Below are 72089 nucleotides of genomic sequence, written 5' to 3'. Positions count from 1 at the left end.
TAGCTTCACTTATGTCAGAAAAAAATATTTATTTATTTATTTACTTAACATTTGTTTGCCAGTATTGTCAATCTGGACATAGGTTGCTCTTTTTTCAATGACGGCTTGGGGAGGAACAAAAGACCAGTCAAAAAACTCTGTTTACTGTATAGGAACAAAACATTCTTATCCATCTCGTCTAGGACTTCTCTTGCTCAAGCCTACCTCCTCTCCTGCCTGCTGTATACTTCCCTTATATTTACCCACCTCCAAGCAAATCTTTTACCCACCTCCAAGCAAATCTTTTAACCAAACTTGAACAAACTTACAACCAGATAGCCAGATTTGCCTGTACCTTTCCTTACAAAACCCATCACTACCTTACCTTTAAACAACTATAGTGGCTTGAATTCCCACGACTACTCCAACTTTATCAGCTACAGATGACACATTCTCTACTCTACAAACCTGTAGACTGTCCCTGCCTGTCCACCCTCCTATCCCAATACAAACCTTCATGATCTGTCCGTAGTGCTGGCCAACTGCTACTTGACACCTACAGGCCTAACAAAACTATAGGCAGATTACTTTATAATTGCTCCTTATCTCAAACTTGGAACAAACTCCCAACTAATATATGTACTATCCAATCTTTGATCCAGTTCAAAAGAGAATTGAAAAACTACCCTGTTAACTCTCCCTCCTGCAATTGTCACAACCCTACCTAAAATATACTCCCCTAATCATTAGACTATGACAGTTCTCCTTTCCTTGTTTTAATATGACTTTATAACATCTAGTACTGTGGTACCTTAGCTATGCTGCTAAGAAACTCTATTGTAAAATCTCATCTTTTCTCTTCCTTTGCTACTGTACTTCCCACCCCACCTCACTTTCTTCTCATAACTGTTTTCTTTCACTCTCTTGACTCTCCTAAACATTCCTACCCTAACCCTTTACTTCAACCCTTCGATTTAATACTTCTTCCTCTCTACCAACTTTGTTTAGTCAGTAAAGATGTTTCTGGGACTATTTATTTTGATGCCCTATTGTAAATCCACATTTATACTTCATGTTTCAACCTTTTGTATTTTTTAGCTATTTTTTTGCTGAACTTTACCTTTTTGTCAATTTCCATTACAGCATGAATGTATGCAGTTATGTTTACATATCCATGTATGGCATGAATGTATATAGTTATGTATTCATATTCACATTCCTTGTAATGTAACTTTGTTATTGTTATTATTTTTTTGTCTGTGTGGAGCTTTTCTCCTCGGGTCTCCACTGAAAATGGGCCACCATCCTAGTTGGACTAACCTGGTTAACTAAAGACAAATAAATAAATAAATAAATAAACAAGTAACATGTTGGAAGTGATAGTTACACCGTAGTGTATAGGAGGAGCAAAGTGAAAAGATAGGTCTGACAGGCAACACCAGGGAATAAGTAGAGGTGTCAGCATAGAAATTGGCTGGATCATGCACCAGATGTGGTAGAGGTTGAAATAGTTGATTAGTAGATAAACTGATTGCAAAGAAGCTTGGGAAAGGATTATTGTCCTGAAAAGAGGCTGTAAGGTGCCAGTATATGTTATGTGGCTGGACAGTGGGAGATACAGAAGAGATGTGAAGTGAGAGAGGAAGAAAGAAGAGGGCAGAGAAGAAGCAAGGTATTGAGACAGGAGATTTTCAAGTGGAGTGGCTGAGCATAATAAAAATAAAGGAGGGATATGAAAAGAGTAAGAAGTGGTAAGGAAAGGGGAGAGGAAAGTAAGTGTTTTAGGAAGAAAGGTTGACAGAAATGCACAGGCTATATATATATATATATATATATATATATATATATATATATAAAATATGTCAGTATAGTCTCCCTAGATAAGGTGAAGGATAGAGTAGCTTAGAATACAGAGTGTGAATGGACTGGAATTTTTGCCTACCCAGGAGTTGAGCAGGAACAAAGCCATGTGTTTATTAGGTGTTGTTTTAATTGAGACTTGAAAGATTTCACCTGAGGTTTCGGTTTAAGGGCAAGGGAGCACCATATTGAAGACTTCTCATATTTAAAATAAACATATTTTGCTTTTTCAAACAGTAACTGTAATTTAAAATAATCTGGTAGATAAGTATACTTTTAAAACAATTAGGAAGATGAAACCAAAATAATACATACATTTATGTATGGTCCTAAAGCAAAACAGGGGGTATAGTTTGAAAGCCACCCATAGTCCACTTAATCTGCCAATGACTGAGATACATCCACTGGAAGGGCTTCTACTCCTTTAACTGCCAGGTGGTATGAAATGCACAGGGCATTATTTACAATGTCACAAGACGATAGGTATTACATAACGACCAAGGCCAGTAGAAGAGACCCAAACTTTAATATAAAATATACAAAAAACAATACAAGCTCCAGTGCCTTGGCCAAAAAGGCCTTTCAAGAGTCAAAAAGCACAACACCAGCAAACAATTAAGTATATCACTTCATTAAAAAATTCACCAATAAAAATTATTCAATTAAACAATCAAATAAAAAAATCAAGTAAAATAAAGCAATTCAGTTCAAGAACCCTATACTTTACAGAAACACTTTCCAATTGCATTCTAAATTTAGGCCATGAGGGGTCAGAGTACCATATTTCAAAATATATAAACTCTCTTTAAAAAAGTAGTTTCTGTTTTAAATCACTAACCATAAAAACTTTTACCTTTTCTAATATGGTACCCTAAAGAAGTTTTTCATTCCCATTATAGCACAAGGAAAAGTGCATGGCAACTGAATTTTCCACCCTTTGGTTTCTTATGTCCCTCAGATGTTCATTATTTACAATGTGTCTCTGTAGCACCCAGGTAGTTCTCATGTTGCGCATATCTGGCAGATGTCTGAACTATATTGGATATTTTTATAAGGGAACACAAACAAGATTAATATAGAGAAGTTTGTACACAAAGATACTATGCAGGCAGATGTATAATATGCTTGTTATGTGTTGCAGGTAATGCCAAATATTCCTTATAGTGCTTGTCTATGATTCCCATCTGCAAACCCAGACCATGCTGGAAATGGACTGTAAGCCAAGTCTTGCTAAAACACATAATACAGTGAAGTAGGTATTTGACTTACTCAAGGGTTGATTTTGTTGCCTAGATACAGTATGTGTGTGTGTGTGGGGACACTTAAACACAGTCCTGAAATATGCAGCAACATTTTTGTTGTGTGTATAATGCTACACAACATTGCATTGTACAAACAATTAGCATCAAGTTAACATCTTGGCAGGACCTTCTATAGTAGTTGTTCCACTAGAAGAAGGATGGAGTGGAGAGTCAGGTGAGGGAAAACACAGCAGAAGCAGCAGCAGTAAGACAGTTGATTCATAGGTGATGGCAATATATTGAAGAGCTGACAAAGATGCACTGTCTGGTTCACAACTGCGGTAGATGAGACAGACAATATAGAACAAAATGATACTTTCATTATTATATCTAGCATATGAAGAACAGTACATATTTACACAGGCCACAATGTGTATCAGATGCTGTACATCAGACATATCCATACTTATACAGATTAGACAGTAGGCAGGACTCAGTCAGTGTCACATGACCAGTTAGTCTGGAGAACAGAATGACAGTTGAATGCAGAACTATGAGATGGGGTAAGGTCATGGGACTGTTTGAAGTGACACACTGAAAGTTGGCTTCAACATTATGAAATGAGCAGGAGTATGTCAATTTGTCAATAGTGATTTCAGCAAATGCTAAGAAACTGATGCCAGTTTGCCAACACCGCATTCACTGAAAGTGGAAATTGCCTATTACTTCTCGGTTGGAGTCTTCTTCTTGGAGTTGGCATATATAATTCTGGAGGGGGGGTGCCCCTCTACATGAGTGGTGAAGGGGTCTTGCCCGTGGCAAAAAAAATTGTTAAATTGTTTCAGTGTTCACTGAAGGTGGTTTCAGTGGACTGGTTTTGGTTTATTTGCATTCATCAAAACTGCCTTTGATGGATCAACATGAATATGAAATGAGACAGGGTCAAGTGAGATGAAAATAGAAGCCCCATACCCTGAGAGAATCAGGGATTGCATCCTCCATAGTGGGGTCAAGCTGCCATGATGAGACAGTTGGTATCATCCACTGTGTTGGTTTGCTGCGTAAGAGGGTGATGTGGTCCATGGTAGGGAAGGGGTAGAATTATGGGACTATTCATATTCATCTTGATGGGGGTGTATTGTGTGCTGATCCTGATCATAAGATCATAGGATCATAGGAAGTTACTAGGCTATTGGCCCTGAGGCCCTTACAAGCCTAGCCAAGAATTTAGCACATGTTCCAACAAGTCAGCACCCGATGGCCCTATCCAGCTGGGAGACAGTTGGAATCCCATGGGTGTATTTTCTCTTCCCCATCCAGTTATCCAGGTTACGCTTAAAAAGGGATAATGAGGTACTCTGCTTAACATGGAGAGGGAGTCTATTCTACAGTAGGGGGAGTCTCTGGGACACAAATCTGTCCTGCCAACAAGTCTATTGATGTCACAGACCAGGTTGAGGTCGCGCATGCGGGTTGCTCGAGTGAAGCTTGACTTTAGGATATGCAGCAGTCCCATCAAGGCGAGGGTCTGAGATTGCTTTTTATGCCAGACAGAGGTCACCTCTGAGAAGTCTATATGAGACTGAGTAGAGGGACAGGGCTTTTAGCCTATCTGTGTAGGGTAGATGTTTGAGGCCCTGGATTCTCCCATGAGGAACCTCTGTAGTCTCTCCAGCTGCTGCATATGCTTTGTGAGGTACATGCCGAAAGGGGCATTGTACTCAATAACGGGTCTTATAAGGTAAGAATACAGGGATATTATGACCTCCTTGCCCCTGGATGAGATGCCCTTTCTAATGAGATGGGTCATGGGGTATATTATGTGCTAATCCTGATGGAGTGTATTGTGTGCTGATACTGATGGGGTATATTGTGTGCTGATCCCGATGGGGTGTATTGTGTGCTTATCCCAATGGTGTGTATTAGTTGCTGATCCTGATGAGCAACACTGGCATTGAAGAGGTCATTGACCACATGCAGAGGTGGCAGCCTGTGTACCTGCAGTTCACATGGAAGGGGTACAACTATCTGAACATACTCATACAGCCTGATGGGGTATCACAATTGTTAATCCACTTGAGGTAATATGAAATGTGTGTTTCTGGTTAAGGCATCATTTTGGAGTAAATAGCATAAGTTTTTTTTTTGGCATTAAGCAGCAAGTTATAATTTTTTAGCCATATTTCAATGTCAGTGAATGATTTTTGAGTGATTTCCTGTAATTTTGCCATGGATGGGGAAAAGCAGATAAGGGTGAATTGTTGGCAGAATGTATGAGAGTGGCAACTTTTTTCGGAAGTATAAAGTTTATTTATGAAAATATTAAACAGAAGGGGCTGAGGAGTGACCCCTGGGTAACACAACAGAGACTGGTTGAAATGCTGAAAGTTTGTGTTGCCATTTAGTTGCCTGCTGATGACTGCATAAATAACTGTGAAACTAAGAGAGGGAGGGGTAAGTGAGACCTAGTGTTGCAAGTTAAGAGAGGAGCTTTACATGGGACTCTGTATCAAATGCTTTGGAAGGGTCAAGTAAAAATGAAGAAACAAGGTTGCCCTCATTTCTGTATTGGTTTATTATGCTGGTGAAGTTGAGGAGGGCAGTAGTAGTACTGTGGTTGGGCCTGAAACCATGCTGAGTGTTGGAGAGGAGGTTGTGTTTGGTTATATGTTTCATAAGCTGAGAGTGAATAGATTTCTTAAGGATTTTAGAGAGGGGTGATAGGATAGCAATAGGTCTACAGTTTGTTAACTCTGTTGAAGTACCTCCTTTGTGAAGGGGTATAATAATGGATTTTTTCTATATGGTTGGGACATAGTTTTCAGTTACTGACAGGATGATTAGAATGGAAACAGGGAAGGCTAGTGCTTCTGCACCTATTTTGAGGAAGTCAGTGGGAAGGTTATCAGCAGCTGATATGGTTGCTTTTAATTTGGCTAGTAATTTTTTATGGTTGATGTTGGGCCAGGCTGAAAACTAAAATGCAGTGTGTTGCTTTTGAGAACAGATGGAAGTTGGAGGGGGTGAAGTGAGGTGATCATTAATTAGTGATAAAACTAACTGGATAAAATGAGTGATGAACTGAGTGGCAGTGGACTCTTTGTTGTTTGAAGTAGAAGGACAGGGTGTAGTGGTATGACCAGCATTTAATAATATATTTAGAGAGGATCAAAGCAGCTTGGGGTTGTTTTGGTGCATTTTTTGGAGATTACTGTAGTATGATTTCTTGTCAGGTTTAACAAGAATCTTGGCATGTTTTCTGAGATATCTAAAATTTTGCTAAGCATGTTTTGTTTTATTCTTATACTACTCTTTCCACGCTTTATCTCTTTGCAGCATGAGCTGTTTGGTCTCTTTTCTCAGGCATGGAGGAGCTGTGTTAGATTTTACACTTTTTGTCCTAACTGGTGCTAAATCATTTAGTAGTTTTGGGAAGGTGTAACTGAAGTGAGTAACTGCTTCATCTAGGGGCATTATTCTTAATACATTCCACTTGTAGTGGAACAGGGCTGTAACAAATGTGTCTGTCAAATTTGGTTAAATTGTGTACTTGTTTATAGATTATTTGTTTTTGGTGAACCATGTTGTTGACTGATTACTTAGAGTGGGAAGTGGTCACTTATAGTATCTGGTAAGCTCCAGTATGGACTGCCTGTTAATGCTTTTGTTGATTCTGGTGGTAGAACCTCTTAGTTGTGTGAAGCCAAATAGTTGAATAAAGTCCTTGGGGATGCTGCTGTTTACGGATTGCTAGTCTATATTAAGGTCACCTAAGATGAAGGTTTCCTAAGGGATGTTGTCATGCATCCAGTGTTGGATATTTTCAGCTGTGGTAGTGTTGCCTGGTGGGATGTATACTGCTGAGATACATATAGATTTATTTTGATTGATTCTGAGGTATGTAATCAGAAGTTCAGCATTATTAAATTTTGGTATATTTAGATGGTTGGAGTTATTTCTAAGTTGTTTTTATAAATAGCAATACTTTCTGGTCTTTTAAGATTTTTGTCCATTCCGAGTATGTTAAAACCTGGGGGAATAATTTCATTGTCAGTTATTTCTTGTTTTAGCCAGGTTTCAGTGGTGATTAGAATGTCTGGGGAATAAAAATCTAGACATGCATGGATATCATAAATTTTGTTGCAGATGCTTCTGAGGTTAATGTTGAAACGAATGAAGTTAGTTTCATTACCAGATGGGAAATGTGTGTTGGGAGCATTGGAAAGTAATTGGTTGGTCATGGTGTGTAGTTGATGTATGGGTCTGGGGTTAGGGTGAATATCTCCACTACGTTTCGGGACGGAGGTGGGGTGAGTAGAGATATGGAGCTATTTATACTTGCATCTGACTTTCAGTACTGCTGAAAAAGTGCTATTTTTAACTTAATATATTTATAAGAGAACAGGTATGAGCATGCATATTGATACAGAGAATGTTAGACAGACAGGGACAGAAAGAGGGTTTTGTGCAGTAATGTATGTGTGTTTGTGATGGAGTTGGGATATGATGTGGGAATATTATGGTAAATGAAGTGAGCTAGTGTTGTGAGTGTAAAAAAGCAGTAGCAACTGATTTACTGTCAATGTGAGTTGAGATGATAAGAGTTTAGATGGTTGGCAGAAGAAGGTGTAGGTTTGGAAAGATGATGGCTGCATGATATATTGTTTTTAATATGACGTTATATCCATGTTTCCTTCCTTGGTTCCAAAGACCAACTTCTAAATAATCCTCACTTTTGCAACAGCTCCAAAAGCTGAAGTATAAACCATAACCTCAGCCTTAAAGGCCCTCCCATAGTTCTTGAGTCACCTGGTGTTGAAAATAGCAAACGATTTTATGTGTCCTGTTAACCAAGGGTGTCAATGGTTTTGTAACATTACCTACTAAGCCAATGGTAAATCTTGTAAAGCAGACCTCATACCAATGGTATATGTCTACTGCTTTTTTGAAGACCCTCCTACACTAGAAAACAGACATTTCCTTTGCTTATACTCAGTGAAAAAATGTTCTAGCGAGCACTACATGTCTTACATCTGCTTTATTCTCTTCCATACTAATCTGTTTCCTCCACAAACACTTCATGTTCACTTCAATGTTGCTCAGCCATTCTCATTGTAAATTTTGCCACTTCCCTGGTTTTATCCATCATTCTCCTTTGAAATACAGGGAATAGCTTGGCTGTCATCTTTTCTCCCAGACATCTGTCCTCCTGTTTCTTTGCCTCTATGTGCTGCAGATTAGATTCCAGGGAAAAATCTGTGGAGCTTTTCTCCCCGGGCCTCCGCTGAAAATGGACATGCATCCAGTCGGACTATCCCGGTCAACAAATGTAAAATAAATAAATAAATAAATAAATAAATAAATAAATAAATAAATAAATAAATAAATAAATCTTTTTCCACTCTTCTTTTAATGACAACCTCCAAGGCATGTTTGTGGGCATTGTATGTCTTAGGGACAAATGGGAAAAAAGCCTTCATGTATAATTTAAAACAGTCTTATATTCTGTCTTTCTTAATTGCCATCAGGAAGGCATGACATTTAGCCCCTGCTTTGAGCAAAGTAATCATTAGCAGAGAATACCTTTACATCTCCAGCTTCATAAATGGTCCCCTTCTTCCAAAACATCAAAAGGATTATTTCTTTTAAGGAAATTTGCTGTAATTTCACTATGATTGTTCTTGCATACTGTCTAGTTGATGGCCTAGAAGCATTCACTCCGTTCGCTCAGTCTATTAAGATCTGTTCAATATGGATACTTGTGCACTCTTGGAGAAATTTTTGTATAACACATTTGAAGTTGTCATTCTCTGTTTGTTCTAGAACTGCAATGTACCTTATGTTCTCCTTCCTGGATATGTCCTCTAACTCAATCAGTTTTTTGTTGCAAGTCCTTGTATCCCACCTCAGATTCTGCCAATCTGGTTCCCATCTCCTTTTCTTTATTCTGCAACTGGCTGATTTTACCATCATGTCTGATTAGTGCTTCCTGTAGATCTTGGATTTTCTTGCTTGCATTGACAATATAACCCCCAAATATGCCACTAATTTAACAAATCTCCTTTTCACTTTAGTGTACTTTTGGTGTTAGCTTTTCACCCATTAGCATAGGTTCCCACTTGTTCATCGTGGCTTCGTTTTACTCCTCCATACAGAGTGGGGTTTGTTTTTCAGTTTTTGAGTTTCTGTGGAGAACTTTTTTTTTAGCTGTCAGTTTCCTTTCTGACATAAGTAGGACTTAAAAGGAGGATCTACTCCTCAGCTCACCCCTTTTTCCTTGCTCTTTTTTGGCAAGTCTCAGCAGGCTGACAGAGAACCCAGGAGGCTGCGACTCACTCCTTGACATACCAGAAGTCCCAAGCAAGAATGTATTATCCTTCCTGCACAGAAACTTCCAGGAGAACATTTTAAGGCAGCATGCTGGTCCCTTGTAAAAAGTAAACACCCAGTGCTAGCTTGTCAAAATGGTGAGTGATGACCCATTCCAATAAGCAGTGCCAGCATTTTAAAAGTGATCTGAAGTGGTACCACTTAGATCTGCTTTTACATTGGATGGCAAACATTAAGGGGAGCCAGCCAGAAATGTAATGTAAGTATTTTGTTATTTTTCCAAGTTATGCTTTATTCTGCTATATTACCTGTTTGGCACATCTAAGTGTTGCATTTTTTGATCTTCAGCAGTGGTGGAATGGGAAATGAACATGGCTGAGTGTTGCATGAGGTAGAAGCAACTCTCTCTGAAAGGAGATATGCATACCATGTATGGCAGCCCACTGTATGAAAGCAGCTGTGCTGTTTCCGTGCATGTGTAACAATTTTTTTCTAATCGTGTCACTCTTCTGCTGTACTGGGGAAGAGGTATAGCCATGCTTGCCTCAGTCTTTGGCAGCTTTAGCATCTGGTGCTGGGATGCTAGTGGTCTCCAAAGCTGCTTCTCAACAGGGAGATAATAGTTCCCTTGCTGGAGGTTACCTGGATGAGTTACTGGTGCTCTTTGCTGCCATTTCTTGGGAGGGTGGGAAAGGCTCATCTTCAGGAGGGGCCTGCCCTGATAAGTTGGGGAAGCTGACGGCAGCTGAGATGCAGTGGTAACAGGATACCCACCTCTGTAGTCTGGAGTGCTTGCTGATGTAGGTTGTGGCATCACACAACCACCAGACCCTGACAGCAACCAGTTCCTTCCATTGGCCACCCAGGCAAGTGATGCCTATTTGTTGCCTTCTGGGCTGGCCTGCTATGCAGTCTTAATATAATCCTAACCTATCCTTATTCTGGTATTTTCCCTCCCTTATATGTCATTCTCCATTCCTTGCTTGTTGTCCAACCCTCCCCATCATCACCATCTGCCTTCTGTATGTCTGCATCTAACCACTGTCCTCCCTACCACCTGTGTTTGAACTGACCGTTTCTGAGCCTTATTTTTATCTTTGTCTGTCTGTCCCTGTTAACCGCCCAGCCACAACCTTCCCTCAGTATCTTCCTCACCTACCCTTCTTTTCTATACATGAAAACAGGGTCTCTCTATTGAAGTTTTGGCATTCAAAATGCTGAGTGTTGAAAAGCTGGGAAACAAAGACTGAAAACTCTGAGAAGAGCAAATCTCAAAAATTACTCTCCTTTAAACTACGTTTTGCATACACCCTAAAGTTATATATACCAGCTCTGAGATCACCATACCTTGGAGAAGAGGGAATATTAGGAGACATGGCATCTCAGACTTAGCATATGTAAGTTTGTTCTTACAGCCATTCTAGCAGTTCCCAACATTTCAAATGGTTACCAAAATAGGAATTTCTTCCCAACAACAGCAATAAAGGGTACTTTTCCATTATACCCCTACCACGTCTTTGTGCTGCTGGCACTGCTGTCTTTTCTTATGTAGTCTTTTATGCAGGACTAACAAGTGGTTATTGTTAAAGTAACTAAAATAAGCAGAGGAAGAAGAAATTGTTATGTTTGTAATATTAATAATGCATTCAAAGCCATAATGCATCTTCCTGCTGCTGGCGCTGCTGTGTTTTGCAAGAAAGCAGGAATTCTAATGTTAAAACTATACGGTGTCTTTAGTCTTCTTGCTCTGCGCTGTAATCCTACATGTAGGAGTAGACATATATTTATTGTGAAGTGATGTAGAGGAAGAAAAAAATGTTTTTTGTATATGCACGTCTTCGCTTTGCTGGCGCTGCTCTGTGTAATCATTCATGTAGGAGTGAAGAAATGTAATAGCTGCTAATTCATTTGTGATCAAATCCCACAGAGTAACATCCATGGCAGCCATAGTACTCCTTCACATTCTATGACAGAAAACACAATTTCTCATTACTGTTTCTCATGCTTGTATACTGTAAGAAAAAGCGGGAACTTGTATGTTTTAAATACACTTTAAGAAAACCTTTATTGCTTATACATGAATTATGGTTAAACACATCGTTCAGCATGTGGTAGGTGTGTAACTTTGGATTTCAAGTATTAATGATATGACAAGACGGTTCTGTACATATAATATTTTGTAGTGAAAGTGGATTTTCATTGTACACATCTACTTCTCAGAATTGTCAGCAAGACAAGAAATGTAGACCAGCAAAAAAGAAGTGTAGTGTAGTGTAGGACTCGCACAGAAAACACTGAAGCTAACATACCGGCAAAATACCGTATGAATACTGTTGTCTCTCCTGGTAGGGGTTTAATGGAAAAGTATCCAAAAAAGTTACATCCTCCATATTTCATTCCTTATGGTTACCCTTATATGTTTCCATCTGCTTCCTGTTCTACCATTTCCTACATTCCCATGTATCCCATTTCCTTCCCAATGGCATGATGAACACAGATGGCACTTTGACGTGCAGCCCCACAGTGGTCTATCTGATGGCTATTATGCTACCCTTTTCATGCCAGATGAGAATGAGATGCAACTTTGTGGTACTACATTGCTGACATAAGAATGCAGTGACTCAACCATGCTAACCTTCCTTCACTGTGACATCAGCCTTTTCAGTCATAAGTGCTACTGTAACAGTTTTCTCTCTTAGCCTGCTATTGTAGAAAGTACCTGGGATAAAGGAGAAATAACTGGCTCTACCCACGGCTAGGGACTGCAGCTGCACCCTCACCCCCATCTGCTGTAAATACATTCCCCTGTTAACTTTTTCTTTTTATCAGTAAACCAAGATAAAGCTATAGGGAAAAAAAGATAACCCAGTAGATACACTGGAATTGCCCACTTGTAAAATAGAGGCAAAAATGTACTTAAACTGCCACTTTTTGTCTGCTTCAAACTAGGTATCAACCCAAAAAGAACACAGCTGAAATCAGGTCTATATATTGTTTTTCCCTACTAGATTCTAATAACTCCTAACAATTTGGCTATTTAGACACTTACCCTGCAACCTTTAGTCTGGGGGAGTTCTAGCCTGCTCCGTTCGCTACGCTCACTCCGCTCCTCTCCCTGCCCCCTATTCCCACCCACCCCCAGTACCTCTACATTTATTCTTAGCCATAACCCCACCCTTAATTGCCAGCAATTAGGCTGCACCACCTCATCCCCTCCCCTACATCCAACACAATCATGCTACTACCTAATATAATAATCCTAACCTGCATAGTTCTAGTTCACATTACATCCTACCAGGGCTCCACAGTCACGTCCCAACTTCCACTGTACTCTCTCTCAACACCCTCCCTCAAACATTTACACTATAACTACACAACCCCTGCCATCAAAACCATCCTCCCAATACACACACTCCATTACCAAACACCTAACACACTCAAAAATAAAATTTCCCTAAGATACCATAAGCAATTTACTATGTATATAAAACATATCCTAAACACCCTCTATAAACTAGCCCTCGCTGGAGACATCCATCCAAACCCTGGTCCTCCCAAATCCAACCCAACCACAAACCCTAGTCCAAGCAACCCTCCCCCAGAACTCAACTCCTAGCCAACAAGAAAACAACAGACCTACTTATAATGTCCCTAAGCATCAGAAGCATATGCAATAAAATCCAAGAACTACACACCAGCATAAGCATATATTCCCGAGATATTCTCTTCCTAACTGAAACCTAGCTCAAACTTCACATCAAAAGTGAGGAAATACTTCCACCTGAATACATCTTTCGCATAGACAGATTGTCCAAAAAGGAGGTGGTGTAGCATTGATATTTAAACACCACCTCAATATTCAACTTCTGAACTCATCTGCCCCTCACCACAACAATGAAGAAATCCTTTATGCCAATCTCAAACTAAACCCAAACAAAACAATCAATATCATAGGATGCTATTTCCCACCAGGGCAAAATATTACACCCCTAGAAAATCTCCTGAGCTGGGCTACTCTATCTCTACCCCAGGAAACCATCATTCTCGGTGACTTTAACATCAACTGGCTATCCTGTAATAACAGTCTCCCAACCATTCACCCTAATCTCCATGGGTTCACTTAACTTATTCAATCCCCTACCTGAATCAACAAAAACCCTAACAATCATACCTTACTTGACTGGATCCTAGTCAACAAAGCCCCTCACTCTTACCTAGCAGGCTGTTTACCTGACAGTCTTAGTGTCCACTCCCCCACTTTCCTAATTCAGCACCACACAAACAGTCTGAAGCCCATTATCCACATGAAAATATGGAACAAGTCCAACTTCAACCCTGACTCCTTCATCTCCTCCCTGCAAAAAATTAACTGGTCACCGCTAAAATATCACAACCTAGATGAGGCTGCCCACTTTTTCAACAGCACCTTCCTCTCCATCCTAAACACCCATGCTCCTGTAAGAAATGCCAAAGTCAGATCCAGGCATGCCCCATGGTTACAAAAGACCACCAGAACCCTAATGAAATCCAGAGATAAGGCCTGGGAGCACTGGCGACTAACAAAAAATAACTCAGATAGGCAATCATTCCTTGAACTGCACAATAAAGCCAAAAAGCATATACAATTAGATAAATCCCTCTACTATAAATCCATCCTAAACACTACCAACCACAACCCTAAGCAATTATGGTCCACTATTAACACTATCCACCATCCAGGGAAGGTTGATATCCCCCAGCCGTCCATTCCCCCCTCCTCCAGCAGTATTGCTGAATCCTTCAACAAGCACTTCACTGAAACTATAACATCTCTAAACAAACAGCACTTCCCTACAACAGCCCCCCCAACTCCTAACCCTGAACCCCCACTCCTCTTTTCTTCTTCACATCAGTACCTACCTCAAACATAAAAAGACTATTTTCAAAACTTAAACCCACCAAACTCACAGCTGACAACCTCCCCTCTGAATATTTGAAAATTGCAGCTGATACACTAGCCTACTCAATTTCAATTCTAATCAACTGTTCCATAACAGAAAGCTATGTTTCCTTGATATGGAAAATATCCCACATCATTCCCCTCCACAAAGGCACCCCCTCCACTGACCTCTCTAATTACTGCCCCATTGCTATCCTCTCCCATCTCTCCAAGATACTGGAAAATGTATCAACACCCAGGTCTCCAACTACCTCCTAGCTAATGATCTCCTCTCCAAAACCAACATGGTTTCAGGCCATATCACAGGACTACCTCTGCTCTGCTCTCCTTCACCAACACTATACTTCATCACAAAAACAATGGCCTCTTCTCTACTGCCATATTTCTAGATCTCTCAAAGGCCTTTGACATGGTATCTCATGAGCTACTACTCTCTACTCTCCCCAACCTCTCCTTCTCACAATCAGCCTGCAGTTGGTTCCACAGCTATCTACACGGATGCCAGCAATCAGTAATCTGGGATGATAACATATCACCTGACCTTCCAGTTACTCTCAGATTTCCCCAAGGGTCTATCCTTGGCCCTCTGTAATTCTCACTTTTCACTAACAACCGACATACTGCCCCCACACAAGCATCTCTTATACAGTATGCAGATGATTCTACTCTCATCTGCTCTGCCCCCACTCTACCAGAACTACAACAAATCACACAGGAATCATTCTCTTCTGTAGAAAGCTAGCTATCCAATGCTCAGCTCCTACTCAACCCAAGTAAGACAAAACTTCTCCTGTTCCAACCTTCCAAAGCCAACCAAAACACCCCCCCCCCCACTTCAACATTCTTGCCAAAGACAATACCATCATCTCTCCATCAGAACAAACAAAATTACTTGGTATGGAAATAGACAACAAACTTAGATATGACACCCACATATCTCTCACAATAAAAAACGTTCACAAGAAACTTGGTGCATTTTATCGAAGCTGCCAGTTCCAAACCAAGGCAGCTAGAATCTCCATAGCCAATTCCCAGCTAATCTCCACTTTACTGTATGCACCCCCCCCATACTTACCAACCTTAATCAGACAGACCTACACAAGCTGGATGCTTGTTACAACAAAATTGCTAAATTTGCCACTGGAACCTCCTACCGCAGCCATCATTGTATCTCCCTTAAAGAACTAAACTGGCTAGAACTCCCACAACTCCTTCACTTTAATCAACTCACCCTCGCTCATAAACTTATTAACTGCCCCCTTAACATCCCTTCCCTTCAAACTCTTCTCCAACCCTATCACCCCACTAGGCCCCTAAGATCAAGCAACAAAAATCAACTCACTGTTATCAAACCCAAAAACTCAGCAGGAGAAGCCATATTTTCATGTACCATATCTAAACTTTGGAACAATCTTCCACCCTCTATAACTACTCTACCTTCCAGCAGCCTTTTCAAGACTGCACTCAAATTCCACTTAAATTTAATCTGGCTTTGTCCTTGTTCTAATCCAGACTAACACCCCCCCCAACCTCCCCCCCACCTAGACTCTTAACCCAACTATACTACCGCCACTACTAACCACAGTCAGAAATAGCTAGTTGTCTTTATATACTTTAACATCTTGTCTGGCAACTTTGTTACTAATATTATAAACAACAAGAAACTATCTTAACTTGCAACATTTACTGTATATACTGTTGATAATCAATACTGCGGTGGTGGTGCTGCGGTAACATTGTTGCCTCATAGTAAGACGTTGTCCTGTTCGATTCTCAGCTAAAGCGTCTTCTGTGTGGAGACATGCGTGAATGAGCGTACCTTCGTTGAAGGTTGTGCGTCAGGGCTGGCAACTCGGTACGTAAAAATCTACTGCTAATCATTAGCAGACTGGAGTTCCGCTGTGGCGACCCCTAACCGGGAAAAGCCGAAAGATACAACAATTGTTGATAATCAATATCTTGTTATTGTATTAAAGCCAACAACATGTAATGTTGTTTACTATTGCTGCAACTTTGTATCTCTATTTATCATGTACGTGATGTGGAGATTTTCTCCCAGGGCATCCGCTGAAAAAGGACCTGCGTCCAGTCGGAATTTCCCAGTAAACAAATGTAAATAAATAAATAAATAAATAAAATACATTTTCCAATGTGATGCAGCCATGTCACTTTTTCAATTTTCAGTAAGTTTGCTTACTATGCAGTCCTTTGCTCAGGATGCCAATACTATTCAATGCCTGATACATATGATTAGCTATATAGCTCAACATGCAGCGCCCCCCCCCCCCATAAAATATAGCATGGTACATGCATGCAGCACTTGTCTATGAATCCCAGATTCTATCTGTTCTTAAGAAATGACAGCATTTGTATACCCATTGTTACTATAAAGCTTTTACATAAACGTCTGAGACAAAATATGTGCTATGGGTAGAAAGGGTGTGTAATACATCGCTGTTGTAACATTTTTAATGTCTGTCAAGATTCTTATTTAAAGCCTTTTTTCTTATACTACCTGGATATGTGACCAATCTCCATGACATCCTTACAGCATATGCCTTCCATGCTTTTCTTGTCTGTGAGCTTTCAAGGTATATATATATATATATATATATATATATATATATATATATATATATGTCTATGCTTTGGTCAACAGGTGGAAGGGCAGTGTTTGCTGGTTGAATGTCTGATTTATCAAACTGACATTTTGTTGGGGGTGTGTTTCATTGGAACAGGTAAGAGGGCTGTGTAGCAGGCATGTGTGTGTGTGTTTGTGAAGGTGTATGGGTTAGGGTTAGAGTAAGGGTTAGGTAAGAGGACAGATTAAGTGTATGTGAGTATTTAGGGTTAGGGTTAGGTTAGTGGATAGTACTGTATGTGTATGTTTGTGTGGGTGGTGTGTGTGTTTCTGTGTGTGTGTGTGTGGGGGGGGGGCGAGTTGTCTTGTGTAGCAGTAGTGTTATGGGAAGACTTTATTTTTTATTTAAATTTAAGTTTCGGTTAAGGTTAGGGGCATGGTCAGAGTTAGGGTTAGCAGGTATTACTAAAGTGGAGTAGTAATGAGTGTTAACTGTATCCCTGCTCCCACCTTTAACCCTAACCTACATCTTAAATTAAAAAAAAAAAAAAACCTTCCCATAACTCTTCCACTGCTCAGACAAATTTAAGCTGAATGTGGTTGAGTTTTGGATAGTGCATTGTAAAAGGACATTTGTTTCTCTTTTCAATGTATTGTGTGTCAGTGTGTTGTATGAGTGATATAATGATTGGCCAACATGTTTTAGTTGCTGTTTTGTGTATCAACCAAGTAACATAACAACCAATCATTATATAACTCTATATATGTATTTGTATATTTATATTATATATATATATATATATATATATATATATATATATATATATATATATATATATATATATATGTATATATATATGTATATATATATATGTGTGTGTGTGTGTGTGTGTGTGTGTGTGTGTGTGTGTGTGTGTGTGTGTGTGTGTGTGTGTGTGTGTGTGTGTGTGTGTGTATATGTACAGGTATACGTGTACATGTATGTTTTCTAGCTGTTAATGAGCTGCTTCTTGTTCCCAGAGTACTGGATTTGTTTTCTTTCACCATCATTTGCCTATAGTGTGACTCTGAGGAAGTTACTTAATCAGATATTGCTCCCAGGTCACCCCTGAAAAGGGGCAGTTATGTCCAGTAAGCTTAACCAGTCAACAAACAGGTAATTTATTTTTTATAACCGTTTTATGACTTGTAATGTGTTATAGTACACTGATTATTTTCACATTATCTGTATCGCTACACTCCTAATATTATGGTCTTTCTGTATCAAATCTGATCTATATTCAATGCATTTTTTTCAGTCTTTACCACAATCAGATTCTTGTCGCCTCACAGTTAGACGTTGCCCGTTCGATTCTCAGTTAGAGCGTCTTCTGTGTGGCGACATGCGTGAATGGGCGTTCCTTCGTTGAAGGTTGTGCGTTAGGCCTGGCAAGCCAGCATGTAAGACTCTACTGCCAATCATTAGCGGACCGGAGTTCTGCTGTGGCAACCCCTAACCGGGAAAAGCCGAAAGACACAAACAAACAAACAAACCACAATCAGATGTTAAACTAACAATATAGCTGGATGATACTTCAATGATCTTCCAGTACCGCAATATTTAAGACGATTATTCTATCTGAACTTCTGATCTTACTTATGGGAAATTTTCATTTGTGGGAGTACCAGTGAAGCCACTCAAAAAGTGTATTCTTTCTGTAATATTTTCTCATAGTGCTGTTAAGTACATCCTTGTTCCTTTTTGGACTAGTCATTCTTGTCTTAAAGAGATGTCTTCAGTTTCTTGTGTACAGCTGATAATCTTCTGCATAAACCGCACTGAATTTAAGTTCAGATATTCAACCACTGACCACAGCTTTGGACTATAAATATTAACCAAACTGCTGTTTATTTGCTCCAACATATCTATCAGATTAAGAGCATCTTATATTATGCTTGGCAAGGTAATATTTCTGCCTCTGATGATCTTGTTCTAACAGTCCTTTCATTACATAATGATTCACTGGCTGTAGTAAGGTAGTAGAAGTCAATAATTTGCTTTTTTAATGTTTAGCTAATAAAGTTGTTAGTAATGAAACAAAAAACATAACTATTGCATCTAAGAATTTTTTATAACTTCTGTACCTACCAATATGTAAATTTTAACCAAGATGCTAATTATGAAGAGCAACTGACATACTTCATAGAAATATGATTTTTAACCGGCCTTCCATCAGTGAAAAGGTGACTGTTGTACCTTTCAGAAATGTGATTTCTACATAACATTTAGGCTCGAACAGAACTTCATTTTGTTGGTTCAAACCTATTTTTTAATTTCTACATAACATGTTAATGAATCCGTATAGGAGTGTGCCAACATTTTGCTACTCCTCTAGAGTCATACTATTACCCCTATGCTACCACTAAGCTAGCTAAAGGTGCATGGGAAGGAACTAAAGAGATTACTTGAGTCTGGGTTCATGGTCACAGTTATTAAGTAACCCTATATCTGCAAGCATAAAGCATATGACAATAGAAATATAGAAGTAATGTGTGTTCAGGGTGAGAAGAAAAAGTACCCTAAGACATATGCAGAAATTCAAACACTTTTTGGTAAATTATTATATCCTTTAACCTTAGCTTGTATGTTAAGACATGATGCTGTAATACATCAATATTTTCTTCAGTTCAGTACACTATAAAAATCATGGAGAGGAAAGAGGATATAGATACTTGCGGCCTGAGTATAACTCAAATAAAAATAGGGAGGCAGTAGCAGTTTTTCCAGAAACAGCCAACTGTTAAGTTAGTGATATCAGCCACTATACAGATTGATAGTGAAAAACCCTTAGTGGAGGATATGGAACTTTGTCAAAAGATTCCAGTCACTGAAGTAGTAAAAATGCACACATAAAATACTTATAGTGGCAAACGCACTGATAAAAGAAGAAAGGGTACCTGTAGATAATTTGAGGTTTCTTGCAGTGATGTTAAAATATAGGTCTAGTCAGAAACAGGACTCTCAGCAAGTAAAAGAAAGAACTGCCAAACTGCCTGTATACTTAGATAAAAAGTCCTTCACTTCAAATTACTGTGCAGACATAAAGTGTTTCTGACTTGACAAATTTTACAGATAAGCAACGAAAACTTGAAGAAAGTGCAGTGGGAGTATACTAGAGAGCACAGGGCCAAATAAATTACATTCAGAATACAGGGCAAAATAAATGTGCATGTTGGCCTCATTGCATACCCATATTCTAAAATGAAGAATTACTTACTATACAGGAAAAATAAAGGCAGAGAAGAAATACTACATATACTGTTAGTTTCCAAGCCTTTCATAACATGTGTATTCAGACTAACACATAATCATATTCTGGAAGGATACTTAGGAATGCACAAAACTAAAGCCAACATTTTAGCAACATTCATTGGCATGGTGTAATGAAAAGCATTGAGAACGTCTATGGATCATGCCCAAAATGTCAAAAATATTTGCACCACATCCTATTTTCAGAAGTCTGTTGATATCTATGCCTGTCATCTGAGTCAAATTTGCATGGATTGCCAAGAATACTGTGGATCCATTAGTAAAATCTAATAATGGCTGTCAGTACATCCTGGTGATTAACTGAATGTGTTACAAAGTTTCCTAAAACAGTACCACTGCAAAAAGTCAATTTTAAGTCTACAGCCAGAGCACTAGTGTTACTTTTCTCCAGCGTAGGAATATCTTAAAATACTTATAGACCTGGGAAGCCTGTTAATGTTCAGGATAATGTTCCAAATTTTCCAGTGTTTTAAAGTAAAACATAAAGATTAAGAACTTAAGAACATCAGTGTATCACCCTCAAACTGTGGGTTAATGAATGCTTTAATAAAACTCTGGAGTCTATGCTAAAGAAAAACACATAACAGAATGGTAAGAACTAGGATCAGTTACTTCCTTACCTCATGAATTCTATAAGACAGGTATCCCATTCGAGCTATTATATGGGAGATGTCCCTGAGACTTACTGGACACAGTTAAAGAGACCTGGGAGAAATAGAAAACCCTACTTAAAAGTGTAATAGCACTCTCCACTGACTGCAAGATAAGCTGAAAACATTGCCAGTATTGAAGTAACATACACAAAGGCCTCAAGAAATGCAACAGATGGTGTAGAAACACAATGCAATATTCAGGGAACGTAAAGAAGGGGGCAAAGTGTTAATCCCCTGTGCTGAGAACAGATTAACGGCAAGATAGCAGATACCCTTGGAGGTAAGAGAGGAAAATTGACAAATTCAATCAGAAAATAAGACAAACAGGAAAGTAAAGATCAGAGCAGATGTATCATATAAACGATAAAACTAACGAGAGAAGCTGAATCTTCTTTAGTTAGTCTAAAAATCGAGGTAGATCTCAATAGGAAGGTAGCAGGGAACATTATCCCTGTTATTGATGGGGTTGAGACTTTATTTAAGTCTCAGAGACAAAAAGTGAAAGAATTCTTGATGAGACATAGATTTTTTTCCCAAACTACCTAGTACAATAAACCTAATTAAACATCATGTTGAAGCTGTGCCAGTGAGAAGGTAAAGCTAAAACTACAGAGGATACTATAATGCTAAAGAAAGACAAAAAGTTAGGAATTAAGAAATATGCTTAAATTGACAGTTATTAAAGTGTCCCACAGTCAGCAGAACAGTCTGATTATGTTAGTCCCTACTGGAAAATGAAGGAGATATCCAAGTTTGGGAATTATCCAACACCTCAAGTGGATGAGCTTATAAGCTAGATAAAACAAGGGTATGGCCACTGTAGATGTGACCATGAGGTATCTGCATCACATGACTTCACTACCGTTATGGATGGGATATCTGAGTCCTGTGACTTATCATGAAAACTGCAGCACTGAGGGTTCTCTGCTGGGGGGGGGGGGGAGCTGTGGCATAGTAATGGTAAATAAGGATGAATTTGTATATAGTATTATGTTTTTTATGTTGTCTGAGGTGCCTTGTTATGTAAAGTGGGAATTTAACTTTAAAATGTGGGCAGGAATAATATCCTTTCCATTATTCAGAGCAGACATTAATGATTTGAAAGCACATGTTCAGAGGATACTAAAAGTGAGGATTGTAGCCCTACCACTCACAGATATTGTGCTTTCAATGCAGAGGGAACATTTTGTGTTTAACGAGAAGGTGGCCTGTTAGTGCAGAGGGGAAAAAGTTGTGTGTAAGGAGAGGTTTGCTTCTTACTATGGAGGAAACATCTGCATGAGAGAAAGAACTGCTTGGAAGAGATTTTGGCAGAACTACCTGGAACATAATCTTGCTTTTGTGACACAAAAGGATTATTATTTGTGAGAGACATTTCCAACAAGAGTGGAAAATCTTGCTATTCGACTCAGAATGTTGAGTCCAGAAAATCTCAATTACAAATTGCAAATGTGTCAGATTGTGACGATGCTAGGGGATACACTGAATTTTTGTTATTTCTGCTGTGTGTTTATGTGCTTTAAGGTTAGGGTTATGTTTGGGGTTAGTGTTAGGATTGGGGTTAGGAGAAGTTGCTTATGCTGCTTAATGTTAGGATTAGAGATAAGATTACCATTTGATTTATTGCTAGGGTTAGAGATAGGTCTAGGGCTATGGTTAGGGTTAGCATACAAGGCTTCCCTGCACCCTTCTTAATTATGCATAATAGCCCTAACCATAACATTAATAGTAACCCTATTCACTAACACTATGAATATAGCATGTTTTTAGGGGTTATTCTAGTCTCAGGATTTCTACTATCGGTTAATCATAGAACCTTATGGAACTCCTCTGTGTGTTTGTGAGGTGTGTGTGTGTGTGTGTGTGTGTGTGTGTGTGTGTGTGTGTGTGTGTATATATATATATATATATATATATATATATATATATATATATATATATATATATATATATATGTATCTATGGGTTTTCTACACCCAATCAAATAGACAAAATGCCAACACCTATTTAGTCAACACCGTTTGGTTGATGCAAACAGATGGTCAACAGGTGTGCAAGATTGACATTCCCCAGGTAGGGGAATATTCCCTTTCCCCAGGGATTGTGCAATCTCAAAGTTAGTACATATAATGAGCGGGGGTGGGGTGGTGCAGGGGGATTTGTCCTGTAAAAATACTTGCTGTCGGTTTAGTCCACTCTAGGGCAATCCCCAGAGCTTACACAGAATGTGTCAATATTTGTTAATTAAATGTTTTGACATTGATTTCCTGGGTGTCAGCACTGTGCCCATTTGATCAGGTATAGGACACACACACACACACACACACACACACACACACACACACACACACACACACGTTCCATAAAGTTCTATGCTTGAACCTCTACACCTACATTAAGCATCAGTAAGCTGAAATAACTCTATTAATACAATATGTTGATGACTTGACACTCAAGCACAGGACTGACTCCCAAGTTAAGCTCTTCAAGGAACTGCACATGTCAGTTACAAAAACAGACTCACTTTAACAAAAAAATCCAAAGTTAATCTACTTTTCTAAGCACAGGAAATAGAAACCACTCACTCATTATAACCAAGTGTGCCTCCAGGCATTTCTGCAGTTACCTCCCACTTTGCCTCTAGGCGTCAAATACTGCTTGTTCATATTTGCATTAATAATTCTAAAACTATGCTACATACAACGTATCAGAATATTTTATCTTGAAGCATACATGACTGTGTGGACTCGCATCACTGGTGTTAGTAAAGAGGATTGAGGCTCCTTGATTGCTGGGCCAGTGCACAGGCATTAACAGCCCTTTTGATCTTGCAGCTGGTCAGGAAGCCAGAGCAATAAAATAAATTATACATGTAAATTCAAGCCATTAACTCTGGCCTCAAAACAATAGGAAAAAATTCCTTCATAGACATCTCGGCTCCGAGTTTCGACATCAAACAATTACACAATGCTTGACTTATCAGCTTTCCTACAGCAGAGTGCACTGTTTTTACATTTTTGCAGTTCCACATTTAACAGCAGTTTCTTCCATTTAAGAGGACAAGCCTGTGGCTTATTTTAATATTTACAAATGACAGAATTATCTACAAAATTCTGCCTGGATAGGCTGGCAGCTTTCACCTATCTTCACCTATCTTCCACCCCCCCCCCCCGGAGAACGCAAGCTAGTTTTTCAAGTGACCCTTGAGAAACTTTACTTGAGAGGGTTAGGTCTATCTGAGTATACCTTAACCCATTCCCTGTCTTGAGAGCCCATCTGCACTGGCATTGCTAATCCCACTGCAGTTCTGCACTGATATATCCTATGCTTGCAACCCTAGGCTCCATCTCACCAACTTGGCATTTTGCTGGCTGGCTCTGTGTAACCATGTTAGGGGATTGTGGTCTGTAACTACAGTGAATTTTCTTCCATACAAATAAGACTGAAGTTTCTGCAGTACCCACACTATGGCTAGACATTCATTTTCTACAGCTGCATAGCATTCCTCCCTGGGTTGGAGGCTACAACTGATATAAACCACTGGGTGCTCTTCTCCCTCTGAAGAAATCTGGCTAAGTACAGCCCCCACCCCATGGTTCGAAGCATACACCTGCACAACAAATTCTTTGCTGTAATCTGGACTGGTTAATACAGGGGATCTTCCCAAAGCTTATTTAAGCTTCTCAAATGCCTGCTCACATGCTGGGGTGCACACTACCTTATCTGGCCTGTTTTTCCTTGTCAGGTCTGGGAGGGAGCATCTATGGTACTATAACTGGGGATGAACTTTCTGTAGTACTCTGCTGTCCCTAAGAATGTCCTCACCTGCTTTTTAGTAACAGGTGCAGGCCATGCCTGAATGGCGTCTACTTTGGCAGGTTCTGGCCTGATCTTACCACTCCCCACTCTATGTCCCAGGTAGGAGACCTCTGCCATACCCACCTGACATTTGCCTTGCTTAATGGTCAACCCTGCCCTCTGTAGTCTGCCCAGCACCTCTCTGACATATTGAAGGTGCTCTTGCCAGGAATGGCTGTAGATGGAAATATTATCTAGATAAGCAAGGGCAAACCCTCCTGCTCCTGCTAGGATGTGATCTACCAGCCTCTGGAAAGTCGCTGGGGAATTTTTCATCCCAAACGGCATCTTTGTGAACTCATACAAGCCAAAAGGAGTCAGAAAGGCTGACTTCTCTTTAGCACTGGGAGTCAAGGGCACCTGCCAGTAACCCTTGGTAAGATCACTGGTTGTAAGATACTTAGCCCCACCCAGCTGCTCTAGGGCCTCATCTATCCTAGGCATGGGCTAAGCATCTGAATGTGTGACTATTTAATTTCCTGTAGTCCACACAGAACCTGGTGCCACCATCCTTCTTTAGCACTAGCACCACTGGGAGGCCCAGAGACTGTTGGACTCTTAAAGTACCCTTAGTTCCAAAATCTCCTGTATCTCCTCCTCTGATGGTGGAGATACAGGAGATACAGCTCCTGTATCTCCTCCCTCAGAGTCTGTTTGACTCTCTCTCAGGCACCCTATAAGGGGCCTGTCTAATAGGCTTTTGGGGTCCTGTATCCACCTAGTGCTGCACCAGGTGGGTGCACCCTGGTTTCCCAGTGAACAGTCCCCAATCTGCTGTAACATTGCTCAGATTTCTTGAACCTGGGTAGGAGATAGCTGCTGGGACATTACTACCCCTTCCACTGAGGTGACAGTCCGAGCCTCACTGAGGAGATCAGTCACCAGATCTCCCTCAGACTCCTCCTACAAGCTACTGCAAATACTCAGCACAAGGGCCTCCCTATTATGGTAAGGTTTCATCATGTTAACATGGTACAATTTGTGTTCCTGCCTCCTGCCTAGCAGTTCTACCATGTAGTTAACATCACTTACCTTCCTTATCATCTTGTAGGGTTCCTCCCAAGCTGCTTGCAGCTTGTTGTGTCTGACAGGAAAGAGAACCATTACCTGCTTCCCTACAGCATACTCTCTAGCTTGACGATTCCTGTCATACAATACCTTTTTGTGTTGTTGGGCTTTTGCCAAGTTCTCCTGGGTCAAGCCCATGAGTTCCCTGAGTCTTGTCCTGAGGTTTAGGACATATGCCACAACAGATTCCTTGTGAAGTTCACACTCACCTTCCCACTCATCACTAATTAAATCTAGAGGTCCCCTCAGCCTATGCCCATACAACAACTCAAAGGGTGAAAAACCTGTCGATTCCTTGGGGACCTCTCTGTAAGCAAACAACATATGGGGCAAATATTTGTCCCATTCCCTCTTAAACTGGTCTGCAAATACCCGTAGAGTAGAGTTTCACATCTCAACAAGACCATTAGTCTGGGGATGGTAAGGGGTGGTCTTCAGGTGCTTCACCCCATAGTACTTCCACAGACAAGGCAGCAGGTCTGACATGAAATTGGCACCTCTGTCAGTCAGTATTTCTTTTGGGAAGCCTACCCTCCAGAAAATCTTTAACAAAGCATTTGCCACCTTTTCTGCCTCAATGGAGGACAAAGCCACTGCCTCAGGGTACCTTGTAGTATAATCTAGTTGTTGTGTCTTTTGGCTTTTCCTGGTTAGGGGTAACCACAGTGGAACTCCAGTCCGCTAATGATTGGCAGTAGATTTTTATGTGCCGAGTTGCCAGCCCTGATGCACAACCTTCAACGAAGGTACGCCCATTCACGCATGTCTCCATAATCTAGTACCACTGGGATATACTTTTTTCCTGTGGAACTTGGGGTACTCAGAGGCCCCACAATATCCATAGCTACCCTCTGAAATGGCTCCTCAATCACAGGCAAAGGCATCAAAGGAGCTCTCACCTTGTCTTCTGCCTTGCCTGCCTTTTGGCACTGCTCACAGGTCCTGCAGTACCCTGTTACATCTCTGGAAATTCCAGGCCAAAGGAAGTTTTGCATAATATGTCTCTTTGTATGTTTTATGCCCATATGACTTGCAAAGAGAATATCATGAGCTATGGCTAGAAATGCCAGATGGTAGGCTCCAGGCACTACTAACTGCTGTATTCTCTCACCTTCTAGCCCTCCCTCAGGGGTCCACTCTCTAAACAGTAACCCTTTGTCCCAGAATACAGATTCCCCCTTCTCTTGAGAATCAGGTGCCTCACTAGCTACCTGCCTCAGGCCTTGCAATGCAGGCTCTGATAGCTGAGCCTGTCTCAACTCTCTCTTTGTAACCCTTCCCAGCTCCCCTTCCACAGGACGTCTGGAATCCTCTGACAGTGGTGCCTCACTGTCAGCCTGGGTACTACTACTCACCTCTACCTTTGCAGTCACTCTGTCCAAGGGAACATCAGTACCCACAAGCAGCTGTGGCTCACCTTCAGTCTCACTGCTACAGGGTAGCTTCCTCCCTAAAGTAACCACCTCACCAGTCCTGGCTGCAAGTATGCAGTCTGTCTTGGTCTCCCCCAGGCTACCAGATCATCATGCTTGTCTCGAAGCCTGACTACGTGTAACTGCATTAACACATAGTATTGCCTCATCAAAATTCTTCCCTATCAGGACATCTGCAGGATGGTAGTTCAGTATCCCTGTTGTCTCAAGACAACCTACTATTGGCATTTTGTCCTTCCCACTTACTGGCTCCCTCACCTTTTGTTACCCACCTTGCCTCCGTGGACATCTGTATGCCACATGGCTCCACTGGTTGCATTCAAAACATTTAACCCTAGGTCCTGGATGTGTACCTGGACTATTGGCTTCCCCTGCTACTGGAAGATTTTGTTGGGGCAGTCTGGGCTGCCCACCATGGGTTCCTTTAGACCTATGAGCAGTACTGGGGGTCCCTTTCCTGTTCAGGGATGCTCTGCTTGCTAGGTATAGGTCCCCCTTCTTCCCCAACTCCTCTGAAGTAGCACATTGTCTATCAGCTATCCAAATCCTCATGTCCTCAGGCAAAGTGCTAAGGGCTTGTTCCCTCACCAAATGGTCTGCCAGCCCTTCAAAAGTGGTGACCTGACATCCACTCACCCACCTGTGAAAATAAATGCTCAGTTCAGCAACATATTCACACACACTTTCATCTGCCTTGCGTCTATGCTCACAAAACTTTTTCCTATACATTTCAGGTGTTAGCTTAAAAAATTCTAACAAACAATTCTTAACAACAGTAAAATCACAACATTCATGATCAGAAATTTTAGACAAGACAACTACAGCTTTACCATGGAATAAGGGGGTCAGGAACCATACCCAGAGCATTTGGTCAACATCATACTGTTTACATACCCTCTCAAACATATGAATGAAACTATCAAAATTATCCCCCTCTGTAAACTGTGGAAGATCTTTAGTGACCTTTTGTGCTTCTGGGGTCCAGTTACTCCCTTCCTCATTAACTCCATGACTCTGGTGAAGAGTCAGCATCTCCTTTTCATGCTGCCTCTGCCACTCCTTTTCCACAGCTTCCATTTGCAAAGGCCTCGCCTCCAACTCAAGTCTCTTTAGCTCCAGATGGATTTCTAAGTCCTCTGCAGAAAGGTTGAGCTGTCCATTTCCCTGAGTGTTGTACATCTCCATGGCCAGTCTCATCATCCTCCTGGTTGCTGTTTTCTGATGCAGGTGTGACCAAAGCTGCAGTCATGTCTGCCTTAGTCAGGTTTCCCTGCAACAGTCCTTTAGCCTGGCACATCTCAGCCAACTGGCTCCTTGTCAGCTTTCGATACTTATCTGCTGACATGCTTGCCTGTTCTCCCTGACTAACTAAGCTAACAAAAGAAATAAAACAATTGTGATCTGAACTCTGAGTATTCACTGCGTCACTGATTTAGAGTACAAAAACACCTTCAGTGATCACTGTATACAAGCTACAGGAATTCACACTACCCACACCACTACAAGCCAATTAGTATTTGCCAACCAATTAATATGTGGTGTGGATATCCCACCACTGTGAAACAATTAATATGTGATGCCCGTACACTGGCCCAGCAATCAAGGAGCCTCAGTCCTCACCATTAACACCAGTGAGGGGCATCCACATAGGGGAGGATAACAAATACACACACAGTAAAGTACAATTTCCCTTAAGAGCACACAGAGATCACCGTCAATCTGGGGCTGGCTTCTCCCTTTCTCCCCAATCCCCAATACGACTCCCCATTGGCACAGCTATAGGGTCCAGATCTCAGCCGAGTGGACAAGCTAAAACCTCCAGCACCCTCTCTGTCCAACCAGTGCTTGGTGCCCCTGCCCAAGTAGCTGACACACATACACATACTATGAGATATGAGTTATATACAAACACACAGACACTCCTGGGGAAGGCTGTCACAGATTCTCCAGCTATGCTTCCTTTCTGCCCAGTCTAAAAGGTAGTACCAGCTGCCACCACCCACTAATATCAGCTACTAAAAAGGCCCTTAACAAAGGGTGTCCAGTTATTACTGTGCAATATTATTATCCAATGGTAAGTGTGACTGAACAGCAAAGCTTATTGGAGTGACATGGACATTATCACTATATATATGAAATGTACTCTAGAGCTTAAATTATCTCTACACAAAACAGCCACAGTTGAAATGTTTAAAAATATTTAATAATAAATAATAAAAACACAATATAATACTTCTTACTACACAGTGCTAGTCAATAGTTCAGAGATCACAGAGAAATACTTAAAATAATACAGTAGAAAAGTTCTGACATCAATACAGAAAAAAAAATCTAATCTTTCTATTTCCTAGCTATATCTAAGAGAAAACACAGTTCTAAAATAAACTTACATATAGAGAAAGACAGTGCTGGTGATGTTGGATGTTCTCAAGACAAATGCTAAATGCTCTCTGATTATCTCTCTTTAAATTGATAACACAGTGCTGCTTCACATTACATCATTCTTAACAAATTTTCTGTTTTTCCAGGCTAAGAGAAACTCAGAGGTTAATAGCCCTTTTGATCTTGCAGCTGGTACAGGAAGCCAGAGCAATAAAATAAATTATACATGTAAATTGTAGTCATTAACTCTGGCCTTAAAACAATAGGAAGAATTCCTTCATTTAGACATCTCGGCTCCGAGTTTTGACATCAATTACACAATGCTTGACTTATCAGCTTTCCTACAGCAGAGTGCACTGTTGTTACATTTTTGCAGTTCCACATCTAACAGCATTGTCTTCCATTTAAGAGGACAAGCATGTGGCTTATATTGATATTTACAAATGACAGAATTATCTACAAAATTCTATCTGGCTAGGCTGGCAGCCTTCACCTATCTTCACAAATGGCAAGCACAATCGTATTAATATTTGACATCTGTCAATGAGTATTTGTTAAAATTGTAAGGTGATAAGTTAATTTTTTAAAGGCTCAAGCCACACCCACTGGGAGTTAAAGGTACACACTCAAAAGAGCTGTACTGGAGGGAATGAATTAAAATCCTTTGTAAAGGTTGGAGAAGTGGCAGCAAGAAACAAATAGCTGGAAGGACTTTAGAATTACTGTTGATAAAGACTTATCTTTCAAGGACCACTCATCAAATGTACCTTGTTTTATTCAGACTAAAACAATTGCTTAAACCAGAGGCCAGAATAACAGCAGCATGTGCCATACTTCTATCACACCTGTATGTAATTGTAGTGCTGTGACACCTATCTAAAACATAATTGGTAAACTCAACAGCCGTTATAATGGAGTTACAGAGTGTGCAGCAGCCCCCTCAAAATCCTTGTCCATTATAATCCCCCTCTAATCCCCTCAAGTCTTTTCTTACATAAACTGGATGAATTTCAAATTTAGATAACCATACAATCAATAGACTTTCACTTCCAAATTACAACACAGCAGCAATTGACCTGCTCGAGCCAATTTATTAACTTGGCACAAAGCAGTGAGAAAACTTAGGTTAGAACTTGGTCAAAATGGGATACAGGCCACATAGTATGTCCTATCTATTAAATGAACTTACATTTCCTTATGGTATCATGCCTGTAAACAATCAAACACAATTCATGCATGCATTTAGGAGCCTTTACCTCCAAAACAAAAACTACCCATAGAGTAAGACGGCAGATTAAAATTAATGTTTTTTTTTCATGCCATCACGTATGTATGAGATATATGATATTCTTCTTCTCTCTTTTCTTGACTTAACTCATTTCTTTTTTTTTAGATTTCTTTTTATTTCATATATGCTTTTTAATTATATGTACATTATGTGCCATAATTAGCAATATTATTCAAATAGTTTTCAATATTAGTGATGCATTTGACAGTTTTTCATATGTGCAGTCTTTATGTTTATTTATTTACTTTTGTTATATTCTAATCTAGAAGATTAGTAAACTTGATCTTTTCCATTTTTAATTGTGCAAATGACAATTTGTATTATGTTCAGTGCTTATGTTTCATGTTATATGCTGAGAGGTTTTACTCTACAGATCCGCCTGTATAAATAAGCGCTTACCAGTAGGCTTTATCCAGTTAAATGCTAACAAAACAAATAAAATAGAATAAATAAAGTAAAAATAGATCTATAACTTATACTTGTGCTAGTATCTATGCAGTGTTAATATGTATGACTTATTAAGCTGAATTATCACAGATGCCATTATTAACACTTGAGCATCACAACCGTAATTTACCAATACAGAAAATCTGCAAACATCAAAAGATGTATAAGAAAAAAAAATTACATTAACAATGTATGCAGTAAAGAAAGTAGTCTCCATGTTAGTTACTAAATGTTATTATTTTACAAAGAATAAAGCAGTACAACTGAATTTATCCAAAACAGCCCAGATGCTTGTTATTTCCTTACAGGCATGCCTACTGAGTATGTTATCACTGGACCACTAGCATCACATGACATTAAGACTGCAGGCTCACTGTACTGCTGTTAGTGTGACTTGGGTAGTTTTGTTATACAATACCTGTAGTTTGTCCTACTTCATGTTGCTTTTTTGAGAATGGGAGAGAAGGAGGAGGGACTTTTATTTTTTGTTTTCTGTTTTTTGAACTGTGGGTTATCTACAGCAGAATGCTGTAAACAGGGATCAGGAACAGCTTTTTTCTCTACTGGCATTTGTCCTTTTTATCAGCTGGATGACTATGTAGTCAGTAGATTTTAATGATTAAAGTGTGTTGGTGGATGAGTGCTTTCCCATGAAAAACTGCTAATTCTATGTGTTTTGTATTTGTTTTCTATGGAAGTAGCTGGTGTAATGAATTTCATTGGTTTAGATGAGTTTGTTTTGATGTAGTAGTGTGCAATGATCCTGCTCTTATTAGTTTGTTATAAGTACAAGCAGATAATAGCAGTGGTATTACAAATTACTAGGTTCCAGTCAACGGAACTGAAGCTAATAATCTGTTGTAAAAGATTCATAGGCTAAGGGCAGTATTCATAGTCACTGCACTTATGCACAGTGGGAATATGCACAAGCTATGGCTAAGAACACCTTTGGCATGATTCACAGAGGCACACTTCACTTAGATGCAGACTACTGCTTTCCAGAATGTGTTACTGCATATTTCATTCTTCACAACATCATGCCCCATGATGGCAGTGTAGCTCCCACTACTGTTCCTTCAACCAGTGATGACACTGATGGTGGCCAGCCAATGGCTGACTCATGCATGGTACATGGCTGCACAAACAGAGATGCATCTTGTACACCCCTATGGACCATGACATTCAGCTAGTGGTACCTTTACTGTAATACAGAAAATGCTCAGTTAACCAGAACTCAAGCAACCAGAACAAAAAAATAGAAGAAACAAAGTACAGTTTTCATGTGTTGCACTTTCTGCCCCCCCCCCCCCCCCCCAGAAAACATACTTTATGTTTTTAGAGTTTTAGAGTTTTAAAAAGAAAGATGGGAATACATTCCCTCTCTCCCAAACCTAAGAACAAGTTATAGGGTACAGTATTAGTCAGGCCAATTTTTTTAATAATAACTCTCAAGCAACCAGAGACTACAGTTATTCGGCATCTACCAATTCTCATGGGTGCCAGTTAACTGACAGTTTACTGTATCAGATACATTAAACTTGATTCATGCAGTGCTACCAGTGGACTATGCTGTGTGGTGCATGGCCTACTGTCACTGTACATCAGACAGTTTCATTTTTATTTAAACAATTGTCTCTACACAACTAAGTGATTGCAGTATGTGTTTTGGCATCTTTCCACTTTGATGCCTGTCAATTGTAATCTGTATTGTTAATGATAAAAGTATAAGGAGAAATGTAATGACTTGCTTAAGTATTATGATCATAAACATTTATTCAGAAATATATTTTTTGTGTAGTATGGATGCAACAGGACTGTTCATTATCTGTCACTTTTCAGGCTGCATTGGAAGTAGTAACATACAGAATTTGTATTGCTGCATGTACAGGAGAAAGTTGTATGTTAAATGTCAGCCATTGCTGTGTGTTTCCTGCTCAGGTGACATTGCACATAAAATTAATTAGTTCTTTCATTGACACTAATCCTGTGTGTCATCAGAACTAGCAGAGTCATCATTTGTGCTGTCCAGTGGGTGAAGAAACAAAGTACTAGTTTCACTGGCAGGATTTATCAAAGTATCAAATGCATGGCAGTACTTGCATAGCCTCCCTGTAGTTCCCTCGAATACTATTTGAAGTAATATTTTTCAGTACCAAATCAACCCCCTCTCCCCACAAATGTTTTATTTATTTATTTATTCTTATTTAATTTCTGCATAGAATCATCATATTACTATGTATGTTGTAAGCTGTTCTGGATTTATATCCATGCCTGAGATTTATCCATGATATATGCAATGTAATTATATAACTAAGTTGTAATACACAATGTCCTCTAATGATATTGTAGGTGATTGTCATAGTGATTGTGAGCAAGTGATGGTATGAGGACTTGATGAGTTACTGTGATGCTGTGAACTGCTGGATGCAGGGAATTTTACACACTGATCTGACAGTGCTTCCAGACTGAGACCCTGACTGTGAGGTTCTACCACGTATAGAAGGAGGTTGGTGAGTCCTGGATTCTTTTGTGTCATGTGATCTGCAGTTGTAACACAAGCTTGAGAATCACGTGGGTTATGACCTACTCTGCCCCCATCCATGCTGGTATGAGAATCATGTGGGTTGTGGTACCAACTATGATGCCTGTGCAAAAGGGTATCAGTGGAAGGGACTCTAACCATCTCTATTGGACTCTCTGTGGCAATGGCCTGTACCAGAATGATGTCAAAGAATCTGCTGCGGGTACTGACGGGTGCTCTGAGACTCATCCAGGCAATAGAAATGGACATTAAACAGGCAAATACTCACATGGACACTCTCCTATCTGCATACATCTGTGCTTCCTAAGTGAGTCTGGTATGTCTTTACTAGTGTGTGCATGGAGATGGATATGGATGCTGTCTGAGCCATGAAGTACTCTAACGATCTCTACCTGACTCACTGTGGCAGTGGCTTGTGCTAGAACAATGTCATGGCAACTCTTGCTGGTCCTTGTGTATCTTCAGAGCTAGCAATGAGATATGCTTTCCTCTGATACGCCTTTGCATAGGTGTCACAGTTGGTACCACTAACTGAAATGGCAGCATCTTCCTGAATGTGTTCTTGTTATTTATAAGAGACCGGTGAGCTATGTAGTATCCCCCCATCTTCTGATTGCAATATTATGTCCTCATTCTGTTGACTGTGCGAACCAGTGTCACTGCTTATGAAGTTATGTACCTGCTGTGGGCCATGCCACTGCATATGGAGTTATGTACCTGCTGTGGGGCGAAGGGTACTGCCAGCACACTTTGCGACTGTTTGCCACTGTCCTCAGGCTGTGTCATGAATATGAGAGTTATAGCATCAGTGTCAACAGCCAATGTGCTTTCAAGTTCAGTCTGTTATGCTGATACAGTGGGACTGTTTGGTTCTGGTTCTGAGCCTTTGAAGGAATAAGTGATGACATGTTGATATCTTTCACGATAAAAAAAAAAATCATTCATGTATAAATAGATGATACAGACACTTACTATGCAAACAGTGTGAACATTCCTGCATGTCTGAAGCAGATGGGCCACCTGGTAATGGAAAATATGAGTTATTACACACATATCCTGGGCAGTATGTGGCAGCATGAAGAATTGTCATATACTGCCATATTTATTTTTTTATTATTTATTTGAAATGTATTTGACATTTGTTAACTGGAATAGTCTGACTGAGCAGAACAGTGGAGGTCCAGGGTGAAAAGCTCCACAGTATAAGTTATTTAATTACAGTAACTAACAGGATTAACAGTAGCATACAAAAATAGTCTAAGCAGAGAATAAACACACACAGTTTTTATCAAAGCTCAGGATGGAAAGAGAGGTACAAAAATATAGCTAGTAGAAAAAAACAGGAGTGCATAAATACACTAAGCAGAAATAATCACACTTTTATCACAGAACAGAATGGCTAAGGATAAGCAAAAGTAGAAAGCATTAATAATAAACAGAGATTATACTGCTATAGCAAGTATTACACACATCAGTTTACAGCGATTGTGCAAATAAACCAGAGGTTCAAGAAAAGCTTTAAGCAGTAAATATTTAATAGGGTGCACAGAGGAAATGTATTTTGTAGAGAGTTAATTACAAGAGGGAGGGGATTATACAATAGCAGATTAAACAAGAATTACAAGTTTTGATAGGAGGTATGCTAGAGGAGATGGGAAGATAGGAAAGTTAAGTAAGTAGGGAGGGGAAAGAAAGGGAGGTTAATGAGAAGGGTAAGTAGGAAGTGAATGAGAAGGGAATACTGAGTGTTGGGATAAGGAGAATCTGATATGATGACAAGTCATAGAGTAAAAAGCACTGTAGGAAGAGGGGGATGAGGGACATATGCAAAGATGGTAGAGCGTTCATGTGGGATATTTGCAATGACAGCTCCAGGTAGAATTAAGGTAGTCTTTTACAGCTTTCTTAAAGTCAAGTGCTTGGTTTAGATAAAGATAAGGGAAGTTTGTTCCATGAAAGGGCGGGATAGCAGTAAATAGCAGCATGAAGAATTGTAATCATCTATGCACTAACCTTGACTACCACAAAGGGGCTTCTGCAGTGGCATAAAAGTACTAGTGTCTACACCTTCTCTGACAGTTCCTGCGGCATCATCATCTGCATCATAGCCGGTACTGCTCATCAAGTGTTAATGACTGCATTGTTGCAAGGAACCCCACCAGTGCTGCTCCTGCTGCAGGTATTTGCATTTTGCTTAGCTTTACTCCTTGCACATCTCACCAAGTCATTTGCTTTTCCTACACTGTTCCAATGTGTGTTTCCTTCCCCATGCAGAATTAATGTCAGCCCCTACTTAATTCCATGCCTTAGTTTTCTCTGACTGCTTTGTCACCCCCAGCCTTTCCCAAACAGGCATTTGGCATATGTCCCAAATGTATCCATTAAGATGTGGTTCTCCTCAGCAGTTAAGTAAGTTATCTCTCCAGTGTCTGCTGCTGGAGCATGTTATAACCTGAAAGCAATAACTGAGGGCCACAATTATAGTTGACTCACACAACAGCCAGACTGCAACAGTTCAGTAGTAGACATTGCAAAATTGTATTGGGTGTTATTCTAATTGTCCTCAGTTACTCTTTGCAAAATGCAATTTTATGTGTAGTGTTACTGTAATCATTCTAATGCATGTTATGCTGCTGCCCTACTTGTCTGTAATCTTATCAATGAAACAAAAAGCCAGAAATTACCAAAATACATGTATGCAGCTGTTAAAAATGGCACATTATCCTTTCCTACTCTTGTAATTCAACATTGTCAAGAAATCATAATATGACATATCTTACCAGTAAATGTATGCTTCTAATAAATTGATCCTAATACATTTTATCAGTCTTGCTTGTTTTCTAATAATTTCCAAGTATTAACTCTCTTGATAATTCCTTTTAATTTGTTCTCACTTTCCACACACTGTCAACAACAAATGCAGCTGACAGCAGTTAAAGGTGGCAGACTTAAAACTATTGGTGTAAACTGGGGCTGATTTATAATGTTCCTGTACAGATGAAGCTCAGCCAAGCTGATCTCTAAGAATCAAACACTTGCACAGATATGTATCCAGTTCAGTAGGTATAAGAGGACTTTGGCTTCCTGTGTATGAGCTGTGCTGAAGGGCACTAAGTGTCGAAAAACACAGGTGTATAACAGTTCTCATGCACAGCAAACTATGCCATTCCTTTTGGTATATATGTAGTATATTAACAGTCAGGGGAACTTTATTCTAACCTACTACTGCTGTATCCATAAGACCCATACATGTTCCAAATTATTATTAAAGAATTACTTGAAGGGAGACCCAAAACAATTGAAATGTTTGTTCATGAACTGCTGAAATATTTGACAGATGGCATTCATGAGTAAATAAGTTTAAAAAAAGACTTTCACGCATTATCTGTTCTCTTCACTAACAAAAACAGAAGGAAGGTACTGTTTCACAATTTTGTTGAACTCTTCCAAATGTAAATGGTAGTTAGAACAGAACTGCAGAAATAATTAAATACCTGTAAGTAAACTTTGTGCCACAGTCAATAATAGTAGCATTTGGTAAAATTATCAATCAGTCTAATATGTAGTTCAAATTCATGCAGTATAGCTTATTAATACATTTTTATTATGCAGTTTCAATAACATATTACTTATGAGTTCTTCTTGTATCCATTTTGTGCCCTTCCCCTTTTTATTTATTATTTACATTTTTTTCCTTTCTCTCCCTTTTATGTTCTCTTTTCCAGAGGTCCAGAAATCACAGGGACAACCTAGGCTCATTCCTCCCAGGTCAGGGACTGATCACAACCCCTCTCTCCTTGCCAAGGGGTGTCTTCACAGGATTCAGAGCAGCAGCTCTGGTCCTGAGGGGACCCAGCATGACATAGACTAGAAAGCCATGGACAGCATGAGCTTTGGGATCTGTTTGAGGATATGGTTGACTGGTTGGTGGAGAGAAGCCTTCAGGTAATGTAAGACCTCCTCCTCCAGTACAGGCTACAGACTCACATGCCCGGTCAGCTTCATCCATTGACTGATCGGAGGCCTCTACATCTGTGTCATCATGCTCACCCACTGTAGATACATCATGTAGTGGGAATAATTGAGGTCCTCCAGGCCAGGATAAGATCTGCTCCAACACCTCCTCACCCTTTTGTGCCTGTCTGCGATCTGTATGTCTTGTGTCTCCTCCAATGTCAGTCTACCATAGTGCTCCTGTCTGTCTTGTCTGTCTTTTATGTTGCGTGCTTTCCTTAACTCTTCCTTAATCCTCTCTCTTATACTCACTTCTCTTCTTCCTTTCCAACTTTCCTGTTATATCAAGAAATTTGAAAAATGAGGGATCTATCCCCCACCAAAAACATAGTACCCCTCCTCTTCCACTTCCTCCAGCACAGCACTCTTGATGTCTTCCATTTGTGTATAATTTCTCTTCTCTCTCCCGCATTTCTAGCTGCCCTAGCTTTCCCTTTCCAGCCTTATAAAGACTCAGTCAAGGTGCCCACATAAGGGCTAAATAACACCTTATATATTTTTTTATTTTCATTGCTACATATCTGCATTGAGTGCCACTTTCCTTAAGTGAGCGCCAGTAATAAATGCAGGCTTGTGAAAGTTTGTACTCCACACTCAATTACAAAAACAGCCTAACCTAATCTTTTCTTTACATTATGATATTTATTTTTGCATATAAACAGACTAGTTTTAATCCATTTTATGAAGTTACAAACGGCCCACAAGATTCTGTGTGTTTCTGCACAGACCTCCACTTTGGTATAGTCAGTACCACTAGCTGGAGCTGCTGAGCATACTTGCTTAAAGGTGTAGTGTCACTCTTTCCTGTTTGGCCTTGCACATATTTGAACTCTGGTACTATGAATACTAAATTGGTCTAACCTGAATCTTCCAAAATGATGAAAATGATGTACACATCAGCTATCTGGAATGTGCTAACTTGTAACACAGTTCATGTGGTCTGCTTTTGGCATGCCTGTAACTTTACAATTTATAATCTCCAAAATAACATTCACTAAATAACCTGGAGACCCCCTCCCAGCAAATAAGTGTCGTACACTATAAAGCATAACATTTGTGCAGGTAATTTTGACATTTTTTTGTTATTCCTAAATGGCAAAATAAAAGATTCACCTCTCAAGCTTTGCTCTCAGACAGAATTCTGTTTATTAATGTTACTGAACAAAATACATGGTACAGCCGACTGCTTAACTGTAGTCTTCCCTAGTTACCCTGCAAAGTAATCCATGTGGAAAAAGTAAAAACATGGTAGGCAAGAGATTGAGTGATTGCTATAGAAATGTCAAATCAGATTGCTTGCACACAGTGGAAATTATTACTGGGAAAGCTTTATTGATGGAGTGGTATTAGTGGCTTCCTGTTCACAGAAGAACATGTGACACCATCTACAGATCAGATGTTTATCATGCACCAAAAGGTATAAGCATCTGTCTGTAAAAGACAATATGATGGTAGCTGGAAAATTACTGCTGTAATAATACTAACAATAGTACTTTATCCGATAGTTATTTTGTTCTTCAGTACAAGAAAATCAGCAAAGCAAAAGTATTATTCAGCAAACATTTTACAAAGAAACCTGTAATCTTTAAAGTACTGTGCTAATATGGTGCATGAGGAATGAATGGCAATGAACAATAACCACACCATTTAAAATGTCATGTCAACCCAGTGGGTGCCTGAAATGTTGTGACACTCCACTGAGTGGATAAAACAGTTCTCATGTCATTAAGAAACTTAGCTAAAGATAACAGCAGCAGTCTTAATCCATGTTTTCCCATGAAACAGATGCTTTTCCAAACAGTATTGATTACTTGGTTACACTGAGTTCATATGACAGGGCATGTAATCTTATAGTTATATTTGATAAATTATTTTACATGCCTATGGCTTTTCCAGAGCAAAGTTATTTTAAAGTTAAGTTTTAAGACAGATTTTAATGCATCATAAATGCATCTTTGTAACATTACATTCAAAGCTGCCATTGCAATTGTGATTTACCTCATGTTTCAAGACAGAATTGTGTGATGTTTGATTAAATCCCAGTAACCCAAAGCTAGTCATGCTTTACTGACATGAAAGGCAGTTTGCTTATTTGTGAAAGGGTTAAATGTGATGGTCTAAACACATTTTATCACTCATGACATCAGTCAAAGCTAAAAAATAAGAACTAGACATACAGACACACAAATACACACGTATGAACATACATACATATTTATATCTATAAAATAAGAAAACGGAGGCTACAAATCACGCCAGTCAGATAGTGATTTGTAGCCTCCGTTTTCTTCTTTTTTCGTTGTTTGTAAAATTTTATTTGTTTTATATCTATAAAATAGACATAGAAAGCTTAACAATCTGACTGGCTAACAGGAATATGTAAAATGGGTACATTGCACACCAAAAACAAGTACCCCCACAAAAATAAGTGCATATCAAAATCAATCAATCAACAAACCAACCAAAAAAAAAAAACAGCTTCATATGCATCACTGAGCATTTAACATTCATTAGTGTAGAGCCAAGATTCTAAGCTAGTTACCAACTGGTCCCATGTCTTACAGTCTCCTGGGTATGTAGATATATCTGCTTACTGCATGCAAACTATTCCTTAATCACACACACACACACACACACACACACACACACACACACACACACACACACACACACACACACACACACACACACACACACACACACTAAGAATATTTTCTTGATCCACTACACCTGTACTTGCTTTATACAGTGATAACTCCTGTTTTCAAACATTTTTAAAACATTTATTTAATTTTGTGACAAAAATCATCATTTCACTGTTTGTTAGCCTTTTTACTTCTGTTTGCTTCCAAATCATCTAGCAGAAGGGCAAAATAGCCAGGGACTTAATTGTTTGCTGTTTAATCTGCACTTGAGAGCTACTTTTGCTGTGCTTTTACATTAAGAAATTCTGGGATCATCTGTCTTGTGACAGAAGGTGTTTACCTTGTCTCTCTGAGTTAGGAAGCACTCCAGGGAGCTCAAAGTGCAGTCATTATTGGCCACAGTGCATGGGAGTTAGTTTTCAGCTTTTTTCTGTCTGCGATTAATTATGCAAGTTTGTGCAGAGCTATCCAGCATACAGCAAGAGTTGGCAGTGCCCTAGGGCACTACAGTACAGCAGCAAATGCCTAAACAGTAAAATTTCCCTATAGAATTGGGTTAGATCAGAGACGTGTTAAGCAGCATAGCATTGTGCAGAATTAAGCATAGAGCAGCCAGCTTGTCCGTTGAATAGGACTACCATATCCTAGCACTATATAACATCTTGGCCTTAACCCCAAAACTACCCTGGAGACCCTTCTTAAAACGTAATCCTTAATCCTAAACAGCCCACCCTATTATTGGACCAGACAACATGGATATGCAATTTCCTTAATGTCTCTGTGGCTAGCTTGGTAGATTTGGGCATCCTAAGATAATGTAGCAATTATATCATGTTATCAGACAACCAGTTAATCATTAAAGAAAATAACACAGTATGTGAGAGATGTAAATACACATCATTCTTGCAGGCAAAAATCTCACATACAAATGAGATTGTCAAAAATACCCACATCCCTCATACATACTGCTCACCACATGCACACAGATTGTCTTATGCTGAGGAACTTCAAAGAAACCTCAGCAATCACTAAGACACACACCAAAAGTAACACCAAACACCTCACATAAGCCTACAACCAATGGTCCCCTAGCAGCAAAGAACATAAAGCAAGTATATACTTTACCTAATACTCCTGTCATTGGGGACTCCATTGTGCAACACACAGCAAGTTAGACAAGAAGAAGATAATGGTTTGTTGCCTATCTGGAGCCAGGATCCACAATATCACACGCACACTTAAGTCACTGCACTCTAGGTACCAATGTGATTCTATCATACTTTATTCTGGGTATAGATAACCTGAGACATATGAAAAAGGACTATATGAAAAGATACATAATGGGTCTCTCGGAATATGTGCCACACAAAAAGGTAAGAGCCTTGCATTAAGGAGTATTCTACCTTCACCAAGGATGATGCCGCAGTCATAGCCAGCCTTAAGCATAGGCCAACTAGGCGGATGCCTAGGGCGTTGCACTACCAAGGACATTTTTCCAATATTCTGGATGGTGTAGGTAGAGCAGAATGGGGACACCATGTATAACCTGTATAACCTGTATGAATGTTATTTATATGTTAACGCCATGTTGATGCACATTCTGTTACAATTCATGTAGTCTGGGCTGAGCCTGCAATTGGTCATTTGTGATCAGAGCTTTAACCTGGTAAACAAGTAAGTAAATAAATAAATAAATATTATAAACAATAGTTAAGAGGAAATGAATAAAAGAGATAGGCAATTGGATTATTATATCTACATCTAAATATCAGTGATAAACATTAGTAGCAAAGTGAAATTATATACAAAGTAAATGCGTATAATGAACTCACTATATATATATATATATATATATATATATATATATATATATATGTATATATATATATATATATATATCTACATATATATATATATATATATATATATATATATATATATATATATATATATATATATATATATATATATATATATATGGTTCTACCTGACTTCACGAAACACCAAAACACCGACAACGCAATCACGAAACCACATAACCGACAGTACCAAAACACGAAAATTCACATAAATAACCGACGGGCGACAAACACCAAACCTTATACACTTCACACCACAATCAACAAACAAAACACATTCCCCATCCAAAACCACATACACAACACAAGCACACCAAAATCCCTGCAAACCCACACTAAACCTCACATACACAACTACCTACAACCCTGACCCAAACCCTAACCCCTAACCCTAACTCACTTATCCCGCCTTAAACACAATCACTACCGCACACTACCTGACCCGGCTCCTAACCCTAACTCACTTATCCCCTAACCCAAACACAATCACTACCGCACACTTACCTGACCCGCCTAACCCTAACTCACTTATCCGCTAACCCAAACACATTCACTACACTTACCTGACCCGCTCCCTAACCTAACTCACTTAACCCCCCTATCCACACTTACCTTGGTCGGTCTTCTGCACTGTCGATCTTCTGGGTCCCGTCGCGTGGTCTTCTGCACTTTAAGCTCTTCTGCGACTTCCGGATTTTCTGTCGTTGTTCGGCGTGTCGATGAAGTCAGGTAGAACCATATATGGTTCTACCTGACTTCACCGAAACACCAAAACACCGACAAACCACATAACCGACAGTACCAAAACACGAAAATTCACATACCCGACAACGAAATAACCGGTACACAAACACCAAACCTTATACACACCACAATCAACAAACAAAACACATTCCCCATCCAAAACCACATACACAACACAAGCACACCAAAATCCCTGCAAACCCACACTAAACCTCACATACACAACTACCTACAACCCTGACCCAAACCCTAACCTCCGGTCCGTCACTGCACACTTACCTGACCCGCTCTAACCTAACTCACTTATCCGCCCTAACCCAAACACAATCACTACCGCGCACTTACCTGACCCCCTAACTCACTTATCCCCCTAACCCAAACACAATCACTACCGCACACACTTACTGACCGCTCCCTAAAACCCTAACTCACTTATAACCCACCCCTATCCACACTTACTCGCACCATCAAGACCCTAACGTCCCCGCATACTTACACAGCCTTTTCCCATTTCGCATCCTCAGCGTCGGTGCTTTCATCCGTCGGTCGGTCTTCTGCACTGTCGATCTTCTGGGTGGCCTCGCGGCGGGCTTCTGCACTTTCGCTCTCTGCGGGCTTCGATTTCTGCTGTCGCGTCCGGCGTGTCGATGAAGTCAGGTAGAACCATATATATACATATAGATATATATATATATATATATATATATATATATATATATATATATATATATATATATATATATATATATATATACGCATGTATATATGTGTGTGTGTGTGTGTGTGTGTGTGTGTGCGTGTTTATATATATATATATATATATATATATATATATATATTCTATATCTATATATCTATCTTTCTCTCTCTCTCTCTCTATATATATATATATATATATATATATATATATATATATATATATATATATAATATATATATATATATATATATATATAATATATATAGATAGATAGATACCCCCCACACACACACATAAATATATATAGTTTGTATATTGTATATCATGAGGTATTAAAAGGTATACAGATTGGCATTGTATATTTAGTATAACATGCGGTATTGAAAGTTGTATAGGCTGGCAAAGATCTTAGCATGAAGCACCTACTGGTACAATTATTTTCATGAGATAAGCACTGCAGGTTTTAAGTACAGGAGTCTGTGAAGTATCCTAAAACTGTGAAGGCTGTATTTTTAGTTATGATGTTGTTTGAGTGGAGGTTGTGGCAGAACCTAATTAAGGTGGTACTCCTCATTGTTAGGTGTCTAAACAAAGCATGCCCAAGCTCAGGGGCTTTCCAACCTTTCCAGGAGCAGTGGGGTATATCAGTTTTCTTCTGTTGTGTCACAGCTCATTCCAAATCCAGCATGATGCCATCCTAGAACTCTATAAAAAAATCTTGTGGCATATAAAGAGACTATCCTATTATTTGCAATTATAGGTCCCCATCAGAGCCCCTTGAAGAGAATGAGAGCGAGAGAAGGTTGGATGATGTGTGGATAGTGAATCAGGAAGTGAAACAGATTAGCAAGGAGGAAGTAAGGACAGCTATGAAGAGGATGAAGAATGGAAAGGCTGTTGGCCCAGATGACATACCTGTGGAAGCATGGAGGTGTTTAGGTGAAATGGCAGTGGAGTTTTTAACCAGATTGTTTAATGAAATTTTGGAAAGTCAGAGGATGCCTGAGGAGTGGAGAAAAAGTGTTTTGGTACCTATCTTTAAGAATAAGGGTGATGTGCAGAGCTGCAGTAACTACAGAGGGATAAAACTGATCAGTCACAGCTTGAAGTTATGGGAAAGAGTAGTGGAAGCTAGGTTAAGAAGGGAGGTGATGATTAGTGATAAGCAGTATGTTTGCATGCCAGGAAAGAGCACTACAGATGCAATGTTTGCTCTGAGAGTGTTGTTGGAGAAATACAGAGAATGTCAGAAGGAGTTGCATTGTGTCTTTGTGGACTTAGAGAAAGCATATGACAGGGTGCCTAAAGAGGAGTTGTGGTATTGTATGAGGAAGTTGGGAGTGGCAGAGAAGTATGTAAGACTGGTACAGGATATGTACAAGGGTAGTGTGACATTGGTGAGGACTGCGGTGGGAGTGACAGATACCTTTAAGGTGGAGGTGGGATTACATCAAGGATCAGCTCTGAGCCCTTTCTTATTTGCAGTGGTGATGGACAGGTTGACAGATGAGATCAGACAGGAGGCCCCGTGGAGTATGATGTTTTGCAGATGACACTGTGATATGTAGTGAGAGTAGGGACCAGGTTGAGGAGACCCTGGAGAGGAGGAAATATGTTTTAGAGAGGAGAGGAATGAAGGTCAGCAGAGCTAAAACAGAATATATGTGTGTAAATGAGAGGGAGGGTAGAGGAATGGTGAGGATGCAGGGAGTAGAGTTGGTAAAGATGGATGAGTTTAAGTACTTGGGATCAACAGTTCAGAGTAATGGTGAGTGTGGAAGAAAGGTGAAGAAGAGAGTACAGGCAGGGTGGAATGGGTGGAGAAGAGTGTCAGGAGTGATTTGTGACCGATGGGTACCAGTAAGAGTGAAAGGGAAGGTCTACAAGAGGGAAGTGAGCCCAGCTATGTTATATGGGTTGGAGATGGTGGCATTGACAAAAATGCAGGAGTCAGAGCTGGATACGGCAGAGTTAAAGATGTTAAGATTTGCACTGGGTGTGACTAGGATGGACAGGATTAGAAATCAGTATATTAGAGGGTCAGCTCAGGTTGGACAGTTTGTAAAAAAAGCAAGAGAGGCGAGATTGTGTTGGTTTGGACATGTGCTGAGGAGGGATGCTGGGTATATTGGGAAAAGGATGCTAAGGATGAAGCTGCCAGGTAAGAGGAAAAGAGGAAGGCCTAAGATAAGGTTTATGGATGTGGTGAGAGAGGACATGCAGGCAGTTGGTGTGAAAGAGCATGATGCAGAGGACAGGAAGAAATGGAAACAGGTGATCTGCTGTGGCGACCCCTAATGGGAACAGCCAAAAGAAGATGATGATCAGAGCCCCTTGATGACCATGATGTATACTTACCAAATAGAATAATTGTAGATAACTTTAACTGCCCATCCATCATCTGGCAAACATTAACATCCAATAACAAATATGCAGAGTGGTTCACAAATGTTGCTAATGCCAGTTCCCTGGACCTAACTGTTCTCTTCCCCACTTGAGGTGCAATGCTTCTTGACCTTGTTCTTACAAATATTGTCACAACTTGCACTCCATCATGTGTCACATCCTCCCCGATTAAGTCTGTCTACTAGGCTATCCTCGCCCTTTAAAATAGCTCTACCACATGTATGAATCCTGTTGCACTCAGAAACTTCCCCAGATCCAACCTTTTATCATTTACTGACTACCTACCTGCCGCCAAAGCTACTAAGTATACCTCAGAATGGCTATATTGAGGCATCTGCCACTATCAATCACAAGTATAGTGTGAAATTCAATAATAATCCCTTATGGTCAAATTCTCACATAAACAACCTTTACAGTAAGAGAAAAAAAACTGCTTATGTGTATACTAAATTTGCATTCTCCAATCATGAAAATGATCTTAAAACAGTCATTAAAGATCTCAGTTGCATCTTAGTAACTGTAAAGCAAACTACTCACTAAAACCCACCACCTTTTTCATGGGCAATTAGAAAGCCTTTTTAATAATATTAGTAAGCTCAGAAGCAGCAGCCAGTACTGTTCCAAGCTACTGTCTAATGGTGCCATTTTTTTCCTGTCATAGCTGATAAATTCAGTTCTAATTTCATCCTGCCTACATAACACAGCAGTGCTCCCACCATTGTTCTTCAGACTAACCTTCCTTCCATAATCAAGTGCCAGAAGTATTATCCAAATCCATGTCCAAAAGTACCATTTCTATGATCGCTGACAATAAACTTGGCTGCCTTCTAGTTAGTGCAAAACATAGCTGTGCTTGACCCTTAGGAACCTATTCACTCTAATTGTCTCTAATGGTTATATACTACATGTCTGGAGAGCTACCACTACAAAATATCAGCCTCACCTTCGACCCCAGAAGCAATAAATTTATTAGTTTCACAAATATCATTTGCAAAGTCATAGAACACAATAAAGCTGAACTTAGAGATAATGAAATAGATGTCTTTCTGTCCATTATTGACTATATATATTATTAACTATATTATCAATATGATTTTCTGAAAGGTAGGTCATGATAACTCAGTCTAGACCACTTGTTTTGAAATAGTTACTGAAGCCATGGAAAATGGTCAATCTGTCCACATTACTTGTCTGAATCTACCAAAAGAACTCACACAGTGGGGATTGGCAGTATCGTTTTCATACAAAGAAATGGCACTAGTTATGTCTCATAGGGATCAGTTCTGTGACCCCTCCTTTTTAACATCTACTTTGCTGGTGTTAAGGCAGACATCAGAGTTTTATGACTAACCAATTTTATTTACAGTTACAAGTTGTGCACCATTATTAACTCACCTTTGGATACTCAGGTTCACCAACAAGGGCTTAACCATGCATTCACCTGAAGTACTAGCCATAGTCTCAAACTCAATGCCAAAAATGCTGTAGAGTTTAATTTGGGAAACATGAAAATCCAAAAGTATACTATGTAAATGTCATACACTAAACATCAACAGTCATAAGAAATCTGGGCACATTCATAGGGAACAAGCTACCATTTGACCACTGTCTACCAATCGTGGTCAGGAAATCATTCTGTATTACTCAGCTAATTACCAAAGGAATATCACTGAGACCTAAAGAAGCCATAAGTCCTATCTATTCTTCCCTTATTAGGCCCATCATTGAATGCAATGTTCTCCTTTGGCACGTACCTCTCTAAACATCATGCCCAACTTAAAAAGTCCAGATGAATCCTAACTAAAATAATTACAGGACTAAGCTGCTTGAGCTACACAGAGATATTATAAGTCCTATAAGTTTAATAATCTCATTCAGTTTTCTTTGTGGTGACCTTTGCTTAGCCTTCCTTGCTGTGAAATTTCCTGTCCTGTTACACTAGCTTTACCATCAGGAAACTGGTAATACTATGAATACCACCTGCTCCAAAGAACTCAGTCTTCATAATAACACAAATAGGTCCTGCTAACATAATAAACATCTTACCCATCATATCCCTATTTATGGAATAAACTTCCCTTGCATGTCAAACAAAGAAATATACTGGCCAACTTTAAAACCAGTCCTGAACAGGTATTTGCAAATTCACCACTAGAGTATGCAGTATGGTCGTCCTTGAAGGTGGCAGGCAATTCATTTACACATTTACTGAGGTGCACTGTAAAGGGTCTCAATGGTCACATAGAGTGCTTACAAAGTAATAACCTATGAACCCCCCAATATTTCTGCTATGTAGTGATGTTTCACACAGCCATTGATGCTGTGTAATCTTCATAGTATCTAGAATTCCATTAAGAATGAGATTCTTACTCTTTTCATCTATTTTTATGGTTTAGATAAAATTCATCCCTGGTGTGGAACCTAAGTCTCTAATGGACACAGGTAACCTGTAAATGGTTCATCTCTCTGACCCATGCTTACGCTTATCAAGGGTATCAGAACTTGTCAGAGATTTGGGATGTATGGCTAGGCTTAAAAAGGCTGTTGTGGTCATTAGCTTAGTAAATACCTCTGGACCTATGAATTGAGATCATACAGGTACTATTTAATATGTTCAAGTTCTTGAAATGTTTTGTATTATAGCAGAGATTACAGCCTCTGCACTTCAAATTGTACCTTTCGATAGTATAAGCATTACATTGTAGCCCTTGTAACAACATAAAACAGAATATGAGTTGGGATATCATCAAAGAGAAAAAAACTTACCTCTCATGTTGCCTTCAGTACTAGTATCCCCTTGTGGACTCTATACATTGCCACCCTGAGATTTGCATTGGTATGTAAAGCACTCAGTGTACCACTGAAATTAATGCCATCCTGAGCAGCCTGCTCAAATAAACTGAAATAAACATTTCTCTGTCAGCTGTACTGAGCATGTCCTAGTAGGTACAAGACTGTTTTAATGAATGTTGTGCCTCTCAGTACTGCAACCAACCTATTGTTACTCATTGGTTTATTTAGTCTTGTGTATAATAAAATAAATACTCAATCTTTAATTTTAATGATTACCCCAAGTTTGGAGCTCTTAAAACAAGAATTCCACATAATGACCTTCATACTGTCTTAACCAGAATTTTAGATTTTAGAACAGTTTCTCATAATTGCTTCTCCTCAAGCATATACATATTATGCAAAACATTTTATTTATTATTATGATACTTCTTAGTTACAAGTTAAAGGTACAGCAGTTATGGCTTTCCCCCCTAACTAGTGCCAATTTATTTATGTTTTTTTTTTAATTTGAAGATATTTACAATGCAACCCATAAATTGGTCATTTGTGATCAATGCTGTACCCTGATTAACAAATTCTATAAATAAATAATAAAGTAAATAAATAAATATTTTATCCTATGCATAGATATGAAGTAATACTATATAGATGACTGTTTAATAAGCGGAAAAGCTAGTATGCTGTTCCTACTTAAATGTGTTACCTGCATTGACTCTAATCCACATGGACGTATAAACTGCCTTATACTTTGATCAGTTTTAAACTGGCTAATTTGGTAAACAGAAATATTGATGGGACTGTAAAGACACAACAATACAGAAAGCCTTATAAAACCTCAAGATACCGCTCAAGTGATTCATAGCAAATATGTATAAATTCCAATTCCTCTGACTGAAAACATATTTGTTCCCTTGAGGATTCTAAGAACCCTTATTTTCCTTAATAAAAAATAAATTTTGAATAGAGTGATAGAAGCTCAGGCAGTTTTAGAGGGCAAAGTATATGGAAAACCAGTATTTACAAAATGCCTGTTGCACAATAAACAAAAAGGCACAAATGATTACAGATGAAAGCAGATTTATTACTAGGCACAGTACAAACAATTGCCCACTCCATGATTTTGTAAAGAAATACTAATGTTTATTTGTGCAGTCAACATAAACTTCAACACATTGTTTCCCTGTATCCAAGTGTGATATTTAGGAGAGATAAGCAAATGAAATAATTATTCCATAGAGCCCTGGATACAGGAAAGAAGAAACAACCAAGTACACTATTCTGTTGTGTACCTGTTCCTGAATAATATTAGCTATATGACAACAGTGTTATTATATCAGTAAAATATTTTTTTGCAGCACTAGTATTTTAGCATTATACAACTTCAGCTTCTTGTAGTTCCATGTGCATTATTTATCTGACAACCTTCCATAGTTTTGTGCTGAAAAGACGTCCCAATTTTTTAAAAGTAGATTATCTCAAAATGTTAACAAGAGTATATACACATAATGAAGATGTATATAAATGTGTATTTATTAAGTCATATTATGAATGACTACCATCTAGGTTATAAAAGTTTTCAGATTATCATCAGATCTGACATTATATCTTAACTTATTCTATTCATTAACCACATAATATTAAATCATTTTGTTGACCTTACATTGAAGCATGGCGAGATATGCAGTCCCCCATTTTCTTCCTTAAAATCTGAGAAGAAAATAGAGCATAAAGATCTAGTTTGCTCAAAAGATTATGATTACTGAAAATCTTACCAATGTTAGTTCACCTCTGTGTTTTGTAATGCAGAAACACTGGTTTAATTTCTCCAGACAGTCACCATATGACAGTGAGCTAGTAGGAGTTCTTTCCACAGAGTAGTTCACTGAACGTTTGTACCGATTTAATATGAAACTACCACACATGTTTACTCCTCATTAACGTATCAAAGAGTGACAGTGGCATACTTGTTCTTCTATTTATTTTTTGCATTTGTTTACAGGGAAAGTCTGACTGGACAAAAAAGTCCATTTTCAGCTGAGGCCCAGGGAGAAAAGCTCCACATTATGCAAATGAACTTAAAATAATTACACGATTAACAGATTTTGGTTTCACAACACTTGAGAGATAAAATGTAAATTAAATTAGAGTATTGACTTAGAAACATTAAAATAAAACAATATAGATATTGTAGAAGTAGACAGTGCAAGAAGTAAAAAAAAAACAGAGAAAAACCAAAAAAAAACCTACACTATTAAAAATGATTACACGTTACCAATTTAGTAAAAAAGAAGTTCATATGACAGACTTTCTTATCTTAAGACAGTGAAATAATACAAATATATCAGGAATCACTTGTTCTGGTGTTTGCATGTAGATGAATGAGCTGTAGTTATATAATCACTCTTTCAAAGATAAAAGAGTAGAGTGAAAAAACTCTGTGTAAGAAAAAGAGAAAAAGGTTGAAAGATTAGATTGGGTGGTTCAGATACACTAAAGACTTGTGTGGGTCTCTGCACGAGTATATCCATTTAGTTGCAAAGTGATATTTAAATATTTTTTTAAAGTATAATGTGTTAGTAGTAGATCTTATGTTTAGGAGTAAGGAATTCAGATTTTTGCTACACAATTAGAGTAAAGGGAATCACATGCAGTATTTTCAGTTTTGGTTATGTTTAATAATGCTTTGTTAGTGGAGCATAATGTCCAGTTCTTTGAGTAAAGATTGAGTAAGTTTATGAGGGCTGCAGTTTTTTCAGGTTTTTAAGAATTTGATGGGCCATGGTAAGTGGGTTGAAGGCTAGTAGATTTGGGAAATCTAGCCATTAGACTTTTTAAGGGCCAGGCAGTGATTGGATCTGTAAGTTGATTCCGAAGCAAACTTTGCTGTTTTATTATAGCAGCTTTCTAGATTATTTAAGTCAGATTTTGGGGGATGCATATAGTAGGGCTGAAATTAGATGAGCTCTTGCTACAGTAACATTTGTGCTGTTAGTTAGGTAATGTTTGCTCCTGTATAGTGTTCCAAGTTTTTTTGTGTACTTTTTTATTGTCTGGGCTATGTATAAGTCAAATTTCATGTAAAGATCTGTTATTACCTAGAGGAGTTTTGTTTACAGGAGTTGTGACAATAGGAGGTACTGCCAGCCATGCCAGCAGAAGTAGGGCAGTAGATATATGACTTGTGCCAGCACAGCTAGCTGGAATTTTGTAAATAATTATATGTCATTTGTATATCAAACTGATTTGTACAGATGCTTGTGCTGAAAATGTATTTGTGTGGTTTGCTTGTGTTAAAATGTATCAACTGTGCACCCTGCTAGAATGAAAAGAAATGTACAAGTATTACTGCAACTGAATTAAATGTATATGTTTTAATATAGGATAATGGGACAGCAAAGGTTAACCAGCTGGCTTATTTTAAGAACAATAAGTAAAATGTAAATGAACTGTTAAACCACTAAAACAGCAACCCACAGTGCTGAATAGGACTGGAGATGTTAGGTCAGGGAGAAGCCTTTATTCATTAGCTCAATTAAAAGAGGGGAAGCCCCAGGCACTGCCATAACATTTAAGCTATGTATTGTAGCACTCTATCCTAAATTCCAGTTTCAGCTTCAAAGAGGGTTACTGTGAGAACCTATTGTCAGGTGACCAGATGAGGTAATTCTGCAAGCATCTTGGACATTATATTTTACAGGGAGTAATCTCTGAGGAGGGAGTATTCTGTTGAGGGGAGCCTAACTAGAAAGACTGGGCACTTATTTCATTGTGCCCTGTTTTATCAACTAAGTTATTAGGGAATAGTAATCCTCCTAGATTTAGTCAGGAAAATATAGTAAAGCTTAGTTTAGATATTGTTTTTCTTTATTTGTCCGAGTCTGTCCATCAATGTATTTTTCAATATTCCCTGTGATTTAAACTCTGAGGTTTATTGTGAATATATATTCAGTATTTTTGTGCTCTTTTATTATTTATTATTACATATATTTAAAACTTTTATTGTGGCTTGTCCTTGTAGAAAGTATTTAGCCTTTGAGGATGCTTATATTTATTTGGTGACACCATGTAGGCTACTCCAGAAGGCCTAGCCATCTTGGTCAGCTACTACCATTTGTATTAGTATTAATATTATACAGTATAATTAGACACATTTTGTTAAGGGCCTTAGAGTATCTGATTGTGGAGTGTCTGGTGGCAGTGATAACTACCTTATACTCTGGGCAGAAGGGGGCACAGCAGGTAAATCTCTTCCATCCTTTCCCAGGTGTGTTGTTCCCACAGTTGTGCCATGTCTATATGTTTTTAAGCAAGAAATTTTTCATTTGGTTCAAAAACTTAATTTAAAGTTTTTTTATAGTTTAAAACTGAGTTGAAATATTCATGATACTTCTGACTGTTCTGAAAATTCTAAAGACAGTTTTTTCTTGTGTTTCTGAAGTTGATAATGCAAGCAATGATGATTTTTTGTTAATGCTTATTGTCTGTTCGATAGCACTGCTATTCCATGTAAAAGTATGTTTATACCTCCCTTTACTACTGAGTGCATTAAACAATTTTCAGTTATGTTTAACCATTCAGATGAAAAGTTGTATGACAAATATATAAAAGAAAAACACCATATGAATTATAATTGAGTAAAAGGGAGTGGGAATCATTGAAAGAACTTAGTATAAGGAGATACCTGATTATAAAACCTTCAGATAAAGGAAGCAAAGTAGTCATTATGTATTATACACAATATATACATATGTGTCTTGCACATTTAAAAGATGAGACAGTGTATGAAAAAAGTGCTATTCATTTGTATAATGTTTTCATGACATGTTTTCAAGGTTTATTGGATAAGGGCTTATGACTAGGGTATTTTTCCAAAGAAGATGTAGAAAAGAAATTTTCTTTGGAAGTTGCAGTCTTGCTACTATCTATTGTTTACCTAAAATCCATAAGGATTTTTTGAATCCCACCTGGTCACCCAATTATTTCAGCATGCAAATATTTTCTACATAACATAGTTTTGCTTTTGCATCATTTCCTTCTCTCTTTTGTTTCTAAATTTCCTTCTTATATAAAAAACAGTTTTGACTTCCTAAATAAAATTTGTACTCTTAAATGGAATAAAGATATGTATTGGGTCACCTTGGATGTCAAAAACCTTTATACTAACATTCGGCATGAAGACAGAATAACAGTGTTATACCTGTTTTGGGGTGATAATCCAGTTACTATGTTATAGAATTGATAAATGTTTGTCTTTTGAATAATTGTTTTACTTTTGATAATGTGATCTATCATCAGTTGGAAGGCACTGCTATGGGGCAACTTTTGCCCCATATATGCAAATTTGATGATGGCCTTATTTGTGGATGACTATTTATATAAGCACAAGTTTATGAAAAAATATGTGTTACATTACTATAGATACATAGATGATTTAATATTTATATGTCACAGAGGAAAGAATGATGTGGTGGATTTTGTTTCAGATTTATAAAATAATGTATATAATTTATTTTTTGATGGGTTACACTATGGTAGTGAAGTTGTGTTTTGGAATTGTGTTTAAGAGGCTTTGACAATGGTGTGATCCATACATGTGTACATAGAGAGTTTTTGAATGGAAGTCGATATTTTATATGGAAGTAGTTGTCACCCCCCCATTTGATTTCCTCCCTACCTTATGGTGAATTTTTAAGATTATATAGAATTTGTAATAATGAGGAAGATTTTATGGATGAAGCACAAAAAACAGTTAATATGTTCATAAATAGTGGGTATAATCAGGACTTAGTGAATGAAGCTTTACATAAAGTTTTAGGACGTAATGATAGATGGAATACAGTAGGTAGAAATTATATTTATAGAAACATAAGAAGAAATTGGGAAAAGAGAAAATGTATTTTATCACGACTTATAATATTTTAAGTGAATACGTTTGTGACGTTAAAATATTATTGGGAGTTTCTTATGAAGGACAGGGAATTATGTAAAATTTTGTGCGATGTTCCTTTTATTTCTTATAGGCGTGGGTGTAATTTAAAAGATAAGCTTGCCCATGGTAATTCTACATCTCCTGATATTAGTATTGTTAGACATTTATCTATCTTAGGTACTTTTCCTTGTAATACCTGTGGTGTTTGTCCATTTATATTATGTTGTTTTGGTAGTATTAATAATGTTAAATTTTACCCCACAGGAATGTCACACTTGAACACTGAAATTCAGTTGTCACATTAAAAAGAACAATTAACTCAAATATATTTTCAAGCCTGTCATTCAAACATTCCTTAAAATGTTGCATTAGAGATGGACACACCTGAAAATCAAAGAAAGCAAAGTAATTAAAAGTGTGGATTGATGCTGACAGTCAAAAGTAAGCGGTCACAGAGCTGTAGTAAGATGATGACAGGGAAAACCAAAGTAAATGATCATTATCATAAATATTTCTCTATGTCCCTCTAAAATGACATCAGGAAGGCTAAGAAACTGACTGTAAAAGAAATCATGCTGACAATGGAAGCCCCCTTGCAGGACATTTTTCGGGTGTAACAAATTAGAGAATAATAATAACCACATACTTTGATACAGAGACATTAGTAATACAGAAAGGTTCAAGATACGCTGGAAAAAAACAAAGGGAGCAAACTAATTAAAAATGTGCATTGATGCTGACAGTCATTTTTTGGGTGTGGTTCTCGTTTAGTGAATCTTGTAATTTCATCTCATGATCTTTAGAAGTTATACATCATAACATTTATATTGTCAGTATATTTAATCATTGTGGTTTCTGGATAAGCTGAAATATCTATCATACAAATGAAAAAGAATTTAAAAACGAACACAGAACCTCTGGGCACCCTCTATTCAAGGTTCTTAATTCACCCCATGTCCATGAATTTGACTCACCAAATTATGCCACTCAACCAGTCTCCAGTCCAGTCTAATAAGTACTTAGTCATATGAAAATCTATCATTTATTTATGAAATTACCCTACTACCACTTATGAAATGCTTTGCTTAAATCAAAATATAGTGTATTGGTTTGTATTTTCTTATCCAAACACAAAATAATTTCTGTTGTGAAAGCCTACACTTCAGTCACAGGAGATACGTTTTACATATCCAACTGTCTTTCAGCTATTAGTCTTAGAGTCTCAATACTTTGTTGTAGTAACCTGACCAACCACCATTCATCTACTTGACCCAGACAGCATTGTAATTATTGCACTTTTCTGAAATTAACATTTATAAACAGGAAATATTGCCACCTGCTTTCATCCCTTTTGATAAAAAAGTTTGATAAAGAAGATCATTAGATCATTTAACGAAATTAACTATAACTCTAGCTAGGGTGAGCATAATGTCCTTATATTATTTGTGTTTTCACTATTCCCAAGGCACATATATACTTGAGTTTCAAACTACTGTACTCCAATATTTCCTTTGTAATAACCCAGATAGGATTTGTGTACCCAGAAGGTTTAATAACTTTTTTGTGTAGCATCCTGTCTGCAAAACAGACATTTTTATTTTGTGTAAAAGTTTCTTCAGTTATTGGACTACCTCTATTTATGTCTCTGTTCTTTGTGATATCACTATACCAATCCTTGCATTTTTGTGACATTCCCGCAAAAGCTAAAATCTATCTTTCTAGCATCATCCTGTTTTTGTATTACCTTTTTTTATAATTTTTCATAATTCTTGTCACGTTTTGTTTTGTCACATCAAAGCCCACTTAAATGAAAGCAGACTTGTTTCTATGAATGCATTCAGATGCTGTAATTTTATAAATTATGCAGGCATTATGAGGCCTCAGAAAAATTTGTAATGGGGGGGTTGGGTTCCATCACTTCTGCCAGTATTAGGCTTTCAATTACATTTGCTGAACTGGATGCACTTACATGTGTGCATGTGCTTAGGGAGACCTTAGTTTAACCAACCACAGGTCTTATTCCCCTTTCTTAAAGGAATATAATATTGGCTTCATTTACTTCATTTCTTTGCAAGACACTTTTATATCATTAATTCTATGTTTTTAAACTGATGATTATTGCCACTGTATTTGTGTTTTCCAAGATGCCACAGTCCTTCTTGATAGTTCCATTCTGAACAATAGTAGCAATGCCCCAAACAAACTGAACCCATGGCTTTCATTTATATCTACCTCATCTTTATTCCATTGCATCTTCTGTAATGTGCAGGTTGCAGTTTTGTTTTTATTACACTTCATTAAGTAGTTTTTTCTAATAGTCATCCCTATCTGTCTAATATTACATGTCAGAATTATATGTTGGCTTACAGTAACAGGTAATAGGATACCATTTCTTCTAGCATTTTAGTTTATTAAAGTTTGAAAAAGCCTAACGGCGAAAGCGATCACTTTTTTCGTAAATAAAGCTGTGTTTTTACCTAACTGGAGTTGGTGATTGCAATTTCCTGTGTTGGAGCAGTAAAATGGAATTTATCCTGGTTATTTGACTTTTTTCATACTTCCCTGCAGAGGAGTAGTGTTTGAGGCGTTTGCCTTTGACTATATTTTATTGAACAGGAGCAGCGTCTGTGAATTAAGAAGTATTGGTTTACCTACTTGGATTGTGTTAGCTGGACATCGCCACTTGCGACAGCATTATATGGTGACTGGAACCAAATAGTATATAGTGCTTCCAGTTTCCATTAGGGATGTGGGATGCCACTCAGAAGCACGTGTAAATAAAAGGGAGTGACAAAAATGATGGAGAAATATAAGCACCATATCAAAGAAACTGTAAAATCTTTAGGCTTTAATAAACTGTATTGTAAAATTGTACTACACAAGATCATTTATTTTGCTTGTGAAAAAGGGAGAAGTAAGATGTGTGTGTCCTCTTTTTCTTTCAGTTATTGGTGCCACTAGTATATTGGTCATGTGTGTAGTTGCCTCAAAAATCATGAGATGAAAGGGATTCAGAAAATTGTGTGAAGGCATAAATAAGCCGGAAAATAAGGACCTACCTCCAGAAATAGGTACATCATGTGCAGGAGTAAATCAGGCCTGATAATAGGGATGTTCCTCCAAAACAGACAGATGAGAGGTCTGTAGAGACTAGGAAATGTGATAAGAAAGTAAACTGGCATGTTACTGTAAAAGCTTACTCAGACTCTGCCACAGTTTTCTTTGAGGAAAAGGTTAGTCTGTTTTTTTGTTCTTTTATTTTGTATTGATCCATTGCATTCTTCTATTCTTCTATTTTGTACTTGAAAATTATTTTCCTTACACTGTGTTTTACATGTTTTCTGCTTTTAATTGAATATTTAAACTAGGAAAGTGATCACAGCTGTGTCTCCTTGTGAGTCACACAGAAATTAGAACAGGTCAATTAATGTTAATTACATGTGAAATGAGGGTGGAGCTAGGAACTAAGCCATCTATTTAAAGGGTAAAATAAAACATTCCAAGGCTTTACTGGAAAAGCTCACTCAGACTCTACCACAGCTTGCTGTGAGAGAAAGGTTAGTTTGTTTTTGCTTTGTTGTATTTTACATTGCTTCATTCCCTTATTCTATTATGTATTTGTGATTTATTTTCTTTACACTGTGTTTTATTTGTATTCTGCTTTTAATTGAATATTTAAAGCACAGCTGTGTCTCTTGTGAGTCACACAGAAATTAAGATTTCCCCCACCCTCCCACAGTGGTTATGTTGTGTTTTTAAACTCAACTGTCTTTCTAGTTACCTGCTCCTTATGTTAATTTGACTACATATTTCCTCCCATCTCCTCTTTCACTGGCTATTGTGAGTAAGCACAAATTATCATTTTGAGAAATCACTTCCCTTCAGCTATTTATTTATTGGCCATCCCACTGTATTCCATTGAGCCAGAATACAAAGTGCCCGCCCTTACCAATCTATCTTGAACTTTTAAAATTAGCGGCACTCCACTTAGATAGCTAAAGCTTAAGTTATCCCCTCTTTCATATTTAACTGCTTACTGCACACTGCATATCTTAGTATATTAACCCATTTTTTTCTGTCTTAATTTTAAAATCTGCAACATCTACTTGAAGACCACCAGTTATTGGAGATCCCACATTCTGCATGTCAGTAGTCATCTTGGAATTAGTGTTTCTGTTTTGCTTGTGGTGAGAGAATGGGCATAGGGACTTTATTTCCTGGAGACTGGAGATCACCAGAAGGCCTACTAACTGCTTTGTAGGTGCCAGCTTGGAATCTGTGCTTATAGTTTGCTCCTGGTGAGAGGAGCAGCAGAGTGCATTGATTCCTGACTGTTTCAGATTGGGCAGTGAGTGTCTGTGTTTGGCCCTCCTGACTGCTCTAGTTGCTATTAAAGGCATCCACCAGGAAAATGGTGCAACAAGCCTACAGACCCTTGCGTCATCTGTGACAAGACTGTTGATCATCAAACATCATGTGGACTACTCTCAACTCGGGATTGGTGTTACTGTTTTGCTTCTGGTGAAAGAAGAATCAAAAGAGCACTATATCCCAGCAGAGTGAAGCTGTGGTGAGACCATCACTAGTAGTAGCCATTCAGGCAAATCCCCTCTTTTCATCATTCTTGACAATCTAATTATTTCTTTTCAGTAAGTACTGCTTGATTTGCTGCTGTCTAACCTAACCTCAGAATATCTCCTAAATGCTTTATCCATAAATCATCAGGGCCTACTTATTAGTTTCCCCTCAGTGTTTGGCAGCATCATATATAGACACAGACACCTTGAGTTGACATTTTTCTTGAAAAAGCACCCTTGAAATTTCATCAGTACCTGGTTGTACACACTGTCCCCAGAGTTGCAAACTAGATACTTTCCAAATTAGGTTCATAGATAGATAGATAGATTAGTACTAGGCTAACAGCCCTTGAAAGCCATTTTAAGTCTAGCTAATTATCCCCTGTGAGATTCAAACCCTGTACCTTGTGTTTGTAAGGCAAACACCTTAACCATTAGGCCACCCTCTCAACCCTTTACTTTATATTCTCCCTATAAGCATCAAATCAGTAAAAAAAAGGGTATTTTGCCAAGTAAATGAACTTTCCCATGATCCCTGTTACTAGCTTGGTGGATATGGGCATCCTGAGGCAATGAAGAAATTGTCCCATGAGCTGCATAATTTCTCAAACAAACTGATACGGTATGTGGGAGATGTATTTTCAGAATGTCACTGGAGGCAAAGTTCTCACATAAAAGCACTCCTATTGTCAATCAGGTTGTCAGTAGTACACACACTGTACCCATAAGATATAGTTCAAAGCAGACACGTAGACTTACATATGCTGAGGCACTTAAATGTAACCTTCCAAAACCCCAAAGACCTCCTAGATGAAATACATATAACAAATACCCTCAGCAGCTCCAAATGCACTATTTTAATGCAACACCCACATCAACACGTATAGTAATATTACATGGAGCCTCTACTTCTAAGCTCATGAGGCAAGCCACTACACAATCCAACATTCTGGTCATTAGAGACTCCATTGTGAGATACACTGATGTCCCTCTCACCAGGATGAGTAAGAAGAAAGTTGCAGTCTGTTGTTTATCAGGGGCCAGGATCTGCCACATCAGATGTGCACTCAGGTCACCAGACCACAAGTACCAGTATGTCTCAGACATAGTCCATGTGGTGTAAATGACCTGAGATGTACCTTCCTAGACTATATGAAGACATACATCATGGATTTCTTGAAACATGTGTCCTAGACTGGTGTGAGCCTAGCATTGAGCATCATTTTACCTTCTCCAAGGATGATACCACAATACAAACAGAAAATAACTGACTTTAGTAATTGGCTTAGTTTCTAGTGTCAGTGTAAGGGGGTGCAATATTTTTCAGCATGGAAGGAGATGTTTAACAGGCCATGCTGCTTTGTCAGGGATAGTCCGCACCTCTCTCCTCCAGGCTTTCAAATATTAGCTAAAGCATTGTCTTCCTATATAGTGCTTTTTTAGGCAATGCCAAACTGAAAGTACTTCTGACTAAACAAATCAAAATCAAGAAAATCTAAAGGTATTACTGCTCATTGCTAGGAATCCAAACAAAAAACTCCACTTCCTACAATCCATCCTCATCCTGGAGTATGATGACATCTGTGTGATCAGTGAGACATGGTTTAGAGCAGCAGAGAACACACCAGCAATGCAAGGCTATAATACCTTCCCCACATTTAGACCAACTACTACATAGATAGGGACTAAAGGTGAAGGTGTCTCGATTTGCATCAAAAATAAATATACCTCAAGGATGGTCAAATAAGACAATGTACTTGAGCTTCTCTATGTTCAAATAACCATAGGCAAAATCCCATCCCACTTCCATGTAAGCTTTTGGTCCACCTATATGACCCTGTAAACCCATAACATGTATTTAAACTTATTGCAAACACTCACCATCCAACTCAATACCATATTCGTGGGCGACTTTAATTACCCCACTATTAACTGAGAATCATATACAACACCAAACATACAGGCACAGAGAACCCTGGATTTTGTCAACACACACTTTCTGGACCAGATTGTTAATACACTAACCAGGGGTGCAAACATGCTGGATCTGGTCCTCACTAATATGGTGGAGTTCTGAAGACCCCCTAGTGTAATGTATTCTCTGGTATGGTCAGACCATAAAATGGTCTCCTTTGAAGTAAAAATAAAACTTAGAATCTCAACTTACCCTGGAACATTCAGAAACTACTTTAACACTAACTTCCTACTATTAAGTGACAATATGTCAAAATTTCATGCTCCCGTAAGCCCCAAAAAGACTTCTGCCTACATGGAACTGTTCACAAAAATCCTATACAACCATGCTAATAGCTACATAGAGGCAGCTGTACCCAAAAGGAAGACATACAGAACTAACTCAAAAAACAAGCCACCTCAGTGGAATCACAGCATCAGTAGGCTGTATAACAGAAGGAAAACATCCATGGTAAGCATTAAGAGGTGCAGCACCCAGCAGGATAAAAGCATTCACAAGAAACTAAACAAACAACTCGGAGGACAAATAAAGTATGCCAAAGCCAAATTTGAGGTAAATGTGGCCTCTCAGTCCAAGGACATCCACAAGGTATTATTTAGCTATGTCTGCTCATTGTTAATGGAGCCACTTATACTAAGCCAGGAGATATAGCAAACCCACTGGCCGACAAATTCAGCTTCAACTTTACCTCTCTCTCCCCCTCAACTTTCCCTCAGAAAGTATCATAAAATATATCTCCCCTTGCTATCATTAGGGAACAGGTCCTTAATGCTCTCTGTAATGCTAAAAACACTGCATCAATGGGCACAGACAATATCCCATGATGCCTTCTAAACAGCATGAAAAATGACCCATCAGGCCCTCTAGAATTGCTATTTTACTGTGGCCTCCAAACAGGCTTTATGCCTCACAACTAGAGAATATGTACCTGCACCAGGCCCTACTTATATACATCCCTCTGCACAAAGGTGGGCCATCTACAAACCCTGGAAACTATAGAACCATAAGTCTCCCTAGTTTCATATGCAAAGCCATGGAAAGCATTATTATGGAAATGATCAGTAATGACATAGGCAACCTCCAGACACTGAACCCAAACCAGTTTGGTTTCATCAAGGGCAGATCATGCTTACTCAACCTCGTGGACTTTTTGAGAAGGTCACAAAAGCAATGGTTCACACTGCCTATCTTTACTTGGTCAAAGCATTTGACACAATACCCCACTCGGGCATTGTTGACAAACTCTTTAAGTTGGGCATAAACCCTTATGTCACCCAGTGGATAGTCAGATGGTTCACAGACAGGACCCAGGAAGTTAGAACTGGGGAATCCACCTTTACAATGAGAGCAGTCACAAGCAGAGTCTCCTGGGGATTGGTCCTAGGACTAATCTTTTTTGGCATTCACTTCTCTGAAGTCATGACTACTGTCAATAGCCTATGGCTGACTAAATTTTCAGATGATTGCAAATAGGAGCAGTCATAGAGACCCCACTGACACAAATGTTCTCCAGGAAGGGCGGACACAGACAAATAACTGGTGTCAGAGCTGTGGACTAAAACTAAATGCCAAGAAATGCACAAGAGTATCCCTCAGGAAGTCATCCCAGTATTCAGGTATTTAGGGACACACACAGACAATAATCAAAACTTTGACCATCACGTGTCTACAGTAGTGAGGAAATTATTCTATGTTGCACAATTTATAAACAAAGGTATGGCATCTAGCTCCAAGGAACTCTTTGTTCCACTGCATTCATCAGACCTGTCATTGAGTACAATGCCCCCTTTGGTATGTACCTAACGAGACATATCCAACAATTGGAATGTCTACAGAGATTCCTCACTAAAAGAATAGAGGGCATAAGTAACATGTCATGTGCAGACCAACTCAAGGCCCTGTCCCTGTATTCTGTCATCTACAAACTGTTGGGAGATCTATGCCTGGCATACAAGGCATTGTCAGACCCTACGCTGATGGTCCTCCTCCATACCCACAAAACAAACAGCACCAGAATTACACATTCTAAAGACTTAAACCTTGTCCGTGATATAAGTAGGGCCTGGTGGAGAGACAGGTATACATCCGAGAGACTACCTCTTCTCTGGAACAGGCTCTCTATCCATGTGAAGCAGAGTTCTTCCCTAACTCAATTCAAGTGTAACTTCTAAAATTGGATGGGGAACAGGAAATTCATCCCTAGTTTGGCCTCATGGCTCATGGGCTTGGCCCAGGAGAACCTGGCAGGAGCCCAACAGCAGAAAAAGGTCTAGTATGACAGGAATGCTCCAGATTGAGAGTATAATGTGGGACAGCAGGATATGGTGCTTATTCCTGTCAGACACAATAAGCTGCAGGCAGCTTTGGAGGGACCCTTCAAAGTGGTAAGGAAGGTCAGTGATGTTAACCACATGGTAAACCTGTTAGGCAGGGGCACAAATTGTACCGTGTTAACATGATGAAGCCTAACCATGATAGGGAGGCCCTGGTGCTTAGTATTTACAGTGGATGGCAGGAGGAGTCTGAGGGGGATCTGGTGACTGATCTCCTCAGTGGAAGGTGTAGCAATGTCCCAGCAGCTATCTCCTACCCATGTTCGAGAAATCTGAGCAGTGTTACAGGAGTTTTGGGCCATGTTCACTGGGAAACCTGGGTACACCCACCTGTGCAGCACCATGTGGATTCTGGACCCCAAAGGGCTATCAAGCAGGTCCATTACAGGGTGCCTCAGTGAGTCAGACAGACTCTGAGGGTGGAGATACAAGAAATGTTGGAACTAGGGGTAATTCAGGTGTCCAGCAGTCCCTGGGCCTCCAAAGGGTAGTCTACTTAACATCAAAAGTATGATAAGAGACCTTGGGACACAGTAGTCTCTCCTTTGATAATCACATCACCACAGTAGTCATGAAATCCTTCTACGTGGCACACCTCATCACAAAAGGTTTCTCATCCAGGAAAAAAGAGTTCATTGTTCCCTTCTACTCATCACTCATTAGACCCATTATGGAGTATGACGCCACTTTTGGTATGTACCTCACAAGACATCTACAACAACTGGAACGGCCACAGAAATACCTCACAAAGAGGATTACTGGCCTCAAACAGATGCCCTATGCAGACCGTCTCAAAAAACTCCAGCTTTACTCCGTCGCATATTGCCTAATCAGAGGCAATCTGTGCCTAACATACAAAGCTATGTCAAACCCAGAGCTGTTGGACATGCTCCACTTAAAGAAATCCCAATCCCTCTGAGCTACACACTGTAGGGACCTAAATCTTGTCACCACAATAAACAGAACATGCTGGAGGGATAGATTCCTGTCCCAGAGACTTCCCATACTCTGGAACAAACTACCTATCTATATCAAACAAAGCTCCTCATTAGCACTCTTCAAGAAAAATCTTGATGATTGGATGGGAAATAGGAAATTCACCCCAGGGATCACTTCTGTGGCTCTGCTCGACAGGGGCACAGGAAAATAATTTTCTTGGGTGGCGAAAGCCAGGGTACCTTTTTGGCTGGGCTTATATAGGCCTTAGGGCCAATAGTCTAGTACCTACCTATGAACCTATGAACCTATGAGAATTTTATTTGTCTGCACACTCATACAATATATATACTGTCACAGAAGTTAAATCATTTCAAATATGTGCTTACTATTTTGTCAGGGCTCCTTCAATTCACAAAAATGCACTTCAGTGAAATGCATTTAGTCTAAAACATTGCATTGAACACTTTACTGGAGGCATGTTTAATCAAAATTCAACAAAATTCAGCTTTATAATCATGGAGAATATCTGCTCATACACTGGTCTATGAAACTCTAGCAGAGCATTTTTGCAGTGGACAAGCCCCACTTTATTCTCCAAGAGAGTGGTGTTTTGCTGAAAACTCCAGTAGTTCTGTAGGTCTAATTCTTCAGTCTCAATGCTTCAGCTAACCAGTTTCAGTGCTTCAGTGAAACAGGAATTATGGAGTGTCAGCTGATATACAGAAAGTGACTGATTGTGCACATCAACATATCTGGGGTACTCATTACACACACACACACACACACACACACATATATATATATATATATATATATATATATATATATATATATATATATATATATATATACACATTATCAACTCTACAGCCAAAAAGAGTTGTGACAGAAAACTTACAAGGTTTTATGATACCGTGCTCTATATATATATATATATATATATATATATATATATATATATATATATATATATTGTCCTCATATGTAAGAGAGCGGAAGTGCAAGAGAACTTGTTCCCCTACAAAATTATAAAAAAAAAGATTTGAAACATCTGAAAACCCTTAACTCTGGTCAGTATATCACTGAATGAATAAAAATAAAACTAGTGTGTATGAACTAAAAGGAAACTTTACTGCATCACTTCTTCAGATCAAAGTTCATGCCGAAGTATCAGTGTTTCTTAAAGGTATTTCTTAACTGAGTAATGGTAAACTCAAATTATATTCCAGCAATTACAAAAGAAAATAACTTTACATTCCTAGGCTCTAAGGTGTGATGTACTACTCAGTCAGGATGTGTGCGGGGGGTGGTATTAGGGTCAATCTGTGATAATAGGTAGATGTGGGAGATAAACAGAACTTGTAGAGGTCAGGGGAACTGATTCTGACACCTGAAATAGAAAAGGAAAAAAAAATATGTAGATCATTTTGGGGGGGGGTCTGCATTTTCACCCAAGTGCTAGGCTTCTTCAGATAATGTGACTGAGAGGGTAGACCCTTATGAAGGCTGCAAAAATTGTGTAGCTTTGTGTGGAGGACATAGCATGAGGGATAAGAAAGAACCTTAAAGAACAAAATCCTGTGTATAATATCAAGCTCAAACACACTGTTGGGGCGCAGGAATGTGTAGTCTGTGTTAAACAGAATTAAAATTACATATAATACGAAAGCAAACTAGGTGAAACGCGAGTAACAGCAAAAATCTGTAAACCATTCCAAACTGTGCAAACAATAACAAAAATACCCCCCCACACACACACACACACACACACACACACACACACACACACACACACACATACACACATGTATCTATAGCTATAGATATATAGACATAGATAACATCCCATAATTTATATATATATATATATATATATATATATATATATATATGGGTCTACCTGAGTTAGTCGAAACGCCAGAAGACCGACAAGCGAATCGCGAGGCCCAGAAGATCGACAGTTCAGAAGACCGACGCGACGGATGAAAACACCGACGCCGAGGATGCCGACATGGGAAAAGGCTGTGTAAGTATGTGGTAGTGACGGACGTTTGGGTGCAAGTAAGGTAAGTGTGGATATTGACGGTGTGTGGGGATAGGGGTGGGTTAAGTGAGTTAGGGTCAGTGCGCGGGTTAGGCAAGTGTGTGGTAGTGATTGTGTTTGGGTTAGGGGAGGGTTAAGTGAGTTAGGGTTAGGGAGCGGGTCAGGTAAGTGTGCGGTAGTGATTATGTTTGGGTTAGGGGCGGGTTAAGTGAGTTAGGGTTAGGGAGAGGGTGAGGTAAGTGTGCAGTAGTGATTGTGTTTGGGTTAGGGGCGGGTTAAGTGAGTTAGGGTTAGGTGAGCGGGTCAGGTAAGTGTGCGGTAGTGACGGACTTTAGGGTTAGGGTTTGGGTTAGGGTTGTAGATAGTTGTGTATGTGAGGTTTAGTGTGGGTTTGTAGGGATTTTGGTGTGCTTGTGTTGTGTGTGTGGTTTTTGGACAGGGAATGTGTTTTGTTTGTTGATTGTTGTGATTATGGTGTGTGCAGTGTATGAGGTTTCGTGTTTGTGTACCGTCGGTTATTTCGTTGTCGGGCATGTGGGGTTTCGTGTTTTTGCACTGTCGGTTATGTGGTTTCGTGATTGCGTTGTCGGTCTTCTGGCGTGTCGATTATGTCAGGTAGAACCATATATATATATATATATATATATATATATATATATACATATATTACCCCATAATTCACACACACACACACACACATATATATATATATATAGATATATATATATTTATATATACATATATATATATATATATATATATATATATATATATATACACATATATATAGATATACATATACAAAATTCCATAATGCAGTAAAACTGAAAGATCAAACGACATAGAAGCAATGTAAAGGGTGGAGAGGGACATGGGATATTAGTAGATGTTAAGTGAGAGAGTAAAATAACAAACTCAGATTTAAATGTAGACTGCAAGATAGAAACTGTTAAGGAATAAACTCTGGAAACTATTAACTCATCTTAAAAGTTCCGGGTGGCATATGTACTAGGAATGCACAGAGCAGAAATCAGTCCCATACTGGAGTTGGTAAAACTGGAGTGGGGTGTAGGAGAATGCGGGGGATCAGCAGTATTATAAAACGGGAATGGGTAAACACTTACCTGTGTAGGAGAATGGGGCAGGAGTACTATAAAATGGGAATGGGTAAACACTTACCTGTGTAGGAGAATGGGTATGATTGGGAGTACTATAAAATGGGAATGGGTAAACACTTACCTGTGTAGGAGAATGGGGATGATTGGGAGTACTATAAAATGGGAATGGGTAAACACTTACCTGTGTAGGAGAATGGGGATGATTGGGAGTACTATAAAATGGGAATGTGTAAACACTTACCTGTGTAGGAAAATGGGGCAGGAGTACTATAAAATGGGAATGGGTAAACAATTACCTGTGTAGGAGAATGGGGATGATCGGGAGTACTATAAAATGGGAATGGGGAAACACTTACATGTGTAGGAGAATGGGGACAAGAGTACTATAAAATGGGAATGGGTAAACACCTACCTGTGTAGGAGAATGGGGGCAGGAGTACTATAAAATGGGAATGGGTAAACACTTACCTGTGTAGGAGAATGGGTATGATTGGGAGTACTATAAAATGGGAATGGGTAAACACTTACCTGTGTAGGAGAATGGGGATGATTGGGAGTACTATAAAATGGGAATGTGTAAACACTTACCTGTGTAGGAAAATGGGGCAGGAGTACTATAAAATGGGAATGGGTAAACAATTACCTGTGTAGGAGAATGGGGATGATCGGGAGTACTATAAAATGGGAATGGGTAAACACTTACATGTGTAGGAGAATGGGGACAAGAGTACTATAAAATGGGAATGGGTAAACACCTACCTGTGTAGGAGAATGGGGGCAGGAGTACTATAAAATGGGAATGGGTAAACACTTACCTGTGTAGGTGAATGGGGTGATCGGGAGTACTATAAAATGGGAATGGGTAAACACTTACCTGTGTAGGAGAATGGGGGCAGGAGTACTATGAAATGGGAAAGGGTAAACACTTTCCTGTGTAGGAGATTGGGCATGATCGGGAGTACTATAAAATGGGAATGGGTAAACACTTACCTGTGTAGGAGAATGGGGCAGGAGTACTATAAAATGGGAATAGGTAAACACTTACCTGTGTAGGAGAATGGGCGTAGGAGTACTATAAAATGGGAATGGGTAAATACTTACCTGTGTAGGAGAATGGGGGCAGGAGTACTATAAAATGGGAATGGGTAAACACTTACCTGTGTAGGAGAATGGGGGTAAGAGTACTATAAAATGGGAATGGGTAAACGTAGGAGAATGGGGGCAGGAGTACTATAAAATGGGAATGGGTAAATACTTACCTGTGTAGGAGAATGGGGGTAGGAGTACTATAAAATGGGAATGGATAAACACTTACCTGTGTAGGAGAATGGGGGGCAGGAGTACTATAAAATGGGAATAGGTAAATACTTACCTGTGTAGGAGAATGGGGGCAGGAGTACTATAAAATGGGAATAGGTAAATACTTACCTATGTAGGAGAATTGGGTGATCAGGAGTACAATAAAATGGGAATGGATGAATACGTACCTCTCTTCCTTCTGTGCACCTGGCAGACTATGTGTTGTAGTCATTCCACTGCTAATATTAAAAATACATAGTAGAAACCCCTCAGACACAAAATTCATGTGCCAAACTGTGAATAAAAATGTGTTTCAGAATGTCATCATGACAATATTATGAGTACCCAGCTGGCCAGGGTTGGTGTAGGTTTCAGGGAATATAAGAGTAAAATACATGGTCCATATTGACAAACAATATATAAAAGCAAAAACTGGAAGCCACAACCTGCATGCTTCCTGTACCCTTGGCAGTTTATTTGTGTGAACAATTATATGGTGTCAGTAGGAAGATATATTGGCGAAACATTCAGGCCAATATCATATGTGCTAAGGTAATGCAACAGCACTAAATATATAACACAAATGCTGGGATGTCATGTTATGGTATCCCTAGGTAAATCTGGGGGAATATGAACAGTGGCAACACAGTTGTTGTTTGGGAGGTGGTAGTGTAATTCAGGAAAACATGCTTCCACTGAAAGGGGTTTGTGCCCATTTGAAGTTTCCCAGTAATCAAAGGCAAATTAGTAAGTAAGAGAGTAAATAAATAACACATACAAATCTTGGTCATTTTTTTTTGCTTTTCTCATAATGACACTAATAATCAAAACTGGTCAGCATTGTGTCTCACAGGGCTTGGGCTTACTAAAAACTTTTACTACTGTCTGTCACATTTAATGTAGAATCTTTCATATAAACTAAGAAGAAATATATGTATCAGTTGCCCTTGGTAAAATGTAATACAGACTGATATAATAAACAAACAGTACTGTAAAAATGAAAATGCAGTTTCTTGTTCTTGCACAGTATACAAAACTAATAGTATAATATATAGAAATCATTTCTAAACTAAAACAAGCTATATTCCATTCCAAAGGCAGTACTTATGTATCTTTCTTCATGCAGCCTTGTAATGTAGACTAAGCTCTATAGACAGATTGACTTTTAGTGCTGCATATAGTCATCTTTCTGTTTATTAATTAAGTTTAAGTTTTATCGATGACTATAAATATGCTGCATTTCTTTTTGTTTTACAAATTAGTCCTGAGTAGTAGACAGGCTGAAAGTGAGTGCAGAAAGGTACACTGTACTAAGGCATCACAAAGAAATGGGAAAAAAAGAAACAGACTGTGGCCATGCACCATAATGTTTTTAGAATAGTTCATTAGATGCCTTTTTATAAGCTTGACTACCACCTGCATGCTTTTGTCTGTGTGTGTGTGCATGGGGGTCTGTTTTCCCTATGCCATCAGAAATTTGGCTAGAATTATAAAATAGATGCATCAAGACCAGCCCTCTCTTTCCCACATCTTGATCTTATTAAGAAGCAAATTACATCCAGAGTCTAATGCCAAAGGGAACAGAGGGCAGTGTTCTTTCTGTCTCCTTTGGCATTACCTGATTGATCGTGTAGTGATCAAAAGTCTGCTTATGTTTTTTTCCCCCAGTAGTATGGTATATCCAGTATACAGGAAAAAGGCAAATGAGGCCCACTCTCTGGCTCAGTATTTTAAAAGCAGTCTGACTGCGCCTGTCCATGCTGATTGAGGCAGTAGTGCTAATAATACCAATGTAATGTTTCAAAACCTGCACGGGTGATATTGTGCTTACAGAATGAGTAAGACAATGGCAGCCAACCAGGGAATCCTATATGATCTCCACATGGAGACCCTGTTCAGTTCAACAATTAGATACTTGGTTGCTGCCTAATGTCAGTCATGGTCTGATTGCATGCACTATACAACCTGAGTACATCTATTCAGAACCCAGTGGTGTTAACTATGAGCCAGAGTACACCTAGATTAGTGAAAAAAGGAATGGGACCATGTTATACTCATTGTGCTGCGATGCAGGTATGGTTAGAGGCAGTGGGCATATCTGATTATCAATTATCTCAACACCGTGGGTGGAATTAGTAAGCGCTATTTAAGCAGGTTAGGTTGAAGCCACAGTTTCTTGCAAGTTATTTGACTTGCTTCAAGTTAATGTTGATCACTTAGAAAATATGGGTTTCTATTACCCAGAGCACACCGATACAATAAAAAGAACAAATCTTTTGTGCTCTGGTATTATCAGCAAAATGAGTAAGGTACATTTCAGTATCTCTATTTGCCTTGCAAAATGTATTATATGTAAGACATAATCCAGAATTAAATGTGTAATCCAATAACAGTGAAAGAGAACAATATATTCCTGGAACAGGCTGAATAGCTCTTCTGCAGATACGGTTGGATAATAGCATATTACTCAAATATGGCTCCATACCAGAAGTGCCTGGTTAATTATGCTTCTTGCAACTTTCAAAAACGAGTTGTAAAATAAATATAATAAATTTCAAAACTCACCGTAATGCCAAAGTAGCATATTCGCAGCACATTTGAGGTAGGCAGGACCCGGGGGGGGGGGGGGGCTATGCATCCTACACCCTTCCTGCATATTTATATTAACTTTGGGATCACAACTCTTTGAAGTAAGGGAATTCCTCTGAAGTATAACAGCCTCAAATATAGTGCATGTGTGTGTGTGTGTGTGTGTGTGTGTGTGTGTGTGTGTGTGTGTGTGTGTGTGTGTGTGTGTGTTTAC

The sequence above is a fragment of the Protopterus annectens genome, chromosome 6.part0, assembly GCF_019279795.1.
Source record: "Protopterus annectens isolate FY-2018-M chromosome 6.part0, PAN1.0, whole genome shotgun sequence".
NCBI classification, from domain to species: Eukaryota; Metazoa; Chordata; order Ceratodontiformes; family Protopteridae; genus Protopterus; species Protopterus annectens.
Note: the sequence above shows the minus strand (reverse complement) of the source record.